Source organism: Hibiscus syriacus, unplaced genomic scaffold, assembly GCF_006381635.1.
Source record: "Hibiscus syriacus cultivar Baekdansim isolate YM2019G1 unplaced genomic scaffold, ASM638163v2 tig00112738_pilon, whole genome shotgun sequence".
Lineage (NCBI taxonomy): Eukaryota > Viridiplantae > Streptophyta > Magnoliopsida > Malvales > Malvaceae > Hibiscus > Hibiscus syriacus.
In genome coordinates, this window is record NW_024063392.1 from 3,278,965 (window position 1) to 3,351,053 (window position 72,089).

The 72,089-nt window shown below is 33.1% G+C and overlaps 1 protein-coding gene and 2 pseudogenes across 1 annotated transcript; 2 read left to right on the forward strand and 1 right to left on the reverse strand.

Moving 5' to 3' along the window:
* Nucleotides 1-28,202: 28,202 nt before the first annotated feature.
* On the reverse strand, nt 28,203-28,538 carry LOC120182913 (protein RALF-like 27). The gene has a single exon (XM_039187742.1). The coding sequence runs from the start codon at nt 28,536-28,538 to the stop codon at nt 28,203-28,205; it is 336 nt and encodes a 111-aa protein (XP_039043673.1).
* A 5,595-nt stretch (nt 28,539-34,133) lies between these two features.
* Nucleotides 34,134-41,016, forward strand: LOC120182915 (annotated as a pseudogene).
* Nucleotides 41,017-57,906: 16,890 nt separating this feature from the next.
* Nucleotides 57,907-60,305, forward strand: LOC120182942 (annotated as a pseudogene).
* Nucleotides 60,306-72,089: the final 11,784 nt, after the last annotated feature.

The following is a 72,089-nucleotide window of genomic DNA, read 5'->3' on the forward strand; positions in this document are numbered from 1 at the left end:
CAATCATATCATATAAGCACAGGGTTTAACAATTGTCACATTAAAAAAAATTGAACCATAGATTTTCTAGAAATTCTCTCATCCAAATAATCGATATAAAACTTTGGGAAATCACATTGTTAGAGCTTAGACAAGGTATTTACTCTTTAATCCACCTTTAGTAGTAGATCTAAATCTCGAAATTTTACTTATAAGGTTTGGACACGAGCTTTCATCACATAATGTTTGTGATAATATAACTCAAATTCATTTCGGGGGTTAGGTTAGGATCCTCAAGCTAGTAACTCGTACGTTATTCGTGAGGTGATTTTTTTTCATATAAGAGAATGATACAGATTTTGTTTTCCTTCACATATTGAAACTTAATGGTCATAATACTTATGTACGTTCATTACAGAGATAGAAATCCTTGACAGTCGATCGACTGATCAACTCAAAAGACTCGACTTAACCTAAGATCTGATACCACTAAATGTAACACTCATAGATCGATGGGTGACCCAATCCAATCCGAGGCATCATATTAGGGCCACCGAAGCGACTTACAATAAAAATCCTGGAAAATTTAAAATTTCCGTTAAAACGCGTAAAATCATAAAACAATTTATAATTGAAATAAAAGTTCAGAAAAAGCCATTCATATATTAAAAACAGAATTAAAATCATACAAATTTTAGACTCTGAATAGAATACAAACTTACATGCCTCCTAATCACATGTATTGTACTCCGCATGCAACGCCGGTGAACTCCTTTACTGATGTCAATAGCTGCACTGATTCGATTATTTTAACCTGAAATGGTGAGTAAAAGAGTGAGCTTTGGGAAGCTCAGTAATACAAAATTACCAAGTGATGCTGAAGAACATTCAAATAAATGGAAAAACATAAATTTCCTTGTGGATTCAGACGTCTACAGGTTTTCGGATGAGCTATGGTTCCATTAATATTTCTTCAAGTAAAAGACATGAAACTTACAGTTCAGAGGAAAAATTTTAGAAGACCAGGTTTAGGAGATCTAAAAAGGATGTCTAGTGTGTTCAACAAAACAGAGTAATGTATATAGATCATTTAAAAACGTTAGTAGTTTTAAACATATTTTAAACCCATATTAATACCCTCCAACTGTATGCCTTTATTCAGTTTCCCCAGAACTGCATCCAGAAAGACTTACCCTAATTACAAAGCTAAATAGTCACCCTAAGGGAGTACCTTGGGGCCAATAGGCCTACCCAAGGGTCTCCTTAAGCCCATAAGGAATTACCAACTTGATCGGTTCGAACCCATATAAGAAATTACAATTTTACGAGCTGAACCTTCATACTCCAGCCTACCCATACAATACCCAGTAGAAATCAGATTGAACAATAATTTTAATATCAAAATCATGATCCAGTAATATATTGTAAAAATGATCATGTAGTTATTTAAATCACATAAATTCCCAAAATGTCCAATTTTGATTTCCAATTTTAATATCAAAATCTTGAGTAGAAGTTGATTGTTGAGTTCTGAGCTCTCTTAGCATGTTCTTCAATTTTATTCTCCAAGAAACAAATGTCCAAAATTCCCCCGATTTCCTAATTAATAGAATCCCTCTAGTCATATTTGAAATCTCAAGTAACTCTGATGCAAAAGATTCTGAGTACCTTCTTGATTACTTAGTGTCTCGAAAAATGCCCAAATACTATATGATCTTGATAAATCACTTTTTGAATGACTGATGACTCTGTTAGCTATCAAACCCCTTTTTATAAGGATCTTGATTATGAAATCATGTTAAATTACAAAAGTTTCATGGTCCCCTACCTAATAAATACCAACTACCTCCGAAGAATATCTAGATCCTCTAATGTGTTCCTTATATGACATGTAAATGTTTTACCTGTTTTAAAATGTGATTTTCTGAAATTTTTTATTTACTGATATTTTGATTTACTTTTAAATGGATTATGGCTACATGATATGTGTCCTCTGATTACCTATTTTCACTGGAAATATAATTGTTTTTGATTTATGGATCAGGGGATCTACTAGTTACTACTTGAATTGTTTTATTGGGACATTATCTGGGTAGGCTAGAGTATGGAGGTTCAACTTGGTCAAACTTGTAATTCCTTATATAGGTACAGACCGATTGAGCTGGTAATTCCTTACGAACCTAAGGTGACCCATGGGTAGGCTCCAAGGCCCCAACAATCTTTCTTGGATAGGCTCTCAGGCCCCAAGGCACTCCCTTAGGTAAATCATGGGACTGCATATGCTGTATGGGTGAATGGCATTTATGTGATTTAAATAACCACATGATCATTTTTACAATATACTATTGGATCTTGATTTTGATACTAAAGTTAATGCTCAATTTGATTTCTATTGGGTACTGTATGGGTAGGCTGGAGTATGGAGGTTTAGCTCGGTCAAACTGGTAATTCCTTATATAGGTTCAGACCGATCAAGCTGACAATTCCTTATGGACCTAAGGAGACCCTTGGGTAGGCCCATAGGCCCCAAGGTATTCCCAAAAGGTAGCTCCTTTGTCGTGTGCTTAGGTTAAGTCTTTATGGATGCAGTTATGGGGAAACTTCATAAAGGCATACGGTTGGAGGTTATTAATGTGGTTTTAAAATATGTTTTAAACTACTAACGTTTTTAAAGGATCTATAAATATTACTCTGTTTTGTTGGAACACACTAGGCATTCTTTTCTGATCTATTGAACCTAGTCCTCTAAACTTTTTCTTGTGAACTATAAGTTTCCTGTCTTTTACTCGAAGAAATATCAGTGGAACCACAACTCATCGTGAAAACATGTAGACGTTGATCAATAAGGAAAATTTATGTTTTTCCATTTATATGCATGTCCTTCAGCATCACTTGGTAGTTATGTATTACTGAGCTTCCCAAAGCTCACTCTTTTACTCACTATTTCAGGTTAAAAAATCGAACCAGTGTAGCTATCGACATCAGTAAAGGAGTTCCACCAGCATTGCTTGCGGAGTATAGTGCATGTGATTAGAGGGCATGTAGGTTGTATTTTATTTTTATATCAGAGTCTGAAACTTGTATTATTTTAATTCTATTTGTAATATATGAATGATTTTTTCTGAACTTGTATTTCAATTATAACTTGTTTTACGATTTTACGCATTTTAACATAAATTTTAAATTTTTTGAAATTTTTACTATGGATCGCTCTGGTGGCCCTAATGTGACGCCTCGATCGGATCAGGTCACCCGCATCGGTCTATGGGTGTTTCAATACAAATTTGAAAGAAAAATGACCAAAACTTAATCCACGTATTATCTGCGTGGAAATAACATAATTTTAATTTTATATATTTACTGTGTCACGTCAGCAAACCGTTAAAGATTCAATGGTTGTTAATCTTCAATGACCACATCTTAATTAAAACGAAACAAAAGTGACCAAATCTTATGTTTTTTTAAATTCAGTGAGTAAAAAGTTTATAAAACTCAAAAAAAGTGACCATTTATCTAGTTTACCCTAAAATAAAAGTAATTTACACTTTATATTATTATCAATTATAAAATATCACATGCCATTAACATTAGGACATGGTGCAACATTTTTAGTTTTATGAACAATGTGATCTTTAGGTGGTGATATTCCCCTTTCACACCTTTACAACAAAGTTTACATGTAACATTTTCTTTCGTATTTGGCATTGGAGTTTCGAAGTGACAACTTATATCATTACTTGGTGCACCTTCCAATCTTTTTATTAGAAACTCTTCATGTAGTGGTATGCTTTTTTTTTTTATTTACAAGAAACTTAAAAAATAAAATTTAGAAATATAAGCAATTCATTAATTTTATTATTAATAATATAATATAAAAAATAATAAACATTAATAACACGAAAGAAATAAGTTTATTACCTAAGCTAACACATAATAAAAATAATTTAAGTGTATAAACTCAATCTCTCAAAATAAACTATAACCCATTTTAAAAAAATTATCCATTACTATTCACTATCCAAAACGTACATATTAAAAATAAAACCCATAAAATTAAAATAACTCATCATTTATTTGAAAAAGTCCATGACATATAACCCAATCAAATTAATTTATCTGGTCTCTTTTGGTCCAAACCTAAAACATTGAAAATAAAACAAAAATTTATTCAAAACTTAAAAGCTAAAATATAAATAAAATAGGAATATAATGAATCCCCCAACCCCTTCGAAAGTGGCAGAGTCGCAGAGTAAAAAAAATAGAGAAGAAATAAATAAATAAATATTTTACTTTTTTAAATTATATATATTAATCTATTTTTAATTATCTTTAGATAAATTTTCTAATATTTATTTATTTTTTAATATCAAAGAAAAGAGCTGTCTTAAAGAACCTAGAAGCTCTTTTCTGATATTTCTAAATAAATATCTTATTTATATGTATATATAAATTAATAAAATTTCTTAAAATTATAGTAATAAATTTGAAATAACAGGATTATGAATTAAATATATTTCCAATAATAGAGACAATTTATAATTAATAAAGTACCAATTTTGGGCGTTGTGGGGGTGTTAATCCTTCCCCAAACGTAATCGACCACGAATCCCTTTTTATTATTAAAAAGAACGAATTTTTGGTTAAAACGCAGACCAGTTTATCTTTTAACTGATGTTTTCTTAAAAACTCTTTTAAAAGATAATTTTTAGGTATTCGACCTGCCTGACCCAAAAGGCCGATGGCGACTCCCAAAACATTTTAAAACCATTTATTCACATCGCTTTTCCCGCCAAATAAAAAATTTGTACCCGGGCGAAAACCGGTTACGACAGCTTGGTGACTCCACTGGGGACCGGTCAAACTTTAAAATAAATTACAAATTGTATCTATTAATTAGAAATTAAAAATTCATATATTTAACTTATAATTATTTCTTTTCAAAATTTTTATATATACTTATTATTTTCATAATATTTATATATATTATTTTATTAATATTTTATTTTTCAAGTATTAAATTTCGTTATTTATTGTCTATCAAAGGTTTGAACATTTCTCCTCACACACAACACATGCATAGCATAACATAAGCTTTTTAATCAAGCTTGTCCCTTTTAAGTGGGAGTGAAAGCGACGTCTTTGTGAGAATTTATTCTCCGTGTTAGACCTAGAAAGTAGCTTTCGGGGTTCATATTGTTGAGTTAATCGATTGACGGAATCAGCCAAGAGGGGGGTGAATTGGCAATAAAAATTTGGTGGAAGCTTTTGTAGAAAATTGAAAATAATTGCACAGCGATTTAGAGTGGTTCGACTTTCTCAACCAAAGTCTACGTCCACTACCTTAGCTATCCACACTAAGGATTTTCCACAAATTCACTAATTTCTTTCTTTTGAGGACAAAGAGTAACCTTACAAACCCTCAAGTGTTATACCCCAAATTCTTGAGAACACTCTCTCCCAAAGAGAACAATACAAATTTTGCAAACTTACAAGGAAATCCTCACAAGGTAGATTGTTTGCACAATTCTAACAAAGAAAAGAACACTAAAAAATGAATACAATTGAGCACAATAAGTGTTCTTGAAAGCAAAATGAATATTGAATGAAAAATATGCTTGAAATGCTTAAACTTGAGGTTTGATGCTTTCTCTTTGATTCTCTCTTGATTCTAGTTGCTTGATGTTTCTTGTTATTGATCAATGGCTTCTAAGCTTGCTTAAATACACCTTGAATCACTTCTGAACGTTGGGGATCATTAATGAAGTTATTGGAGCCGTTTAAGTGTGAAAACAATTAATACAACAGCTTGGAGCGTGGGGGAATCGGTACCCCCTCATGGGGAATCGGTTCCCTAAGTGTAAAATTCAAATATTTCGACCGTTGAACAGTGGGGGGAATCGATACCCCCTAGGGGAATCGGTTCCCTCCGAGCATTCTGTTTTCTCGGAGCAAAACCATTCAGGGGGAATCGGTATCCCCTTGGGGGGAATCGGTTCCCTATGAGCAATCTGGAATTTTTGGCTTTGAAATGGTTCGAAATACTTTGTAAAATTATTTTGAAATTGTTTTAAGATTAAAACTTAATTTTACACTTGAGTAAGGATTAAAATTGATTTTTGAAAGATTTAGAGTAATGTTTTGATATTCGAATAATTATATCGAATATACTTATAAAACCTTATTGCACAATCTTAAAATTCATTTAACTTAATTTGTTATATCGAAATATCAAAATGTTTTCAACAATCTCCCCTTTTTTGATATAACAAAACATTTTAGTAATTTTAATATTTTGAAATAAAAACCGACGTTTTTGAAAATTACTCCCCCTTACTTTAACACTTACTCCTCTTTAAAACTTTAACACTTCTCCCCCTTTTTGTTAAATCAAAAAGACATTTGTAAAGAATTTTAAACAAGGTTTTGAAATCATTTAGCCAATTGATTATATAGTTTAAGCTGCTAAGATCACAATCAAGAGAAAGGTTAGCCATTAGTTTCATAATCAATATTCATATTTATTGTGACATGGCAAAATTGGTCATATTGCTAAAATGATGTAAATGATGCAATAATGAATAAATTTAACCACACCAAATATATAAGTTCTCACCATCCATAAATCCAAACAAATTCAAAATCAATCAATCCACAAATTCAAACATTCCAAAATAACCAAAATGTTAAAACAATAATCTTTTAGTTCAAAGTTTTTAAAGCTAAGCACAGAATCAAACATCTGGATCGGGAGGAGGAAAACGAGCTCGCATAGCGGCCATTTCGTGAGTAAGTTCATTAATACGCGCGTTGGTTGCTTCATTGTTTGTACGCATCTCCCAAAGAATTTCTAATTGTTGAGCTCCCATTGTGGATAAATGGGAATCTATAGAAGTAAAGCGCGAATCCATGGTCGCATATCGGAAATCGAATGTCTCCATAAAGGATTGAAAATATGGAGGCATTTGATGCGTTTGTTGTGCTTGCTCCTCGGGCTACTCAGGCTCATCTTCGGCTTCATCGATGTCTCGCATTAATTGTTCAAGTTTGGGATCGTCGTCAGCTTCTGGTTGTGCTCATGAAGAACTAGCTCCCGGAGTATTTTCAGAAGATCGAACCCATTCACCGGTTTCCTTATCCTTTATCCATCCCGCTCTCGTTAAGGAAAGAAGATTAATTTGTTTTTTTAGAGGAAAGAAGGCATCTAGACCAACTCTAAGCTCGGCTTTAGAAAATAGGTTACTCAAAATGCAACCGTAAACTAGAGATGAACAGAGTTTCTTGTTAGGTACAAGGTTTACGGTTTCAATAATTTCAGCAAAAATGATCTGAGGTAGGTTTATTTTAATACCGTTTTCAAAACAATGTAACCACCAAAGATACAAGGCTCTAAGAGTAGAATAACGACCTCCGGATGGTCGAAACCACCAAGAAATCATTAGATGAAGAAAACGTTCATGAAGGTCTAAGACACTTGCACTATCCCTTCTTTTATAACGAGATCCTAAGATTTGTTTTTCATTTGAAATACCATCATTATCTAATCCGAATGCATTGGCTATGTAAGTCGAGTCAATATATAAGAATTGTCCTAGGAGGTAGGAATGAATTCCTATGGTTTCGGTTTCAATTCGGTTTTTAACACAAACGGCATTAGAATAGAAAATACGAACAAGTTGATGGTAGACAATGGGTTCAAGTTCAAAGAGTTTGTCAAATTTCCACTCTTGTAAAAGAGGAAGATATTTGAAATTAATATCTAACATAGCTTGACGAGAAGGAATACGTTCTTCTCTAATTTTGTAAGAGTCGAAATATTGATAATACAAAAAACGATGATTTTTAGGACCAGGATGATTGAAGCACGAGTTTTGAATAGACAAATTATGATCAATGGGATTAGGATTAGGAATTGGATTTTCAGGAATAAAAGGAGTATTTGGAGGTGGATTTGGTTGACGGTGTGAGCGACTAGATGATGACCTACCACATTTAGGATTGGACATGGTTTAGGAAATCGGAATAGAATGGATAACTTGCAATTTTGAAAACACATGTATGCAATTCAATCAATCCCAAAACTCAATTGAGTCCTCAATATTTCAAGGTTCTCTAAATCAATCCTAATGGGCAAAGTTTTTGAAAACTTTTGAAAAATACGGTTTTGAAAAACAATATATGTATAATTTTCATAACAACAACATAATTCAATCAAAACACAATAATTTAAAAAAATTTATTTCGAAAATTTCAATAATTTTTAGAAAATTCTTGTGTTTTTGATAAAATTAGTTGTAATATCTAGTTTCTAATCACTAAACAATCAATGGCCGATCACTATTTCCATCTATAACTAATTAAAACTAGTCATATGTTCAAAATCAATGAAATAAAGAGTTTAGAGAATTTTACCTTGAAGGATGAGATTGAGTGGATTTTGATGTTGTTTGCACGATTTTAATGATGATAGAAAGTTTAGAAGATGATATTTGAAGTGAATTCCGATTAAAACCGATGATTTGAGGCAAAAATGGAGATTTGAGAGTTTAGAGAGGAGAAATGGTGGAAGGAAGAAGAAGAAGAGGGTTTGAGCAAAAATGTGAGGTTCTGCCCGATAAATCCAGAACCCAGGGGGAATCGGTTCCCCTTCAAAGGGGAATCTGTTCCCTCATGGGGGTATCGATTCCCTCTGCACCAAAATGCTAAAATCTGATTTTAAACACACAAAATGCTAAATTAATTTTCTCTAGTGGTATTGGCAACTCATATATTGCAAATTAATCATGTTCAAACAATCAAATTTTCTTTAAATGATATTTGAACATAAAATTAATTTTTCATCAAGAATAATAAACTCCCCTAACTAATAGCAATGAATACAATTAAAAATTAGCATTTTTCATTTAGTCTTAAAAGTGTTAAAATTATTTTAAACACTAAGTGAAGATAGATTGGTTAAACCTAATTCTCTCCTAAGTGTCCAAAATCTTTCCTTGTCTAAAGGTTTTGTAAATATATCCGCTAATTGGTGCAAAGTATCAACAAATTCTAGAACTACATTTTCCTTAGTGACATGGTCTCTAATGAAGTGATGTCTTATTTCAATGTGCTTAGTTCTAGAGTGTTGGATGGGATTTTTAGTGAGACAAATAGCACTAGTATTGTCACACTTGATAGGAATGGTACCAACTTCAATTCCATAATAAAAAAGTTGTTGTTTCATCCATAAAACTTGTGCACAACAACTACCAGCTGAAATGTATTCGGCTTCAGTGGTAGATAATGCAACATAATTTTGTTTCTTTGAAAACCAAGAAATCAGCATATTTCCAAGGAATTGGAAAGTACCGGAGGTGCTTTTCCTATCTAATTTGCATCCTCCATAATCCGCATCAGAAAAAGCATGCAAGCTAAAGCTAGAGTCTCTAGGATACCAAAGTCCTAAACTAGGAGTATCCATAAGGTATCTAAAGATTCTATTAACAACTAGTAAATGTGATTCCTTAGGGCATGATTGAAATCTAGCACATAAGCAAACACTAAACATAATTTCCGGTCTAATTGCACTTAGATAAAGTATAGATCCAATCATTGACCTATATAATTTAACATCTACACATTTACCTCCTTCATCTAAGTCAAGCTTTGTTGAAGAGCTCATTGGAGTGTCATGAGGTTTGCCATTTTCCAGTCCAAACTTGTTGAGTATATATTTGACGTACTTAGCTTGATTGATGAAGATGCCATCTTTTCTTTGCTTGATTTGGAGTCCCAAGAAAAATGAGAGCTCCCCCATCATGCTCATTTTGAATTCACTTTGCATTAGCTTGGAAAATTCTTGGCAAAGAACATCATTAGTAGAACCAAATATTATATCATCAACATAAATTTGAACTACTAATAAATCTTTACCTTTATGCTTTAAAAACAATGTAGTGTCAACCTTCCCTTTTGAAAAACCTTTTTCAATTAAAAAATTTGACAATCTTTCATACCAAGCTCTTGGAGCTTGTTTTAAACCATAAAGTGCTTTTGTCAATTTAAGAACATGATCCAGAAATTTTGAATCTTCAAAACATGGAGGTTGTTCCACATACACTTCTTTTATAAAACCATTTAAAAATGCACTTTTAACATCCATTTGATATAATTTAAATTCATGAAAACATGCAAATGCTAGTAACATTCTAATTGCTTCCATCCTAGCTACGGGAGTGTATGTTTCATCATAGTCTATGCCCTCTTCTTGAGTATACCCTTGAGCAACAAGTCTAGCCTTGTTTCTCACTATATTACCACTCTCATCAAGCTTATTCCTAAATACCCATCTAGTACCTACAGTAGATTTATTACTAGGCCTTTCAACTAATGTCCATACTTTACTTCTCTCAAATTAATTTAATTCTTCTTGCATAGCCATAATCCAATGTTCATATTTTAATGCTTCTTTAATATTCTTAGGTTCTATGCATGAAATAAATGCAACTTAATTACAAATATTTCTAAGAGAAGATCGAGTTGTTACCCCTTTGGATGGATCACCTATAATCTCACCATCCTTGAAATAGTTGTACTCTCTTGGATAAGATACTTCCCTTTCTTCAATGGTTGGATTCTCAAGAGGATCATGAGTTACCTCATCTTTTGTTTCTTCCTTTGATGATGGTTCTTCAACGTCATGTCTAACTTCATTTGTATTTATAAACCTACATCATCATTCACACAAGAATCCTTCCTCGGAAGGGGATTATCATCGAAAACAACATGTATAGACTCTTCTACAACTAAAGTTCTTTTATTAAATACTCGATAAGCTTTAGAATTTAAGGAATAAACCAGAAAAATTCCTTCATCACTTTTAGCATCAAATTTGCCAAGGTTTTCTTTACCTTTGTTTAAAACAAAACATTTACATCCAAAAGGATGAAAATAGCTAATGTTAGGCTTTTTATTTTTAAAAATTTCATATGGAGTTTTCTTTAAAATAGGCCTAATCATTACTCGATTTACAACATAACAAGCGGTATTTGTGGCTTCCGCCCAAAAATATTTTGGCAAATTATTTTCACAAAGCATTGTTCTAGCCATTTCTTCTAAAGTTCGATTTTTCCTCTCAACAACTCCATTTTGTTGAGGGGTTCTAGGTGCTGAAAATATGTGACTAATACCATTAGAATTACAAAACTCAGTAAATCTAAGATTTTCAAATTCAGTGCCATGATCACTCCTAACACTAGTTATAGAGTAACCTTTATCGTTTTGGATTACTTTTGAAAATGTCATGACTTTTTTTAATGCATCATCTTTAGTACTTAAGAATAGAACCCAAGTATATCTAGAATAGTCATCTACCAAGACAAATGCATATTGTTTTCCACCCAAGCTAGTAGTCCTAGTTGGCCCAAAATGATCTATATGGATCAATTGTAATACTATACTAGTTGATACGTCATTAATAGATTTAAAAGAACTTGCTTTTGTTTTCCTTTAGCACAAGCATCACAGATTTTATCATTATCAAATTTAAGCTTAGGCAACCCTCGAACTAAATCACCTTGAATTAGCCGTTGCAAAACACTCATACTAGTATGTCCTAGTCTCATATGTCATAACCAACTATCATGTTCATCCTTATCAACTAGGCACAAATTAGTCATATCAATAGAATCTAAATGCACCATGTATATGTTTCCTATTCTATGACCATCAAGCATAATCCGATTAGATGCAATGTCAATGACTTTACAACCATTAATATCAAACATGATATTGAATCCCTTATCACAAAATTGACTAATACTCAATAGATTATGCTTTAATCCATTAACATATAAAACATTCTTAATTTGTATGGAAGATGTATTACCAATAGTACCAATACCTTCAATGTGACCTTTTGAATCATCACCAAAAGTCACTTCTCCTCCATTTTTGGCATTAAGCTCAATGAACCGGTTTTGGTCTCTGGTCATGTGTCTTGAGCATCCACTATCAAGGTACCATGAAATTGTATTTGTTTCACGTGCCTTGTAACAATGCTCCTTTTCCTACAAACATTGATTAATTTCTAATTTTTGGTACCCAAATTCTTTTGGGTCTATATTCATTAGTTTCCAAAATCCTAGTCCCCTTAGGTATCCATTTGTGTAGGATATCCTTATCTTTAGTAGTAATGAGCTCCTTAGGAACCCATATACTTCTAACGATTTTCCATTAGAGGTTCTTTGGGGACCTCTATGATTGTAGTTTTTAAAACTTTTTCTAACAAAGTTTGATTTTGAATTTTCTCCACTTTCAAAACGTTTTGTTTCAACTTTATCAAAAGAAGCTTTAAGATCATCAATTTTCTTTTGATGATCATCATTGACCTTTGAAAGTAAATTTTGCAAATCAAAATTTTTCTTTTCAAACTCTTCTAGTTTGATTTGCAAATCTTTGATTTTACTTTCAAGATCGTTGTTGGTTTTGGATATGAGTTTATTTTCATTTTTCAATTTTGAAACATCATTTTTATATTTTAAAAACAATTTCTCATAATCCGAAGCCAACCCATTATATTCCTCTAATAGCTCATCATAGGATAAATCATCAAAATCAGATGAGTTAGAGGTTACCTTAGAATCTTCCCCGAATGCCATCAAGCACAAGTTTGCTACTTCTTGTTCCTCTTCATCGGAACCTTCTTCATCGCTCCATGTAGCCACATGAGCCTTGTGCTTATTCTTTGATTGACCCTTCCTCTTTAATTGTGGGCAATCATGTTTGACATGCCCTGCTTTTTGCATTCATAGCAAATGATCGGGTTCTTTTCTTTTGGTTCATTTTTGAGGCCTTCATTTCGTCTGAATTTTCTTCCTCGTAAGGTCTCATCATTTTTCTGAATCGTTTGGCAAACAATGCCATTTCCTCGTCATTGTCATCTTCATCCGAATCACTCTCATTTTTTGTGGATTTGAGAGCAACTCCAATGTTTTTCTTCTTCTCCTTATCCTTTGGTGTCTCTTCAATCTTATCAAGGTCCACCTCATCTTCAAGCATCATTTCATGAGTGAGGAGTGAATCGATTAGCTCTTTAAGAGTTAAGGATGTTAGATCCTTAGACTCGATGATTGCCGTCTTCTTTGATTGCCACGATTTTAGGAGGGAGTAGACTAATTCCTCACAAGCTTTTCATTTAAAATTATCTCTCCATATGATTTGAGACCATTCACAATCGTTGAAAATCTATCCGTCATAGCTTTGATATCTTCATTTGGTTTCATCCTGAAATTTTCATAGTATGCGTTAGAATACTAATTTTAGATTTCTTTACCTCATCGGTACCTTCATGAGTGACTTGAAGTTTGTCCCATATTTCTTTGGCGGTTGTACAGGATGAAACTCTTTCGTATTCATCTGGTCCAAGAGCACAAAATATGATATGGATGGCTTTGGAGTTGAGCTGGAACAATTTTGTCTCTCATTCACTCCATAATCTTGGATGAGTGAGAGGCTTGAAGTATCATTCTTCTACGACATTCCTTGCTCCCATGTTACTTGCTTGAATGAAGTACATCATTCTATTCTTCCAATAGGCATAGTTAGCCCCATTGAAGAAAGGAGGCTTGTTGACAGCATCGAATCGAGACCGGAGTCGAAGTTTGAAGCGGAGGCCATTGATGACTTTGATTATCGATATAACTCTTCCTGAATCGACTCAAGAGGCGATTAAACCTTCAAATGAGTTAGCTCTGATGCCAATTGTTGAGTTAATCGATTGATGAAATCGACCAAGAGGGGGTGAATTGGCAATAAAAATTTTGGTGGAAGCTTTTTGCAGAAAATTGAAAATAATTGCACAGCGATTTAGAGTGGTTCGACTTTCTCAACCAAAGTCTACGTCCACTAACTTAGCTATCCACACTAAGGATTTTTAAAAAATTCACTAATTTGTCTTTCTTTTAAGGACAAAGAGTAACCTTACAAACCCTCAAGAATTATACCCCAAATTCTTGAGAACACTCTCTCCCAAAGAGAACAATACAAATTTTGCAAACTTACAAGGAAATCCTCACAAGGTATATTGTTTGCACAATTCTAGAACAAAGAAAAAACACTAAAAAATGAATACAATTGAGCACAATAAGTGTTATTGCAAGAAAAATGAATATTGAATGAAAAATAGGCTTGCTCAAACTTGAGGTTTGATACTTTCTCTTTGATTCTCTCTTGATTCTAGTTGCTTGATGTTTCTTGTTATTGATCAATGGCTTCTAAGCTTGCTTAAATACACCTTGAATCACTTTCGAACGTTGGGGATCATTAATGAAGTTATTGGAGCCGTTTAAGTGTGAAAAAAAATAATACAATAGCTTGGAGCGTGGGGGAATCGGTACCCCCTCATGGGGAATCGGTTCCCCCTCATGGGGAATCGGTTCCCTAAGTGTAAAATTCAAATATTTCGACTGTTGAATAGTGGGGGGAATGATACCCCCTTGGGGGAATCATTCCCTCCGAGCATTCTATTTTTCTCGGAGAAAAACCATTCAGGGGGAATCGGTACCCCCTTGGGGGAATCGATTCCCTTGAGCAATCTGGAATTTTTGGCTTTGAAATGGTTCGAAATACTTTGTAAAATTATTTTGAAATTGTTTTAAGATTAAAACTTAATTTTACACTTGAGTAAGGATTAAAAATGATTTTTGAAAGATTTAGAGAAATGTTTTGATATTCGAATAATTATATCGAATATACTTGGAAAACCTTATTGCACAATCTTAAAATTCATTTCACTTAATTTGTTATATCGAAATATCAAAATGTTTTCAACACATATGCTCTATGTCTTCGTGGGAATTTATTCTCCGTGTCAGGCATAGAGAAGTGTATCCCCTCGAATTAAACTTAATCCACTTTAGTCTGTGATGGTCTAGGATTGAGGGTTGCAGTCCAAGGGGCACTAACAAGGACAATTCGGGTACCTTTACTCTTAGAACCAAAACCCTGCATATAATAAACCTTAGAAATTCTCCTGATCTAAGACTGTACTGAACCTCTGTCTGTAGGTGTACACAAAGGAGAAATAAGCTCTAGCTTTTAATTTGATTTCTTTTCTTTTCTTTTTTCTAAATAAATGCATGCGAACTAGTATTCATGCGGTTAGGTAATTTTTCCAAACAAAGCAGGGAACTAGAAAGCACGAGGTTAGGATTTATACTTTGATAGATAAGATTTTTTTTCTTTCCATTAATTGGTACTAACCAATTTATTTTTTTCCTTCCTTATTTTTATTTTTCATACATTTTGCTCTAACTTTTATATTGATTTCTTTTGTTTGCATTGCATAATCATAGCATAACCAAAAGGTGTTAACTTGAAAGACTGTTCATCAAATTGGAAAGAAATCGTAAATGGACAAAAAGTTTTATGATCAAACAAAATATGATGTGGCCAAGGAAATACATCCTGAGAAAACTCTGAGGATGGAAGCGAGAAATGCACACTGAGATCTGTTATATTAATACCAAAAGTACTCCACAAAGATCCTGCCAGATTGATACCAAAAGCAGTCTATGGTAAGCGTATCAGTCAGGGCATTCAGAGTAGAGGAGGTTTTTATGAAGCTCAAGCATGTTATTTGATGGACTTGAATGACCAAAACAAGAAATTGAGCATAGAATGGAAACCATGCATGAAGATTTCCAAAAGATCAGTCAAGCTTTTCAAAATGCTGGCATAGGAGATACCCCAGAAGAGTGGATAACAGGGGTTACCAAACTGAAAAAAAAACTGCCACATATATGAAGATCTAATCCAAGAACTTCTTGGACAAAAAAGTTCTCTTACAAGGGAAAATGAGCAACTCCGAGAAGTGACACAGAAAATGAAGAAACACCATAATATCATGGAAAAAGCTGCAGTCCAGACAAGTAATATGACCCATAAACTGATAAACCAAGCTGACTTTATAAAGAAATAAAGCAGACTGATAACTCAACTTTTAGCATGAATAGAAACTAACTTGGCTTTAGAGAAGTTAGGAGGGAAAGTTATCCCCTATATGTAAAGTTTTAGATAGGACTGAAAGTTGTCCCCTACATGTAAAAGTTTTGTTTGATGCACGAAAACTTTTGTGTTCAATAAAATATTCTAAGATGATCACTCTTGAGTAACACCTTTTCATACATCCATTTGCATTTTGCATCTTTGCATTTTCATTTATACTTTTATGTTTACTTTTGTATTACACAATTTGCATTTTTATTGTTACATTCACATATTTACATTTGCATTTTTCATTTTGCATTTTTTAATTTTTAAGTTTATATTTATATTTTCATTTTTGCATTTGTATATTTGCATAATTACATTTTATTTCAAACTATTCTACATGTATTTAATCATGACAACTGGAATAATTCGTGGAGAATTCCATGACGGAATTTTGAAATCAAAGTGGAGTTAACTTGGTCTTCCTAAAGAAGGATAATACCATGAATGAGATTTTAGCAAGGGTTGGTAGAATCGAGAAACTGCAAGAGCAATTTATCGAGACAGAACAAAAGATGACTAATCAAGTGAAAAAATTCCAGAATGATTCAAAGGAACAACTGAACAAATTGATGGACCTGTTGAATATTGTAATCCATGGAGAGAAACCCTTAGAGGATCCTGTTGTGAAAGATTTGAATGGGATTATGAATTATGTAGCTGATACAATGGAAACAAATGACCAAGACTTTGTCAGGGAATGTGGAAATTCGATAAATCCCAAAATCGGGTATGACCTAAGAAAATGCGACAAAGATCAAGTTGAAGAGAAGTATGGAAGAAATTTCAGTACCATTGACGAAAGCTAAACAAAGCAAACAGTCACAAGGTCTTCAAGAAAACAGAGTAAATAATTATAATGTGACAGTGATGTCAGGGGAAATTCTACCCAAGTTTCCTTCATTTTCATGCAGCAAGTTATATCTTGAGTTACTCAAAGCCCAGATTATTACTCCATGTCGAGCTAAGCCTTTGTTGCTTCCATACCCGAGTTGGTATAATGAGAAACTCTCTTGTGATTATCACGCTGGAGCCCAAGGACACTCTATTGAGAATTGTGGTCACTTCAAACAATGAGTTCAAGACCTTTTGGTTCAGGGAATCATAGAAGTGGATGTTAATGATCAGTCTGTTTTGGTCAAACAATTGGGAATCAAACCCCAAAGTAGAGATGATAGTATCAAAACAAGTGAAGTATATGCCGCAGAGAACGAGGAAAACAAAGTACTTGAGCCAAAGATAAAACGTTCAATTTTCAATACCTATCTGATTATAAAAGATAATGAAGTAAAAGGAGAGGTAATTCGAGACTGGCTCACATGTTTAAGAATGAATGGGAAAGATGTAACTCTGAAGAAACCTTAAACACCTGTATCAGATTTTATGAGGACCAGTGAGGCAGTGGGCAATACAAATGATCTGGATACAAAGAGTCTGGTCAATACTACTTTAATTACAACCGCAATATGTGTTCAGAATCAGGACAAGGCTATCATCCTTAGTAAAAGTTGTTCTGAATCTAAAAATGAGCTCAATTTCCAGGCAGAAAAGAAAAAGATGATGATGGAGACTACTCAGAATGAAACAAAGAGTTGTGTATCTGAAGGCTTACCCAAAGGAGTTGACACAAAAGATAATCAAGAAATGGAGGGCAAATGAGGAAAAAAATCTTGGCCAATTACACACCCAACATTACTGGAATAATGGATAGGCTAAATAAATAAGTGGAAGTTGTTATCTACCACTGTAGTACCTTTCTATTTTCAGCATTTGTTTGCACATGTTTTTTGTTCCTTTCTCTGCCTTTTGTGCAATAAATAAATTTGTATTGCTTTTATGGTTATGAGCATTGAATCAATTTTGCAATCTTGCAGTTCTTTTAATGTCAACTGGATTAAAAAACTCTTCATGATTAGAGTTATAATCTTTGACAGAATATCAGGATTGAAAACCAAAAAACAAGGACCATTGACCTTACCTCATAAGAAATACACCCAAACACTATCCTATTACAAATATGAGATAGCCTACTCCTATTGAAAGAATTACAAAAAGGCATGGTATTTATATATAGGAGCGTACAACATGGGGCATCGTTGATGTATTACATTACAAAACCGATTAGAATATTTTTCTATTGATGACATTCGATGATGAACATAATTTTTACAAATACGTAAGTCAGTTGCTTGGAAATTGAACTCCAACAAAGATATTTTCTGAATTCCACCAAAACACCTAGACTATAACAGGTTCTTCTTAACAAGCTTAAGAAATTGGATTTGGATACCCATGTTATATTATTATATACAATAAAGCTTAAGTTGTCCCCCTAAAGCAATTGGTTAATAGCCCCGGCTTTATGGATAATATTCAGCTAGTTTATTATGCTTGAGTTATCCCTCTAGAGCAATTGGTTAATAGCCCCGGCTTTATGGATAATATTCACTAACATATTATATGCAATAAAACTGTCCCACTTAAGCAATTGGTTAATCACCCCGGCTTTATGGATAAGTTTCAATTAACCTGATAAAGGTGATTATATTATTATATACAATAAGCTAAATTCAGCTAGCCAAAATGGCAAATGTGTTAACAAATGGACTAAGGTAGTTACGAAACACCTGTTATAGTCAACTTCACACAAGCACTCAGAAATTTCATTTTTAGACTGATATTTCGCACTACTATGATTAGATGAGTCTAAATGAAAGATTCTAGAGAATTGAAATGGAAGGACTCTATAAGGTCTAGTAATTGGCAATCCTAGTTGCGTCATTTTGTACGTATCCGGTTAAAATACAAGTCCTCAAAGTGAGACATGTGACAAAGTTTACAAAGAGCGATAGATGAGTGACATCTTAAATAGATATAACCATAGAAAATAGGAAAGTCATCCTGAAACCAAACCAAATCTTGATACTTGTCAAAGAACTATAATTCTCAAACATTAAAGAATTGTTGATTCTTTTGATATTCTTTGAATTCATGCTTATGAGTTGATTTTATTGTTAACCTGTGATAGGCAACATTTTAAAAAATTCTTCGATAAAGAAAGGAGAAAAACATTTTCAAACAGGATAGTCTCAAATGAGGAAGGTCCTTGAAGCAAGTTGTTGTTTATTCTACCTCTATTATAGAAAAAAACGAGACCAAAATGATGAAGCATCGCACTTTCTTGAAAGCAAGTGGTCCAAAAAGCCAGAAAGTCTGGAGAATTGAACTTGTAACGCTCTCCTGTGACATCATTAGCAATCCATCAAGAAAGATTATCACTTATCTCATGCTGAAGGCGATAAGCATCACCAGACAAATTATTTTCCCCAGCCATCAATCCATGTCTCTAGCAGATTCTCAAATCACAGAGTCATAAGTCCCATTAAGTGTATTATGGGAATGAATAAGTCACCACTTGCACTCTAGTTATACCGTATTACTGGCTCAAGTCTTGGTACATCATTGCTTCTTCTTCCATGTCTATCATTTTCCTTTTCAGGATTATATCCATTATGTCATTCAGAAGATTGTTGAACTTAAATAAGACATTGGAACAGATTCTACACTTGTATGCCTTTCATATTGGGTAACATTAGTTACAGGATTCAAAAGTAAAGATAACCAATTTTATTATCAACTAAACCTTTCCATGGTTCGGGAAGAGTGGGATATAGCAGTGAGTATCTTGAAATAACAGAAGAGACAGTCACTGTAGCAGTCATTGCAAGAAAATGCACCAACATAAATCTTCTAGTTTACCCCGATGATGTTTATTTCTTCCAGTAAGGTTGTTACAATGGATGCCACCGACAACCAGGTCGAATCCGCCAAATCTACTCATCAATTGCTCTAACTGATCACCATTCAGTTCTTACATCTGTTTTTAAAGGTATGCCAAGACAGGTAGAAGGCAACCTCTGCACCACTGATCCCAGAGAAAAGAGTCAGGACATTGATACCACCAGGGAGCATGTCTCTATACAGATCCTCGTGTGTGGTTTTTAGGGAAACCTAGAAGCATTTCCTTCTCATCAGGTTCAAGTGGATCAACTTTATTCCTTTCAATCCATACCAGATTCCATTTTCGGCACTCATCAAGAACATATTTCTGGACACTCGAAAGTGGCTCATCTTCATAAGATTCAAGAGCCTTACGGATCATTTCTGTCAATTTGGCACTTCCTGTACATGTTTGTAAACAATTCAACTTTGTTCTTGGATCCCAGGAAGGTCACCAGTTTGTTGTCAATGGAAAAACATGATGTATGGTGCATGGAGGAAGCAAAATAAGAGGAAATCTGTTCTCAATTGGCAGATTATGAATGTAGCCCTTTTCGTGTAGCAGTACAAAAATACTTTGAATCTACAAAGTCTGGCTCTACATCGTATAAGTACCGTGACACTTTGGTCCAAACACCAACTGGAGCAAGCGTCAAGTTCTCATAGTAGAAATAAGGAGACCCAATAGCATCTTCTGGAAGTGTTCTTTGAGTTATCTGATTTGGTTCGGTAGGAACCCCAAAACCAATCATTGGATTTAAAAGATGAATTGCATAATCGTCTTCATTAATAAGCTTCTTTTCAAGCTTCCTCTGCTTCTTCCTTTTCTAAAAATCATAGCCGGGTTTTTCCTTTTCTTGTAATTGGGGTCATTGCATAATGGCTTCCCATATTCTCCTGAAAGAAGTGCATCAGCAGCCTTAGCCATTTGAGCAGCACATATAAAATCTATCAATTCTGCAATTGATGAATCTGGACCACATATCTTCATGATTATTAAAGCCTCAGCCTCTAAGTACCCCATTTTCGTCAAGTATAACAGTTTATTCTCCTCATCATAATCAGAATTCAGGATTTCCTCGGTATCAGAAGAATATCATCCTGAAAGATCGCTTCATAATAAGATAAGTAGTTATCAGAATCAACATGTTGCATGGGTGCAGATTTTTCAAAAGCTGTACCACTGTATATGTAGTCTTGCTATTACATCAGATTACTGTTCACATAAATTGGTTTCTCTCCCACAGAAAAGTATATTCCAGAAATAGCCTTCACTGAAAACAAGGTTCACTATGTCAGCCTGGAATGAATTACCAAGCAATTTATACTACTCTGTTCGACTAGATCCCTCCAGATCCAAAAAAATGGGCACCTCATTCAGAAGAGGCACATATCTTAGACATTTCAGTCAGAATGATTAAGCACTTCTTAAGTGTGTGACAACATGAAGAGAATTCCTTCAGCTACTTGACATTACTGTTTTTTAGTGACACCAGAATGAGAATATTCAAGATAAATAGATTTGGGGTACGAATAAAGCCACAAGTACCCATAACAGTGCATTATCAAAATTGAACCTCGTAGGGATCATGAGATTCAAGTCAAACAGACATTGAAAGTAAACCAGAATTACAATGTTAGGGCATTTTGAAGGTTATTTCAGACAGATCCATATGGGGCATGCTAAAAGCCCCTTTCAATCATAATCAGGAATATTGATATATTTTGAACGTTTGTATTAGAAAATGTTGGGGCATATCGAAAGCCCATTTCAGACATAAATGATTCATGTGGGGAATTTTGAGGGCCCACGTTAGTATGAAGATTTGGGCATTTTAAAAGCTCATATCAACAAGAAGCAAATGTTGGGGTATGCTAAAAACCCATTTCAATCATAATCAGTAATATTGACGCATTTTGAATATTCATGTCAACAAATGATGGGGCATGCTGAAAGCCCATTTCAATCAGAAATTGGAATAACATTTTGAACGTTCATATCAGCAAATGTTGGGGCATGTTGAAGGCCCACATCATTATGTGTTAAAGATCATTGCTTTGAGCAAAAATTTCCAATGAGATAGAAATATATGAAGAATAAAAATGGTAAAACAGTGACAGTCGAGCTGACTATACATAATTGCTTCGTTCATCAGGCAATTACATTATGATCATGTTGTTTAACAAATATCTACTCAGCAAGTATGGTTTCAAGTACCCAATCTTCTTAACCATGTATCACATGACAGCGTATTCTTTGTTAAGCTACATCATGGTTGCATGAATAAAGATGGTCCCCAAGCAGACCATTCGATCTAGGATTCAGTTCCTCAAAATCTCAACTTTGAATTTTGTATTCCGTGTATCGGTGATGATTAGAAATATTTCTTTGATATTCCTGAAAATTAATTTCAACCATACTATTGAGGTTACGAAGCTATTTTTCACATCAGTTGTTGTTTACTTGATGACATTGAATAAAGAGGCTCAGCTTATGTTATTCTTATTCCCATTGTTATTGGTGTTATCATTGCCAGCCAGGGTGAACTGAGTTTTCATCTATTTTGGTTTTATCATGGGTGTTTCATCCCCAGCGACAAGAATTCCATGAACCTCTTTCTGTACATGGCTCATATAGTTGATGTGTTTCTACTTCCTACAATGCTCATTACGGAAGAAAATGTGATCGATATCACACTTGCCCTTGCTCAAGATGGTATCAAGATCAGTTGGCATCTCTTATTCAATACGACTCTAGCATATTTGGTGAATTTGACCAACTTTTTTGTCATAAAACACGCCAATATTGCACTTATATTCCCATTGAGTTTTGTTCTCAAATGGTCTTGTGACATCATACAAAAGTTTTGAACACTATGAAAGAGCTTCCCTGATTAGAAATCTGTGCAGAAGCCACAGGAAATGATGAATGTGTTGTCAAAAGTTTTACGAGCATCTGATCAGAAGCCACATGAAATGATGAATGTGTTGTCAAATATTTTACGAACCAGTGATTATGGTGCTGAACCAATGTTGTGATCATATTGTTTTCATTTATTGATGCAAGATGAAGTTCTTCAACCCCAAGGTTAGAAGTGAGATATGATGAAGATTTCTTTCCACAGAAGGGAAACTGAAATTTTGATAACAAGAAACTAGTGGATCCAACTAAGATTGAACGACAGGTTGTTGTTAAGCATCTCGACATGATATAGTCTGAGCTGCCTTGTTCGAGATCCAATTAAATGTGGAGACATGAAAGGAATTAGGATAAATCTTCCTTATGATCTGTTTCAAGAGTCAGATTAGAACAAACGTTGTTATCCTAATTAATCCCTGCTAAGTCAGACATATCTACATCTACGCTCTTCAAAGATGATAGATTCTCTCTTCAAAGATGATAGATTCCCTTTTCAAAGATGAAGGCTTTATTGGATTTCTACACAAGTCCAGACAAAGAAAATTGGTTTTATCCAAGACAAAATGGGGCATCAAGGTCATAATTCTGATTACAACAAGAGTTCTACAAATGAAACGTTTTCTTCTGAGACTTTAATGCAAATGAAGCAAAGAAGACACAAAGATTGCTCTTCCAAACCAGAAATGCCAGCTTGAAATGACATTTTGACCAAGTGAAGGAAGACCGAGTTCACCACTTTGAAATCAAATAAAGATGAACTTAACATTCATGCATCATATTTAGACATTTGCGAAATAGGGGCATTTTCATTCATTTTATCCATGTTAAATATTGACAGGAATTTCAAAGATTTTAGAAAAGATTCGAAATCCATCACTCAATGGATCAACATACCAGATAGAGTTCATAATGAGAACAACTCATCTGAAGAAGAAATAAGAAGTTCATAATGAGAAAAACTTGTTCAACCTTTTGCTCGAATTCATCACTTGATGGATCATCATTGCCAGGTAGAGTTCATAATGAGAAGAACTTGTTCAACCTTTTGCTCGAATTCATCACTTGATGGATCGGCATTGCCAGGTAGAGTTCATAATGAGAAGAACTCATCTGAAGAAGGAATAATAAATTCATAATGAGAAGAATTTGTTCCAACCTTTTGTTTGAATTAGTCACTCGATGGATCAAATTTTCCAGAGAAAGTTCACAATGAGAAGAACTCATCTGAAGAAGAAAGAAGAAGTTCATAATGATAAGAACTTGTTCAACCTTTTACATGACTCTATCACACAAAGAGAGATATCAGCATCAACTTTTCCAGAGAAAGTTCATAATGAGAAGAACTCATCTGAAGAAGGAAGAAGAAGATCATAATGAGAAGAACTTGTTTAACCTTTTTTTCATTACTCAATGGATCAACTTTCCATAAAAAGTTCGTAATGAGAAGAACTTATCTGAAGAGGAAGAATTTGTTCAACTTTTTGCTAGATTACATCACAGAAAGAGATGAATTGTCATCCCCAGTGAAAGAGTTCATCAACATTTCTATCCTAATCAAGATAAAACAAATGGACAGAAACTTATCGTCTTTTTCATCTTTTCCATATTCTTGTTAACACAAGAATGGGCAAAGAGGGGCAGCTGAAGACACTAGTTTTTGTCCATTCGTTTTTACTATTTTATTATTATTAATAATTAATAATAATAATATTATTATTTATTATTATTATTATTATTATTATTTATTATTATTATTATTAATTTTATTATATTACAGGCCCAAATTACAAACCCAACCCAGAACCGGCCCAGACTATATGGAAACCCTAAACATTTGGGGTTTCAACTAGCGTCGCCACCGCTCCAAGAGTTCCAGTGAGTTACAGCCGCCCCACGCCTCCAACTGCTTCTAGAAGCCCAAGCCAGATGTCTCGTCCAGTCGATGCCGACGCTTCAGTACTGCCACGACGCCTCTGACGACACTCCAGAAGTTCTGCTGCCACGACTCCGACCGTCCACGTCGCAGCTATGGGGTGAGTCACCACCTAGCTCGGTGACTCACCAGAAAAACCCTTTAGACTGGTCCGATGAGAGCCTCGTCGAGGCTTATAAAAGCCACGAAGAGCCTGCAAAACAAAAAGAAGGGAACGGAGACAAGAGCAAAAAAACGAGAGGAGACGGAGAGCAACCCAAAAATAGAAAACAATAACCAAGAAACCAACAACAAACATCAACAATCGAAAATAAAAACAGAGAAGAGAAGAACTTACCCCCGAGATACCAAACGTCACCGGAAACTTTTGTAAACCGAGGTAAACCTTCGGTTTTTGTTTAGATCTACGTCAATTGAAAGAGTTTTAGGAGAAAAAGAAACTTGATTTGGGTTTAGGGAAATAGAGGATCGATTTAGGCTATTTTTCCAAACTCCGGCCACCGTTCACGGTGGCCGGCGATGGGGATCGGAGCCGGAGCATGGTGGCCTGATCCCTCCAGCGAGGGAATTTGTAGAGAGAAGGCAGAGCTTCTCTCTCTTGAGAGAAGAGAAGCAGAACAAGGAAATGAGGGAGACCGGCCATTTTAGGCCAGTTTTTGGGCTTAAATACCCCTCCCCGAACGACGTCGTTTTGGGGGAGGGGTATATGTGTAATTTGATAAAGTGTAAAACCCTTTCCGCAGCCCTTCTAAGTTTATAATGCTCTTAATTTAGTCACTGAAATCAATTTTAATAAGTTTAATACATCTTCTAACTTTATTAATTTATAATTTAGTCTCTGCCAGTATTTATATATTTTAGGATAAATAATAGATTTAATCCTTGTAATTTTAATAAATTTTATTTTAATCCCAAAATAATTAATTAAGGCTAAATTTGAATTAGGTCTTTAAATTTTATTATTTTACATTTAAATTATATTATTTCAATTATGTTTATTTTAGTCACTAAATTAATAATAAGGTAAAATAGCATGTTTAGCCCCTATAATTTTAAATGATTAATTACTAATTAGGGTATTTAAGTTTTATATGTTATAATTTAATCACTACTTTCATTTTAAACCAGTTTTATTACTGTTTATATTTCAATATTATAGTTTTAATTACATTTATTATTTAAATATATTTTAATATGTTTTCAATATATTTAATTATTATTATTATTATTTAGTCATATTTATTTATTTATTTTATTTATTTTTCTATTAAAATTCTATTTATAAATCTAATTTTATAAATTACCTTTAAATAAAAATAATGTTATTTTAATATATTTATTTATTTTCAATATTAAGAAAGGACAATCTTAAAGTAACTGGATGTCCATTTTCTGATATTTTTAAATAAATAAATATTTTACTTTTTTAAATTATATATATTAATCTATTTTTAATTATCTTTAGATAAATGTTCTAATATTTATTTATTTTTTAATATCAAAGAAAAGAGTTGTCTTAAAGCACCTAGAAGCCCTTTTTGATATTTCTAAATAAATATCTTATTTATATGTATATATAAATTAATAAAATTTCTTAAAATTATAGTAATAAATTTGAAATAACATGATTATGAATTAAATATATTTCAATAATAGAGACAATTTATAATTAATAAAGTACCAAATTTTGGCGTTGTGGGAGTGTTAATCCTTCCCCAAACGTAATCGACCACGAATCCCTTTTTATTATTAAAAAGAACGAATTTTTGGTTAAAACGCATACCAGTTTATCTTTTAACTGATGTTTTCTTAAAAACTCTTTTAAAAGATAATTTTTAGATATTCGACCTACCTGACCCAAAAGGCCGATGGCGACTCCCAAAACATTTTAAAACCATTTATTCACATCGTTTTTCCCGCCAAATAAAAAATTTGTACCCGGGTGAAAACCGGTTACGACAGTTGGGTGTAGGCTGCACGCATAGCTGTGGCGGAGAACGGAAAAGAAGTAGATAAAAGTGAGGATTGCATGGGACTGAGTTCCAACATCTTCATTTTGGCTATATGATTTCATTTTTTGATAATTAATTGAGGGTTATAGGAGAACACTAAACCTGTAAACAATTATAGGGCTGGAGAGATCGAGAAAATTGATCAAATTCTAGTAAACGTGTATAACTATTGACCTGGGACCATACGTCTTATTCGTGCATAACTATAAGATGAGAGTAGAAAGCAAAAGCACTAAAGCTAGTAGGCCCCAAGGGGCTCACCATTGCCGTGTCTTTTTTCTTAGACCCATAAAAAACCCAAGTAAACTTGATTTGTGATGTCTATAATACATATTTATATGTTGATAAGATGATTGAGACTAGTTTTTGCTCAATCTCCTTAGGGTGGCTTCTACGGTTGTGATTAATGAGTTGAGTAGCTTGAGAGCATGTCGAACTGACTCAGTCAAAATTCGATAAAAATTCAACTCGAGTTGACTCGATTTGAACTCGAGCTCGAATCGAAACCTTAATGAGATGAGTCAAGCAAAGTCTAACTCGGCTGATAAGTTCGCGAACAGCTCGTTAAATTTTAGTAGTTATTTTAAAAATTATTTCATTAAAAAAATTATAATTTGCTAATAGATAATAAAAATGACAAATTACTAATCCATTAATTTTCTAATAGATAATTAAATATATTAAATTACTAATTAATAATTATTATTTTACTTCACCAAAAAATTAAACCCTAATTATTATTTTAATGTATTTATGGATTGTTATTTTGATGTTTAAACTTTGAAATTATTTTATACACTCTTTTGATAATTTTTTGATTAAATTTGTTAATTTATGTTTATAATAAATTATATATAGTATTAATAGATTTTACTTATAGTTAAAAAATAAAATAAAAATTCCACATGTCGAGTAGGTGAAACTAGGGAAACTAGGGCGCTTAATGAGTTGAGTAGCTCGAACTCGACTGATCAAAACTCGATAAAAACTCAACTCGAGTTGACTCGACTCGAAACCTTAATGAGCACTAGTCGTGTAAAATTTTAAGAGTTTAACGAGTAATGATTCGAGTCAAACAATAAAATTTTTTAATGAGCACGAGTCGAACAATGCCCAACTCAAGATCAACTAGCTCGATAAACACCGACTTCAAAGCTCCAACCCATAAAACTGATGCAAGCCTAACGACTCATTCAACCATGGGAAAGGAGGAAATTTAATTTTCTCTAACTATAGTTTTGATCTCATACCATTAACTTGAATCCATTGATTTATGACAACTGCTTTGAGTGCTGCTATTTGTACCATCATGACTGTTTTGATTACTCCTCCAAAAGCATCAACTCTTTCAACCATGGGAAACGCGGAACTTTTGGTTTGAGCTCATATCTTTCTTTATTCATTTTTCTTCAAATACATATCAGATTCAGTTCAAGATATCACAATGATTTGTATAATTCATACTGATTGATCACCATACACATATTACATTCTTCAACCTTGTTACAGACACAAGAAAACATCATTCTTCCTACGTCTTTTGGCCTGAAATTCATTTGACTCCGCGTTTGCAACGAGTATAAACAGTGCAAGGCCGATAATTCTTACCTATAGGCTTTATGCAGTTCCCGTAGATATTTGCATTGCACACCGGTGGTCTCTCCAACCCTTTATAAGAAATATAATTTGGACCTGAAACAAGAACCCTCTGCTCCAAAAACAACAATTCTTCTTCTTCTTGGTCTTCAATCAATCCACCAATTGTTTCATCATATGATGTAGTATTCGTTTTGCTTACTGCTGCTTTTGCCAGACTGCTGCTGAATAGGGTTAACAGCAAGCAAGTTAAAAAGAAGCTTGAGAAAAATCCCATTGATCCTCTCTTCATCGATCTCACAACTTTGAAAAGAGACAGTGGGACTAAATAGATATTTATTGGCAGATTATGTACAAAAAAGCAGGAAACCAAGGATAAGAAATGAACGGGTATCGTTTCATTGATTGGTTAAGGTCTTATAATGGAGGGGCCTATGCGATTTCGTCTTCAAATTTGGTGAAAGAAAACGACGGTGCTCGTTTCTTGACTTGGTCAAGTTCATCTTTTTAACATGGAATTAGGAGAAAATTAACAATTTTCCATCCATCCCCGTTATTTTCCGGCGAAGAAGGTCGATGAAAATTAGTACACAAGGGGCTATCAACCCATCACTCAACGTCAAGAGTACAATAATTATAGTTTGTCAATACATGGAGTTGTCCTGGCATCATCCAAGGAGAGTTGGTGAATTCATGAATTTTTTTAGGGAGAAGAATCAAAGCATAAACTTTTTAAAAGGATGGAAGTATAGTTCTTACTAGATTAATTAAATTTTTATGTTTTTTAAGAGATTATAAAGCAATCTTTCCGCTGTTCCCTTGATTTCGCCCTTAAGAAAAGGGAAGAAAATGGAACCCCCACCGTTACCAACATTAACAAAATTATTATGGAAATTACAATCATCAAACTAACAAGAGAAACGGATTAAATAGCTAATTTAAACTTAATAGCCTTGAAGCATCGCTGAATTCCTCGCTTGCATCGAGTATACACGGTATAAATAAGTACAAACCTAAGCCTTTAGGTTAAAAAGTAAATTTATAAAATTTTAAAAAGCTAAAAATATATTATTAATATATAATATAAAAAAATTCAATTATGTAAAAATTTAAAATTTTAAAAGTAACAATCGCTTTTATCAATTTACTCTATCTATCTCGGAATATAAAACTGTACGATGCCCCAATGGGTACTATACAAGCTTCAAATTTTTTGAATAGTTTGTGTTCTTCATCTTCCCAAACTACATCAACAGATTCATGCAGAATAAGTATTATGATTAGTGCATCTTCCATAAGACGCGTTAAAGATAGATCCTAATTATTTTTTAGCACGGGATGAAAATAAGAGAAATGACCCTCAATTTAATTTTTTTTAAATGTAATATAAAATTTTTATTAGAATTTTTTTATTAAAATAAGCAAATAGTAATTCATTACAATATTAAAAATGTTAAAAAACATATTTAAGCATATAAGTACTTATAAAAATATTGTTTTTGAATATTTCTTAATGCAAAATCATCGATGATAGTGTTAATATTAATGTTTTCTAACATATTTTTCTCAATACATAACACATCATTTGAAAATAAAAGAAAATTCTTATCTAAAATTTAAAAATATATAAAAATCAAAAGAAAAAAAATTGAAAACAGGATCTACCTAGAATTTGAAGAACAATCTTCAATATGATTCAACCACCAATTGATGATAAACAATTGTGATGTTGCGTGAGAAATACAATAAATTAGAAAAAAATGAGAATAATAGTTTCCATAAGAATCATGAAACATGGAAAAGAAAATAAGTATGGAAGAAAAAATAACATTAATAAAATTTTTATTAAATGGAAAATCGATAAAGAGATGAATTAATAGTAGGGATTTATAAAGACCAAAATTAAAGAGATTCAATTGAATTTTTTTATTATTTTAAGAAAAAATATTGAATTAATTTTTTTTGAGAAGAATAGTTTATTAAAGTTAATATAAAAATTCAATAATAACACGTCACTTTACTAAATTCAAGGGTCTCCTTAAAAAAGTATTATATAAAAGGAATTTAATTTGTGAGCCTGGACTCACATCCCTCCTGCCCTGGCTCAGTGTCAGCTCTGGACGCACTATATTTCCCATGTCTTCTAGGCAACACTCCAATAATCGCTCAATTTCAAAAATTAATTTTCTTATCATCAATCTTTTTCTTTCCACCATCCCATTTGATCAATATTACCCTCAGCGGCATATGTGACGACGACCTGATGTCAGTCCTCCTTGAAGGAGATGTACTAGATGAATGACCATCTTCGTTTACATCACGGAAGGAGTCCTTTCTCATACTTCTGAAACTAATAAAATTAAAGTTTGATTCTTCAAGTTATTTGGGTCCAATTACTTTTAAGGGCATTTTTAGTTTGAAACTAAAATAATTAAGATTGGTGCTATTTTTATATTCAAATATTTTTTTAGGTCTCAATTTCAAAAGTAGGTAAATTAAACTATGAGCTTGTATAAAGAACCTGAGATTTTGGTTTCAAAATGTACCAAGTTAAGTATGGGGATTTCTATTTGTTTTAGAGTGTTGAAATGTGTAAAATGTTTTTGTGAAGGGTTCTTGGGTTTTCGAGATTGTGAGAATAATTTATGCGTTGTGTCATTGCTAACGGATCTGAAGTTGAACATGAACATTAATTGACATTGGTGCAAGGGGTGTGTGTGGTGATGATAGTTGATGAACCTCCAAGGAAGAATTTGACGGTGTCTGAGAAAACAAAATGGCTATATAAAGTACCTAAAGTCTTGGTTTCAAATTGAAACATAAAAAACAGGTATCAAATTGAATATTGAATCTATGCTTAGCTACTTCATTAAAAAAAACTTAAATACCAAAACAAACTTTAAAAAGTTTAAATATCAAATTATATATTAATATAATAATAATACGATTTATAGAGGAGGTAAATGAATATTTTAAATTATTATTGTAGTTTATTGCCCAAACCATCTAATATCGAGCATTAATGGCCATTATCAAAGTGGAGAAACCTTTAACAGGTTAAATAGTAACCCTCCACTCCAATGTCCAATTCAAGCATCATTTCATTCGCCTCTCAAATTTGGCATCACTCATTATCCTCTATTGATTCTTAATAATTAATCCATCTGTTGCTGGAAAAATTGATGCAGGGAAGCTACCCCATTGAAACCAACTAAATAAACAGGATTTTTAGGTACTGATTTGATAGTTGTACAAATTAAACACGCATTAGTTTCATAATAAATCTTAGTTTTTAAAAATCGATATGAAAAAAAAGTATAAACTTACTAAAAATTATATAAAAAAAATTGGGGTGAAGTTCGGATAGGGATGTAAAAAGCTGACTCGATCTGTAAAATTAATTGAAATCAACTTGAGTCAAAACTGTTTGCAACCCGAGGTGGCGGTGATTCGAAATCGATTCGAGTCCGAACTAGTGCTGCCTGAACCTGAGTTTGATCTGAAAATTGTGGATCTAAATATGATCTATACCTTATCTGAGAATGATTTAAACCTGAATTGAACCGATAATATGATAACCGAACCTGACATGCATCCGATTGATATGAATTCGAACCCAAGATTAATCTGATAAATAATTGGTATTATCGACCTGCTATCAACATGGCATGTTATGAACCTGACATGTAATTGACTCAGCTTATAAATGATCCGACTTGTTATTGAACTGTTATGATATTTATATGAATTATAAATTACAATTGATGAAATCGTGAAATTTTGATAAAGTTATGAGATTTTGAATTTATAATAAACAAATGGTTAGTTGTGATAATTAAATTAATAAATTTATTTTTTATATTAATTATAATTATTATATCATAAAAATTAATTATAATCATTAAATTAATTTCATTAAATAATTTTTTAATGAACATAATTTTATTAAATTATATAAAATTAATTTAAATATTTATAAGTTAAAAATCTTAAAAGCCCTCTTGTAGTCTACTTTGTTTTTTATTTTTAAAACTTAAAAAATTTCCCTAATTTTACCACTTTGTCGTTGGTTTTGGAGAAGAATAAGGGAGGTGGGTCCCTTGCACATATGGTGTTAATAGTTTTAAGGATTTGTCAACGTGACAATTCATGTGAATCAAAGCTAAATAGATGGGAGCCTTGGATGAAGTTTTTTAATAATTAAAATTTTTAATATTTTTTACTTTTACCTTTATTTTAAAAAAATAAATTATGACATATATAAATATATATACATCCATCATACATATATATTGTCGGAACGTTCCTTAAGCTTTTGGAGCTATAGCGGGAATCGATCTAACTTAATATTGGAAAAGATTGGGTTTTAAATAAGGAACAGATAAATAGATCTGGAGTCACCATCGACCTTTGAGTTAGGTAAGTTGAATACTTAAAAATACCTTTTAAAATAATTTAAAAAAAATAATTTTAAAAGATAAAAAAGTGATGTGTGTTTACCATAAATTCGTTTTTGAAAAAGGGTTTGGGAGTCGATTACGCATGAGGAAGGATTAGCAACCCCACAACGCTCGAAATCGATACCTAAGCGATTATACGTCATCTAAGCAGGGCCAGGGCTAGGACGTTGGAGGCCCTGTGCAAATTCTAAAAAGAAGCCCTTGCTATTCCAGGGCCCTTGCAAATTTCCTTAGTAAAAATTACAAAGCTTGAATGAAGTATATATAGGAAGATTGTTGATATTACTAACTCAAATCCTAACGGTGTGGGATAGGGAGATCATGAAGATGAGCTCATTTCTCGTAAAGTGGAGTTAGACCCCCAAAAAATGAGATTTTTATTGTAATAAATCTAATTTTTTTAGGGCTCTTGCTATTCCGGGGCCCTGTTCCGTCAATCAACTTGTGTTTCCTGTAGCCCCGCCTCTTTCTAAGTATTGAAATTGGTAAATTCGAATATACCTTTAAATTATGATCCTTTTTAAATACCTTCCTTGTTAGTTAAGGGGACATTTCCATGGATTCTCCATACAAAATAATATTGCCCAAATTTTTAAATAAAATACATACATTAATTACATTAAAAAATTCATTCGGATATAAAATGTATTATTTTGTTCAAACAATTCTTGGAAACACACTCCATGTCAGTTAAGGCGTGTTTTTATAAATTCCTTGTGCAAAATAATATTTAAAAATACTACACTTAGCAAGAAATTAAAAAATATGTAAATGAAGGATTAAAATAATAAATATGATAACTTTAGGGATTAAACTATAAAACCAAAAGAAATCAAGGCAACTACTGCAAATATTTTACTTATTAGGTATTACAATCATAAATAGACCAACTTCTATCATTCGAGATCAAAATGGACACATTTAAAGTAAGGTATTCAAATTAAAATATTCCTAAAAATAAGATAACAAACAAAAGGGGACTAAATAATAAAACCGGAAAGATAATGTCTCAAAAACAAATTAAGTAAATAACACAACATATATTGTAAAAACAACATATTATAAACATTTGTAATATATTACAAACACTGAAAATGTAATAAACCCATATATTTAGGACTGAAATACAAATATCCAATTACATGCTGGAAATCGAAATAAAAAAAATACATAGCTTACAGTGACCAAAATGAAACGCGTAAATAAAAGAAGTCAAAATCAGAATCTTATAAACCTTCAAACAGGGACTAAAATGAAATATAGCAAAGATAGAGACCCTCTTTATGCAATTTACCCCTGATTAAAACACAAAAACCCTAAGGGTGCATTTGGATCAAGGATTTCATCATTCCTGGGAGGAATATTTTTTCCTGATTAAGATACTCATGTTTGGATGAACAAGATTCCCAAGTAAGGGTAATATCTCAATGCCAACAGTAAGTTTTTGTGTGCTTATTACTGGGAATGTTATTCCCACATGTGAGTTAGGTATTTTTCATTCCCGTGCTTAAGGGCTAAAATACCCTTTCTTATCTTCTTCTTCCCGTGACCTTGCCTCTGTGAAGGAATAAAAATTCATGGTTTTCCCCGTGAGATTCTCTTGGTAAGGCTTCTTCTCTCGTTTCAAAAATTACTTTTTTCTTGTTATTTTCGGCTTTCTAATATTGGGTTTTATTTGGAGAAGATCCATTGCAAGGAGATTTCCCAGAGGTGATAGAAGAGTATTTGGAGCATGGGTTATGAAATGCATTGCCTTTAATCGCCGTGGAACCCTTCTCGCTGGTATCTCTCTCTCTCTCCCCCTCTGTTATTCTTTTAAAAGAAATTAACTACTATGTTTGTTGAGTATTTTTTTATTGAAGTGATATTTTTCTCCTTATTCTCAAATGTTGGGAAATAAACAAGTAACAAGTAATTTCCCTATAACCAGATTAGTGAGAATACGAAATAAAAGTGGAAAAATATTACTCGAAATTGATAACGGAGTTCAGCCAATTTGTTTACGTCTCTGGACTACTGCAGATCTTTTACTAAGAGAGAAAATTTACAGGAGTTTACAAAACACTCACTACTCACAAGAAAGCTCTCTAGTATTGGGAGAAAGAAATGATTTTTAGGATGATTTTTAGGATGATTTTGAAGCTAAATGAGATAGGGTATTTATAGTTGAACCTTAGGGACTAATCTTGAAATTACCCTAAAATACAATGACTAATTGTATGATTTAACCATTACCATTTTCAACACAATTAGGCAGTCTACCTTTGAATTCAATAACAATCCCATTTGAATTCAATTTTAACAGCCACCGACTGCCAATATTTTCAACAATCTCCCACTTGAAGAATGATTTTAATTTGTCTCACTCCTCGATCAATGCAGCAGTATCTATGGTTTTGTTGTTCTAGTATACCAACTGAAGTTGAACACAACTTTAGTTTGTCCGTAGTCGTCGTCTTTGTCGACATGTCTGTCAGATTTTGAGCTCCACTAATCTTTTCAAGTTTCAAAATCCCATCTTCCAGAAGAGACTGGATAAAATGATATCGCAATTGTATATGCTTCGTCCTGGAATGAAAAGACGGATTCTTTGCTAGATGGATAACACTTTGACTGTCACAATACAAGACATTCTTTTCTTATTTCTTGCCTAACTCTTCCAAGAAACTTTGAAGCCAAACCATCTCCTTGTTGGCTTCCGTAACAGCAATATATTCTGCTTCAGTTGTGGAGAGAGTAACTATCTTCTGTAGTTGAGAAACCCAACTCACTGTAGTACCTCTTAGAGTATAGACATACCATGTAGTGCTCCTTACATTTCCAGCTAAGTCAGCATCTACATAGCCTGTCAGTATCGTATCTCTACCTTTGAAACAAAGTGCTTTGTTTGTAGTACCCCAGAGATATCTGAGGATCCATTTGACTGCTTCCCAGTGTATCTTGTCTGGATTATTCATGTACCTGCTAACAGCTCCCACTGCATGAGCAATATCTAGTCTGGTACAAACCATGGCATACATCAGACTTCCAATTGCTGAGGCATACGACACGTTCACCATTGTGCACGTTCTTTCTTCGTCTTTGGTGACTGTTCTTTGAAGAGTCTGAAATGAACACCTAAAGGTGTACTTACTGGTTTAGCATCTTGTATGTTGAACCTGGAGAGTACTTTGTTGATGTACTCAGCCTGTGATAATATCAAAGTCCCCGACTTTGTGTCTCTCTTGATCCTCATCCCAAGAATCTTCTTTACAGCACCCAAATCCTTTATAGTAAACTGCTTCGACAATTTTTGCTTCAAGTTTATAATCTCTTGCATGTCTGAGCCTGCAACGAGCATGTCATCAACGTACAACAATAAAATGAAGCTATTGTCAAATCTCTTGATGTAGCAACAATGATCTTCTTGGCATCTGGTAAAGCCATTGCTACTCATGAAGCTATCGAACTTCTTGTACCACTGTCTAGGAGCTTCTTTTAAACCATACAAGCTCTTCTTCAACCTGCACACCAGGTTTTTGTTTCCTGCCTCTATGAAGCCTTTTGGCTGCCTCATATAGATTTCTACTTCCAAATCACCATGAAGGAAAGCTGTATTTACATCTAACTGCTCAAGATGTAAATTATCTGCAGCTACTATTTTCAACACCAGTCTGATTGTAGACAGTTTTACAACTGGAGAGAAAATTTCATTGTAGTCAATACCTTCTTTTTACTGAAAACCTTTGATAACCAATCTTGCTTTGTAGCGTTTGCTCCCATCGTGCTCTTCTTTAATCCTGTAAATCCACTTGTTATGGAGTGCTTTCTTGCCTGGTGGTAATTCAGTTAATTCCCACGTCTTATTTGACATAAGCGAGTCCATCTCATCTTTCATGGAAGACTCCCACTTAACTGAATCCTCCACCTGCATTGGTTCATCATAGCACTTTGGTTCACCATTTTCATTTAGTAACAAGTAGTGCAAAGAAGGCGAATAACGCTAGGTTGGTTTAGGAATTCTGGAGGAGCGTCTTAGTTCTGGTGTGCCTGGTTCTTCTTGAACTACTTCAGGATTGATCTGAACATCATTTCTAGAAATCTCCTCGAACTAAGCAAATTCCTTTGTTTCAGCTTTGGTATTAGAGCTACTTGACTCTATGGTTGCACTGTCTTTGTACATCACATTCTCATTAAAAATGACATCTCTGCTTCTGATGATCTTTCGATTTTTCATAGTCCCAAAATCGGTAACCGAACTCATCACTGTCATAACCAACAAAGACACATTTGTTGGACTTAGCATCAAGTTTACTTCTTTCAGCAAAGTCTATGTGTATATAAGAAATACAACCAAACACTCGTAAGTGTGAAAGGTTTATTTTTTTCTTGCTCCAAACTTCCTCTGGTATTCTGCCATCCAAAGGAACTGAGGGCCCACGGTTGATCAGGTAAGCTGCAGTGTTGATAGCTTCAGCCTATAGAAATTTGGGTAATCTGACATGTATCCTCATGCTTCTGGCACGTTCATTCAGAATTCTATTCATGCGCTCTACTAAGCCATTCTGCTGCAGTGTCATAGGAACTTTGTCTTCATCTTCATCCCATTGTTTGCGTAGAAATCTCTGAATCTACGATTTATGTACTCTCCTCCATTGTCAGACCTCAACTGCTTGACTTTTAGACCAGCCTCATTTTCCACCATGGCCTTCCATTTTTTGAAGGTATCGAAGACTTCTGATTTCTTCTTCAGAAAATAAACCCACACCTTTCTTGTAGAATCATCGATGAAGGTGACATAATATAATGAGCCTGCAAGAGATGGAACTGGAGATGGTCCACATACATCAGTATGAACCAACTCTAACTTTTCAGCCTTGGGTGTCTTACCAATCTTTGAAAAGCTGACTTTCTTTTGTTTGCCAAAGATACAATCCTTGCATAGTCCGACATCTACATTCTTTAAATCCGGCAGCTTCCCTTTTGAAAAAAGTGTCTTCATCCCTTTCTCGCTCATATGGCCAAGCCTTTGGTGCCATAGGTTTGATTTTCCATCAGCATCTACTGTAGTAATGATATTCTCTAAGTTTGAGGTTTCATAGAGAGTACCAGTCTTCTTACCACGAGCAATGACGAGTGCTCCTTTGGTAATCTTACATTCACAGCCTGAAAAGGTTGTACTATAATCTTCTCCATCAAGTTGTCCTACAGAAATCAGATTTCTTTTGAGGCCAAGAATATGTCTCACTCCTTTCTGCGTCCAGGTGGTCTGGTTTGGCAACTTTAGTCGGATGTCTCCTTTTCCGACGATCTTCAAGGTTTCATCATCAACTAGATGAACCTTCCCAAAATCACCACTGACATAGTTCTCAATGATTTCTCGGCATGGGGTGGAGTGGAAAGATGCCCCTGAATCCAAGATCCATGATTCAATCAGATTTTTGACGCTTAGAATCATGGCATCACCTGTCTCCTCTGTCATGTTGGTAGATTCCTGTGTGCCGGTATTTTTCTTCGGTACTCGGCAATCTCTTTTAAAGTGACCTTTCTTGCCACAATTATAACAGGTATAATCTTTCTTTTCCCTTCTGGTTTTGGATCTGCCACGATTTGAATTTCTTTCTGAAGTTCTCCCTCTAGACTCCGTGTGCAAGGCTGAGGAGGTTGATGCTTCTCCTGATTCTCTCCGTCGAATTTCTTCACTCAATACCAGATCTCGAACATCGTCGAATTTTAATTTATTGTTTCCCGACGAGCTGCTGACTGATGTAACAGTAGGATTCCAACTTTCTGGTAGAGATGATAAGAGAATTAAAGCTTGAACTTCATCATCAAATTCAATTTCCACGGAACTCAACTGGGTTGTAATTGTGTTGAGTTCATTTAGGTGTTGAGCCACTGATACCTCTTCCGCCATCCGCAAATTGAATAATCGCCTAATCAAATAAACTTTGTTTGAGGCCGATGGCTTCTCATACATACTGGAGAGAGCCGCCAGAAGACCCGCCGTGGTCTTTTCCTTTTCTATGTTGAAAGCAACATTTCGGGACAACGTCAATCGGATAACTCTGAGGGCTTGTCTGTCGAGAAGAGCACAGTCTTCATTCTTCATGCCCTCTGGTTGCTTTCCTGATAGAGGTTAAAATAGATTTTTCTGGTACAGAAATCTTCAATCTGCATCTTCCAAAAGCCAAAGTATGCACCATCGAACTTTTCAATTTTCACCTTCCTTTCGTCTGCAGCCATCGCTCCTACTCGAATCTGGCTTCTTTGGATCGTTCTGACAATTTTCGTGAACCGCTGTGTATTAGAACACCTCCGTCGACAAATTCGTATCGCCGACAAAATTTTACTATTCACGAAATTCAATATTCACGTGAATAGTAACCTCGTAAAAAAATTGCCAAATTTACAACCAAAAGCTCTGATATCAGTTGTTGGGAAATAAACAAGTAACAAGTAATTTTTCTATAACCATATTAGTGAGAATCTGAAATAAAAGCGGAAAAATAATACTCAAAATTGATAACGGAGTTCAGCCAATTTGCTTACGTCTCCGGACTGCTGCAGATCTTTTACTAAGAGAGAAAATTTATAGGTGTTTACAAAACACTCACTACTCACAAGAAAGCTCTCTAGTATTGGGAGAAAGAAAAGATTTTTGGGATGATTTTGAAGCTAAATGAGCTAGGGTATTTATAGTTGAACCTTAGGGACTAATCTTGAAATAACCCTAAAATATAATGACTAATTGTATGATTTAACCATTACCATTTTCAACACAATTAGGCAGCCTACCATTGAATTCAATAACAACCCCATTTGAATTCAATTTTAACAGCCACCGACTGCCAATATTTTCAACATCAAATGGGTGAGTGTTTCCTAGCGAATTCAGCTAGTTGAAGTTGCAATTTATATTTTTTTGGTGTTAAAGCTTACTTGGTTTCTATTGTTAACTACAATTTGCAGGAGTGAAAGAAAATCCATCAATGATTGTTAATAAACATAACACTATTTTTGAAGAAGAAAAACAGGGAAATACGATATTTTCCCCTCATATATGATTTTGCTCAAACAATATTTGTTTATATTTTATATTCTTTTCGAGTTTTCATTTGACTCGATTTCCTAATTTCTGTTTAAGTTGATAAGTTTATTTATAGTTGAAATGCGTGCTATTTTGTTGGCTGGGGAAATGATGATGAATTGTTGTTTTTGGTATTTTAAAGTATCACTCTGCTGTCTCTTTTTTTGCAAACTTGCGATTACGAGTTTAAGAAAATCATGCCTATAATTCTCATGTCGTGTATATGCTTGTGGTTTTAGCGTTTTATGCCAGCTGGATGCTCTGATAGAAGTTGTGTTATTTGGGATTTTGTGACCAGGGGCATCACCAATGAGCTTAGAGATAGAGAATGTATTGCTTCTATAACGAGTGTCTACTGGTCAAAGTATGGTCATCGAATTCTTGTGTCTGCTGCTGACAAGTCATTAACACTATGGGATGTAGTCAACGGTGAGAAGATTACTCGTATCGTTTTGCAGCAAACTCCTCTACAAACTCGTCTACATCCGGTATCTTCAACGCCATCTGTCTGCTTAGCTTGGCCCCTATCATGTGCTCCAATGATTGTAGACTTAAGTACCAGAGGCACAACTGCATTCACAGTGACTGTTTCTGTTATGGGAAATGGTGTTGCTCCACCCTCTCGCAACAAGTTCCCTGATGGAACCTCTTATACACTGACTGTTGCCTACTTCAACAAGAATTGAGATCAGGTTTATGTGGGGAACTCGAAAGGTAAAATACTTATAATAGATCAAATAAATGTTAAAGTACTTGTTATGGTTCCAATTTTCGGTGGTGCTATGATAAAAAACATTGTTTTCAGAAAAAATGGTCAATATCTCCTTACAAATTCAAATGACAGAATTATCAGGATTTATGAAAATATTCTGCCTTTAAAAGATGGACTTGGAGCTCTTGATGACCTCAACAAGGCCATCAAAGAGGAAGATACACTTGAGAAGCTAAAGGTTGTTGGATTCAAATGCTTGATTCTTTTTCGGGAGTTTGAAGATTCAATCACAAAGATCCATTGGAAAGCACCTTGTTTCAGTGGTGACGGTGCGTGGGTAATTGCTGCTTCTGCTATCAAAAGTGAGCATAATATGTACATATGGGACATGGCTTGTCATCTTGTAAAAATACTTGAAGGTCCAAAGGAAGTTGTGTATATAATATATCCAACATATATGATTAAGTTTAGAATTTCATGGCCATTATTTTTTGTAAGTCTGAAGAATATTGTTGATTCTGATGGTTAATGTTATACTTCTTTTTGTTCTGTAAGCTAAACAAAGAATGTAAGCTTATCTTTTATTTTTCAGTTTGCGCTTTTGCTTTTCATTCTATTGTTGCATCTTGCCTACTAGTATTATCTGTCAGTCTATCTGAAATTGCTAAAATAATTTATTGCTTCCCAGTGTTTCTTATAAATATTGCATTGTAATGGGTATCAAGAATATCACATGTTTTGTATTCTTTTTATTACTATGTGCAAAATAAAATGAATATGTTGTGTTGAAATAAAAAATGTCTCGCAAAGTCAATAGGTTACTGTTGAAATAAAATGAATCTGTTTTGTATGTTGTTTTGTTCTCATTTACAACGAAAAATGTTTAAATTATAAAAACGAAAAATGTGATAACATTTAATAAAGCATAAAAAATTATAAGAATCAACAAGTTTATTTTTCTAATACAAATATGATAAAATTAACTTGACTAATGCAAATAATTGCAAGGTAGAATTGTAGAATTTAAATATAGCATATACACACACTATCATTTACAGAGAATTCAGTAAAATAAGAGAGCATCATCCTACATTTTGGTAGGGAGTAAAATGGTTTATCTATTAAAAATTTCATATGCTTATTTAGTTAAATATTGATGTAAAATTTTAATATATTTTTCGATAAATAATGTAAAAAATAATATTATTTATTTTTAAAATAATACATGATATATTTACTCTTTTATTCTACCCATTTATCTTTTAAATTTTATAATATATATATATATATATATTATTAAAAAGTAAATAAATTTAAAATAATAAAGTAATATATTTTCGATATTTTTTATATAAATATTTTCATTTAAATATTTAGAAGTCCACTTGTTAACACATATAGAACAATGACAATTTGGTAAAATATATGTTCTAGTAATCTCATATTCCTTCAACCAAACACTGTAATCATACATTCCTGCCAAACATGCCAAACACAATAATGTAACATTCCCAGTAATGTATTAGGTAATGTTACATTCCGATAATCTCATTCCCGGAGATAATATTATATTCCATGAACCAAACGCACCCTAAGAGTTCAAAATGATTGTTTTGAATCACGTATATATATATATATATATATATCCCCTTAAGGGATTTCAAGGAACCCTAACCCCATTTATCTTCTCTTCAGCTGCATCCCCTCTTTTTTCTCCACTTTCTTCCTTTTTTTCCTCTCAATTGAGAGAGGAGGGGGTTTCTCTGGGGCCTTCTCCGATGGCCCTGATAAGGGCCGATTTAACCCCCAAATACCAAAACTAAACCCCTTCTCCTAAACTGATGTTAGATCCTTACCAAAACCCCAAAATAATCTCCCTCAAGCCCCTATAACCCTTCAACCGAGGCTATGGAATGACCGATTTACCTTCGTTTTGGACGTGTTCGGACCCCGAGGCCGACGTCGACGTGCTACAATAGGTGAAGGTAAAGTTTTCCTTTTATTTTGTTATTTTTTCTACTATTTTTTTCAAAAACCTCGAACCTCTCCCTCTACTTTTTCGATGATTGTTCTCTTTTTTTAGAAACCCCTAACCCTATTTTTTTCGAACCGAACTCTTCTCGTTTTTCTTTTTTTTCTATTTTCTTTTTTCGACATCCGAAAATCCATTTTCTCTTTCCTTTTTCTCGCTCATTTTTTTCTTTTTTTCCTCTCCCCCTAATCGAATCCATCCCCCATTTAAAAATCTTGCATGAGGATTTATGACCAATTTTCTGGCGAAAATTATTATATCTACTCGGTATGGGCATGAATCATCTGACATTATCCTAGATTTAGTGGGATTTAGATAATTTTTAATGGGTTTCATGTTTGGTTGTTGATTGATATGTTGATGCGAGATGATGATGATGATGGTTGAAACAACGGTTGTTGGATGACAGGATCGAGCGGCCGGAACAATGGTAGCGGTGGCTGGAATAGAAGACTAGGGGTTTCACCAAACCTTAAAATATGTGGGTTTAGGGTTTATTGTAATTTGGGGCAGTTGGGCTCACTGTTTGGGCCAGGTCATTGGGCATGTTAATGCCTGGCCGATTAGGTCACTTGGGTCTGTAAAAAAACAATAATAATAATTAATAATAATAAATAATAATAATAATATTAAATATTAATAATAATCGGGACAAAAACGAATATCTACACATATGTATACTTTATATATACTTATATAAACTTATGTACCTACACCATATATATATATATATATGTGTGTGTGTAATGGATGCATAAGTGTAATTTACATTATATTTACATGTATCATATCATTCATCATACAAATATTATATATAATATATATTATAATTGTTTTAATTTGACTCTTGCATGTTGTTTAATTTATTTAAATTATAGTTTGTAATTTAATCTTTAATCAATTTAGTCCTTAAAATTATATTATAATATCCAAAACCTTATAAACTTTTGTTCCTCAACTTTTGAAATGAATGCAATTCAATCCATTTTTATATTAATTTCAGCTTCACATTTTAGAATTATTTCAATTTGATCTTTATGTGTTGTTTAATTGATTTAAATCTTAACTTGTAATTTCATATTTGTTCAATTTAGTGTTTAAAAAAACATTTTTATATGAAATTGGTCCATATTTATATTTTTATAGTTTACTTCTAACCTAATAAATCACATAGTAAACTTCATTTCAAACTCTATAAATTATATCATAATCTCCAAACCCTATAAAGTTTTGTTCACCAAATTTTCAAATGGATTCAATTTAGTTCATTTTTATATTAATTTCAACTTAACATTTTATAATTATTTCGATTTGATCCCTCATCTATGTTTGTTTAATTATTTAAATTTCAATTTGTAATTTCATGTTTGTTCAATTTAGCCCTTAAAATTATATTTTTATTAAAATTGACTCATAATTATTTATATATTTTGTAATTTACTCCAAATCATATACAATTACAAATTACAAGTCGTCGTTCAAGAAAGGTGAAAACAATTAACCAAAAATAACCTGACCTGAAGTCAATCTGTACTTGGTAAGATCCAACCTGAATTTTGTTTGTCAATGATATGACTCGATCTGAACGAGATTTGACCTAAAGTCTATCTCAACCTGAATTAGCCTGATATTTAATTAATTTAGACCTAAATCGTTTTGACCTAGACTAGCAACGATCCGAACTGAAATTAGCTTGATCCGAACTGAAATTAACTTGATCCGAACTCAAACTGAATCTGATGTCAAATCAACGTGAAAATGACCCGAACTGATTTGACTCATACCCGATCTAATCTGAGCTTAACCATCAAATTGACCTGATACGACATTTATCTGATTATACATAACCTGACAGGATTCAATTAAAACCTGAACGATTATCTGATTTTACATCCTAGATTCGTATGTTAAAAGCATATGAGATGGTGGCGTCACAGAAAAAACTAATTATTCTTCTATTTATCCATAATAACTCCACCAACTCTGACAACTAAAATTTTCTTTTTCTCTTTATAAATCATTTAATTGGAAATTTCGGATTGACATTCATTGAAATCTTTATGTGACAGAATTGACATTAAAGAAACATGGTATTATAGATCGTAAGAGAAATGGAAAATTCAACGAGGAAAGTTTTGTTGGCTTCCTTCATGATTCTGCTCCATACAATCTCTTCCGAATCAAAAAGTGTTTCTGGTGGAGCAAAATTTATATTTGTGTATATATATAATGTATAATGTTATCATAAAATATGACACAAAATGAAGTGACCAATTATGTTACATGTGTTATATATATTAAAGCGCCATGAAATCAATGTGTAGATATCATAAGTTGTATTTATAATTTGATGAGGGGCAAAATTATAAATAATTAAAAGATTAACCTAATATTTAATCTATATAAAAAGATAATGGTCCCCAAGAAATAGATTAACTTGTATTAATCTTAACCCCATCTGAGAGCTTTTACGGCAAGAGCAAACATATATTCTTAGAATATCACAACATAAGAAAAAATTTAAATATTTCAACTTATCAATTAATTCAGGTACGTTTCCGCAAGTCTAGTATTTATTCTTGATAATTTGACATGATTAGATCCTGGTTATTTTTCATATATCTATTTTGGTATTCCAAATGAGCCACCTTTAGTTGTCGAATCACCTTTTTTGTCACCCACCCTAACCGATGACGAAGCCTTCGACGAATCCCCGGAGAGATTTTCTGATGAATCTCTATTTTCCCCAACCCCGATCACAATTTCATCCTTATTATTTACAACCACTCTCGTCTTGATTTTTTCAGATTCTGTCATTTTAACCATCGAATGATCCGACATCCCTACTTCTACCACCCAAACACCAAACTTCAAATTTCTAACTACAACATCCACTACTTCATCAATCCGATATTCCAGAGATGTTGACACCAACACGGAAACTTTTTAATAGTCTATGTGATGATTTACATTCTCACCATGTGCCTCAAAACTTCCCCACAAGCCAACTAGTCTTCTCATAGTGATTTCATTCCAGCAATGCAACGCTATTCCAAATAATTCTATCCAAACTACTATTTCCTTCTTGCATAAGGTCTCTGGCCAAGGAGTTATATCAACGAAAATCTCCTTAAGATAAGACCACCGAAGGTCTTCAAGCATATAATAAACAAGTCTTTATCCTCAATGGTGAGCACAACAGATTTCCCATATAATCTTTGAACTCTAATCTCTCTCGGGCCCTAGGTTTGTAGTACGTTTACAATGCTTCTTACACTTCATATACTAGCCATGAAACCCACTAAACATCTCATTTTTCTCAAGTCTTCCTCATCGACGTGACCCATAACTTCCTTCCTGGTTGCAACCACCTGACCATTAGTCACACCTTGTGTCTTCTTTTCAATACTGGATTCACACTCGAATTGGTTTCCATGACATCTTCCTTAACACACCATTTTCCTTTGAATCCTTCAAATTATACTTAGCCAAATCCACTGAGATGTGGTTGCCAAATATTTTGAGATCATTCAACCTTTCTCTTACCCTCGCAGCTTTACCCATACCACCTACTCTTACATGCGCAAACCTAGTACCTGCTCGACTCCGTTTCCTTGCAATGTACATGCTTTGTACATCACCTTGACGCCCAACGACCTGTCATAAACCCTTCCAATGAATGTCTCTGGTAGATTATCCACGAACAGAGCAACGGATGTTGGGGTGTTAGACATTATCACTAGAACCTTTTAACTTCATAGCAAAAACTTTTTAGTTTATATATAAAAAAGTTCTTAAAAATAAAATTAATATCATCTTACAATTTATTCTATCACTAACTGTCAGTACATGTGTATCATACATCACTTTATTAATAAATAAAATAAAAATTATTAAAAAATACATTGATAAATATTCTTATTTTGGTAATATAATTTTTTTTAAAAAACAAACGTTCCAAGGAACGAAAATCGGATCTATCTCCATAGAATTGGAGAAGCAATTATAATTGTGATATGATACCAAATCAATTTACAAAATAAGAGAACGAAAAGCTAAAGAAACATTAGTTTTGAAAATTTATGCCAATCTCAGCGCCAAGACCCTAAATCCCATAAATAAATATCACAGTTTTACGGTCAAATTAAAAGAAAGTGATTATTTAAAAATAAATAATTAATTAATAATGTATATTCAATCTATAAATACAATTGTTCAAACGTAAATTCTCTAAAATGAATAATTGTTTTTATCATTGAAGCCGCTACGTAAGTTTGTGATAATTTTTATTTTGTTTATTAATGTGGCGATATATCATTTATTAATGATATATTGTATAAGATTTATACATTGATAATATATCGAATATAGTCCTTATTTATTTAAATTAATCCATTATTGGGTTTTGAGTAAGCTTATTTTATGATTTTTCAGAAAATAAATGGGAAAATAATGAATTATAGAGTATACTTTTTTATTTATTAATTTATGGTGCTTACAAGTGATAATATATGTTCTAAAAACTCTTAATTATTTGACAATGAATGCTCAAATATTTTGTAGTCTTTGGTGCTCGAATCTGAAACTTCTAAAAATAATAATAATTCATTTAATTATTGAAATAATTTGATTTGTGTAATTACAAGTGTATAATTAGTGATTTTTTTTGAATTAATCACTGGTATCCGATCTATTGACCGACTAATCCAGATTGGGTACTGTAGAGGTGAGGGCGACTCTCCCAACCCAGTTTGCGCCATTCACAAAAGCCAGGATTCGAACCCCTAATCTTACTTAAAAGACCTAATGCCTCATCCCACTAGACCAACGAACCCCTAATCTTACTTAAAAGACCTAATGCCTCATCCCACTAGACCAACCCAGTTTGCTCATTCTTGAATGCCCTTGTCATGGACTCATCAACAAAATGAGAGTAATATATATATATATATATATAATTTGAATAAAGGAGTTATAAGCTTAATACAGAGAGATGAATTCATAGTTAGATCTTCTATTTGAAACCTACTAAACCAGAGTTGATTAAGAAAGCATCTATAGTAGGGGCAGATTCATTAAGTTTGCAGATTCATTAAGTTTGCATATTTATTATTTTGAAAAAATTATTAAATCTAATTTAGTGCTAAAGGAAAGAGAGAGAAAAATAAGAAAATGTACAAATTTATTCTTTTTAAGAGAATGAGTACTAAAATTTTAGACCACAATTTTTTTCGAAAAGTCTTGAGTTGATATGTGTATTTTCATCCCTTTAGTATATGCAAATGGCATTACCATATCATCATGACCCCGTATGGATGATTTTTTACCCCTTGTTATGCTTCATTACACATCAGAAACCCAATTTTGGAAAATTAATCATATAAAAGAATTATATTTTATGCAAATGGAATTACCATATCACCATGGCATAGATATGCTTGTGCAAAAGGAAGCGAAACAGTTACATTTTCAAGAAGTAATTATCACATGAACAAGCTAGGTTATGGTCCGGGTTGTAACACATGTTTTATTATTATTATTATATGTTAAAGGATTTTGATAACCAGTACCATATAAGAGTGTTTCTTTTTTTTTTTATAATTTTAAATTCACTGAAAATAACAATTAATTGCTAGCTCGTATTTAAAAATGAAGCAAATTCATGCATGCTTCGGTTGGGCTTATGTTTGACGGCAGAAATGGAAGTGACTTTGAGTTTACAAAAAATAAACATGTAAAAACTACGAACAGTTCATTTTTTTACGACTTGTGGTAATACTATTACCACTGAATAAATCATCAAAATCTTAATTAATTTATGAGAGTTGTTAAATGGATGTTATTATAATGTAAAACCCACTCTTCTTTATTTTAGGTAGCCTAGAAATAGTAACTTAACTATTGAGATGGAAGTGAAACATCCATTAAAATAAATTCAAGTAACTTAAAAAAATTAAAATAAAAAAAATACTTAATTAACACGTTAAAGAAATGGCAATTTGAAAGAGAAAATTAAAATATACATTTTGACAACGAGTATTTAATTATTTAAAGTCACTGAAGATATTGTTTATAATTTCCTTTTTTTCAATGTGAAATTGACTATGTGTTATAAATTTTAATGCACTGAAATTACTTTATATAATAAACAACTTCAGAAAATTTACTCATAAGTGTTTGCTGGAGCGAAAAGACACGTATTTTTAAGAAAATTCAAATTTTAAAAAATATTAAGAGAGATAATCTGAAATTTTGAATATAAACCATGAAAAATATTATAGACACCTATTTTATCCGGGTTATTTATATTATTATTATTATTATTGTTATTATTATTATTATTATTATTATTATTATTTTATTATATTATTATTATTATTACAAGTTTATGGTAGAGGCACAAAACAAGGAGCCCGAATCCAAGTTTGGCCCAGGAAGGAGCTACGGTTTTCACCCTTTGGATACACAGCAGTCGCATTTTAACCTTGGATCAGATCGGATCCAACAGTCCTAATTAACCCAAACTAGGGTTTTAACCTAAAGGCTTCAACCGCCACGCGCCAAGCTACCGCCACGCGCTCCTCGCGTGAGATGCACACGCCCGTGTTTCTCCATTGTCCAAGGATTGCCACTACCAGATTCGTCGCCGGTTGTCTCGGGGCGGGTGAAGATAGCCTCAGGGTAAAAAATATTTATCCCCTGTGTTGTTGCCGTCACAGTCGAGCTTCACTCCTCGGTCTGACCCCCAAAGTCGAAAAAAGCAAATATAAAACACAAAAAACAGAAACAAAGAAAGCAAAATCAGTCCCATAAACATGCAACGAGAGAAAGTCAAAAGAAAAGGCCCTCTATATCCACAACAGGAGACCAACAACAAAATAGGGGGAAATCAGAGAGTTTTCAAAAATAAAAAAAGGAACCAAAAATCGGAGAAAAAAAGCAACAAAAAATAAAGGGACTTTTTTTAGAACAAAAAAATGAGAAAAGGACGGAGAGAGGAGTCTTACCCTGGTTCGCCAAAGCCTACAAACGTCGTCGGGAAACCTCTATTTCAAAGGTAAACGTTTAGATCTAGGATGGTGGGGGAGCTTTTAGGACGAAGGAAGGTGATTTTTGGATTTAGGGGAGAGTAAGCTTGGTTTTGGGGTTTTATTTGAACTCCGACCGTCGCAGACGGCGACGTAAGTTCCGGAAAATAATGATCGGATGCTACCGACCTCTCCCCGGCGAGGAAATACAGAGAGAAGCCAGAGAGAAAAATATTTCTCTCTTTTAGAGAGAGAGAGAGGAAAATGAAAAAATGAGAGAGTTTGGCCATTTTCGGCCATGGCTTGGGTATATATACCCACGCCAAAACGATGCTGTTTTGAGGGGGGATTTTTGCGTTTTGGGCGCTTGGGCAAACCCTTTCTCAATCCTTCTATGTTTGTAACATTCTGATTTAGTCACTAAATGAAGGTGCAATTCTTTTCACTTCTAGCATTTTATTTTACCTGTATCTTATTTTAGTCCCTTTCTATTTGTTATGTTATTTTTTTGCTTATTTTAGTTTGAGTACCCTTTTTTAATAATTTTCATTTTAATCCTAAATATTGATGGTGGTTAAATTATGATTACAGTACCTAGCTTGCATGATGTTTTTGTTTATGGCCATGACTTTTGTTGTTTTCAGTTTGATCCTCAAATTTTAATAATTTCTTTTTTGTTCTAGTTCTGAATAGTGTTATTGGTTTATTTGTGATTATGGTGCCTAATTTGTATAATATTCGCAATGGTTACCCTAGGCTTTGCTAGTTTTGTTGTTTGGTCTTTAAAGTTTCTGTCTTTTTGTCATGTTTTAGTGTGGTCTATTCGACTTGCGTTGTGTTGTGTTTTAACATTTTCTTGTTTGTTTCATGTTATTAGATAGCTATTAAAGGCGCATGGGTTCGATCAATATATGTATGTTAGTATTTTTAAATATATATATATATATGTTAAATGTTATTTTGTGCGAATAATTTATAGAAACGCGCCTTAACTGACAAGGAGTGTGTTTCCAAGAATTGTTCAAACAAAATTATACCTTTTATATTCGAATGATTTTTAAAAAATATTTAATATATGTATTTTATCTATAAGCTAAGAAAATATTATTTTGTATAGGGGATCTATAGAAATGTGCCTTAACTTACAACGATCACGTTCCCAATGATTTTTCATACAAAGTAATACATTTTTATATTCGAGTTGTTTTAAAAATCATTATGTATATATGATTTATTAAAATTAGGGAAATATTATTTCGTATGGAGAATCCATGGAAATCCCCCTTAACTAACAATGAAGGTATTTTCGAGAATTGTTCATACAAAATAATATCTCTTTTTATTTTTCTAAAAAGGATCACAATTTAAATGTATATTCAAGTTTTCTAATTTCAACATCCAGATGACGTATAATCGCTTAGGTATCGATTTTGGGCGCTGTGGGGGTGTTAATCCTTCCTACGCATAATCAACTCAAGAACCCTTTTTACATGATTTTTACGATATTTTCGAAAAATGAGGAAGCGGTTTCCAAAGTTTCTCATTTAAATATTTTCTGAAAATGAAATTTTTGAAAAGTAAGAAAACGATTTCCAAAATTTCTTACTTAGTAAGTCCTTCGGGCCATTAGTAAGTCTTTCGAGCATGATGATTAAATCCTTTGGGTCATCTGTAAGTCTTTCGAGTAAGATGATAAGTCCTTCGGCCATCCGTAAGACCTTCGAGTAGGATGTTTTCACATGAATTTGAAAAATGAGAAAGCGATTTCCAAAGTTTCTCATTTAGTATTTTTAGAAAATGAAATTTTTGAAAAGTAATAAAGCGATTTCTAAAGTTTCTTACCTAGTAAACTATTTCCAAAATTGGTAAGTCCTTCGGGCATCAGTAAGTCTTTCGATCATGATGATTAAATCCTTCAGGTCATCTGTAAGTCTTTCGAGCGAGATGATAAGTCCTTCGGTCTATCCGTAAGACCTTCGGGTAGGATGTTTTCACATGATTTCAAAAAAAATGAGAAAGTAATTTCCAAAGTTTCTCATTTAGTATTTGTTGAAAATGAAATTTTTGAAAAAGTAAGAAAGTGATTTCCAAAGTTTCTTACCCAGCAAACTATTTCCCAAATTGGTAAGTCCTTCGGGTCATCTGTAATTCTTTCGAGCGAGATGATAAGTCATTCGGGCCATCTATAAGACCTTCAGGCATGATGGTTTTACATGATTTTCATTAAAAAAAAGAGAAAGTGATTTCCAAAGTTTTTCAATTAATATTTTCAGAAAATGAAATCTTTGAAAAGTAAGAATTTCCAAAGTTTCTTACCTAGTAAACTATTTCCAAAATTGGTAAGTTCTTCGGGCCATCAGTAAGTCTTTCGAGCATGATCATTAAATCCTTTGGGTTATCTGTCAGTCTTTCGAGCATGATGATTAAACCTTCGGGTTATCTATTGGTCTCACTTGAGACAACGTCGAGACGAAACCGGAAAAGAACATGTGGTCTTTTTATCTTTGCCTATTCTTGTTAACACAAGCATAAACAAAGAGGGGTAGTTGTAGACACCCATTTGTCTGGGTTATTTATATTATTATTATTTAATATTTATTATTATTATTATTACAAGTTTCTAGTACAGGCCCAAAACAAGGAGCCCGAATCCATGTTTGGCCAGGAAGGCGCTAGGGTTTTCACCCTTTGGATACATAACAATCGAATTTCAGACGTTGGATCAGATCGAATCCAATAATCCTAGTTAACCCAAATTGGGGTTTTAACCTAAAGACTTCAACCGTCACGCACCAAGCCGTCGCCACACGCTCCTCGCGTGAGATGCACGCGCCCGTGCTTTTCCATTGCCCAAAGATGACCACTACCTGATTCGTCGCCGGCTGCCTCGGGGCGAACGAACATAGCCTCGGGGTAAAAAATATTTACCCCCTGTGTTGTTGCCGTCACATCTGATCTTCACTCCTCGATCAGACCCCCAATGTCAAACGAAGCAAAGATAAAACATAAAAAACAAAAACAAAAAAAGTAAAATCAGTCTTATTAACATACAATGGAAGAAAGTCAAAAGAAAAACCCTCTATATCAACAACAGGAGACCAACAACAAAAAGGGGAAATCAGAGAGTTTTCGAAAGTAAAAAAAAAGGGAACCAAATATCGGAGAAAAAAAGAAACAAAAAATCGAGGCACCTTTTTTAGAACAAAAAAAGAAGCAGAAAAGGACGAAGATAAATGCTTTGATCTAGGATAGTGAGGGAACTTTTAGGACGAGGGAAGGTGATTTTAGAACGACAATAGAGGTTTCGATGGACGATGGCCAGAGGCTGTCGGCCTCTCCCCCGATGGGGATAGGTAGAGAGAAGCCATGGAGAAAAATATTTCTCTCTTTTAGAGATAGAGAGGAAAATGAAAAAAATGAGAGAGTTTGGCCATTTTCGTCCATGACTTGGGTATATATACCCATGCCAAAACGATACTGTTTTGAGGGGGATTTCTGTGTTTTGGGCTCGTGGTCAAACCCCTTTCTCAGTCCTTCTATGTTTGTAACATTCCAATTTAGTCACTAAATTAAGTTGCAATTCTTTTCACTTCTAGCATTTTATTTTACCCGTATCTTGTTTTAGTCCCTTTCTTTTTGTTATGTTATTTTTATGCTTATTTTAGTTTGAGTACCCTTTTTTAATAATTTTCATTTTAATCCTGAATATTGATGGTGGTTAAATTATGATTCCAGTACCTAGCTTATGTGATGTTTTTGTTTATTGCCATGACTTTTGTTGGTTTTATTGTTTGATCCTCAAATTTTAATTATTTCTTTTTGTTCTAGTTCTGAATAGTGTTACTTGTTTATTTACGATTCTGTTGCCTAATTTTTATAATATTTGCAATGGTTACCCTAGGCTTTACTGGTTTTGCAATTTGGTCTTTAAAGATTCTGTCTTTTTGTCATATTTTGGTACGGTCTATTCGACTTGCGTTGTATTTTAGCATTTTCTTGTTTGTTTCACGTTATTAGATAACTATTAATGGCACATGGGTTCGATCAATATATGTACATTAGTATGTTTTAAAAAATAGCGTAATTGACTCCCGATCCCTTTTCAGAATTAGTTTTTGGTTAAACGGATTTCACTTTTTATCTTTTAAAATCATTTTTCTTAAAATTATTTTAAAAGATATTTTCTAGGTACTCGACCTACCTAACCTAAATCCAAATTTGTTTATTTATACATTTATTTTAAAATCCGATATTTTCTAAAATTAAGTTGGATCGCTCCCTGCCATAGCCCCAAAATTATTTTGTTAAATATTATTTTGTGCAAATAATTTATAGAAACGCGCCTTAACTGACAATGACTATGTTTCCAAGAATTGTTCGAACAAAATAATACCTTTTATATTCGAATGACTTTTTAAAATATTTAATATATTTATTTTATCTATAAGCTAAGAGAATATTATTTTGTATGGAGAATCTATGAAAATGTGCCTTAACTGAAAAGGATCATGTTCCCAATGATTTTTCATACAAAGTAATACCTTTTTATATTCGAGTTGTCTTAAAAATTATTCTGTATATATGATTTATTAAAATTAGGGCAATATTATTTCGTATGGAGAATCTATGGAAATCCCCCTTAATTGACAAGAAATATATTTTCGAGAATTGTTCGTACAAAATAATATCTCTTTTTATTTTTCTAAAAAGGATCACAATTTAAATGTATATTCAAGTTTTCCAATTTCAACATCCAGATGACGTATAATCGCTTATGTACCGATTTTGGGAGTTGTGGGGGTATTAATCATTCCCCACGCGTAATCGACTCCAAAACCCTTTTCAGAATGAATTCCTGGTTAAACGCATATCACTTTTTATCTTTTAAAATCATTTTTCTTAAAATTATTTTAAAAGATATTTTCTAGGTACTCGATCTACCTAACCCAAAGGTCGATGGAGACTCCAAATTTGTTTATTTATGCATTTATTTTAAAACCCGATATTTTATAAAATTAAGTTGGATTTCTCCCCGTCATAGCCCCAAAATTATTTTGTTAAATATTATTTTGTGCAAATAATTTATAGAAACACGCCTTAACTAACAATGAGTGTGTTTCCAAGAATTGTTCGAACAAAATAATACTTTTTATATTCGAATGATTTTTTTAAAATATTTAATATATGTATTTTATCTATAAGCTAAGAGAATATTATTTTAAATGGGGAATCTGTGTAAATGTGTCTTAACTGACAATGATCACGTTCCCAATGATTTTTCATACAAAGTATACCTTTTTATATTCGAGTTGTTTTAAAAATTATTATGTATATATGATTCATTAAAATTAGGGCAATATTATTTCGTACGGAGAATCCATTGAAATCATCCTTAACTGACAAGGAAGATATTTTCGAGAATTATTCGTACAAAATAATACCAATTTTTATTTTTCTAAAAAATGATCACAATTTAAATGTATATTCAAGTTTTCCAAATTCAACATCCAGATGGCGTATAATCGCTTAGGTACCGATTTTGGGCATTGTGGGGGTGTTAATCCTTCCCCAGGCAAAATCGACTCCCGAACCCTTTTCAAAATGAATTTCTGGTTAAACGCATATCATTTTTTATCTTTTAAAATCATTTTTCTTAAAATTATTTTAAAAGATATTTTCTAGGTACTCGACCTGCCTAACCCAAAGGTCGATGACGACTCCAAAATTGTTTATTTATGCATTTATTTTAAAACCCAATATTTTCTAAAATTAAGCTGGATCTCTCCCCGTCATAGCCTCAAAATTATTTGTTAAATATTATTTTCTGCGAATAATTTATAGAAACGCGACTTAACTGACAATGAGTGTGTTTCCAAGAATTGTTCGAACAAAATAATACCTTTTATATTCGAATGACTTTTTAAATATTTAATATATGTATTTTATCTATAAGCTAAGATAATATTATTTTGTATGGGGAATCTATGGAAACGTTCCTTAACTGACAAGGATCACGTTCCCAATGATTTTTCATACAAAGTAATACCTTTTTATATTCGAGTTGTTTTAAAAAATTATTATGTATATATGATTTATTAAATATTATGACAATATTATTTCGTATGGAGAATCTATGGAAATCCCTCTTAACTGACAAGGAAGGTATTTTCGAGAATTGTTTATACAAAATAATACCTCTTTTTATTTTTTATTTTAAAATGATCACAATTTAAATGTATATTCAAGTTTTCAAATTTCAACATCCAGATCCCGAACCCATTTCAGAATGAATTTATGGTTAAACGCATATCATTTTTTATCTTTTAAAATCATTTTTCTTAAAATTATTTTAAAAGATATTTTCTAGGTACTCGACCTACCTAACCCAAAGGTTGATGGTGACTCCAAATTTGTTTATTTATTCATTTATTTTAAAACCTGATATTTTCTAAAATTAAGTTGGATCGCTCCCAACTATAGCCCCAAAATTATTTTGTTAAATATTATTTTGTGCGAATAATTTATAGAAACGCTACTTAACTGACAATGAGTGTGTTTCCAAGAATTGTTCAAACAAAATAATACATTTTATATTCGAATGTTTTTTTTAAATATTTAATATATGTATTTTATCTATAAGCTAAGAGAATATTATTTTGTATGGGGAGTCTATGGAAATGTGCCTTAACTGATAAGGATCATGTTCCCAATGATTTTTCATACAAAGTAATACCTTTTTATATTCGAGTTGTTTTAAAAATTATTATGTATATATGATTTATTAAAATTAGGACAATATTATTTCGTATGGAGAATCCATTAAAATCCCCCTTAACTCACAAGAAAGATATTTTTGAGAATTGTTCGTACAAAATAATACCTATTTTTATTTTTCTAAAAAGGATTACAATTTAAATGTATATTCAAGTTTTTCAATTTCAACATCCAGACGACGTATAATCGCTTAGGTACTGATTTTGGGCGTTGTGGGGTGCTAATATTTCCCTACTCGTAATCGACTCCCGAACACTTTTCAGAATGAATTTCTGGTTAAACACATATCACTTTTTATCTTTTAAAATCATTTTTCTTAAAATTATTTCAAAAGATATTTTCTAGGTACTCGATCTACCTAACCCAAAGGTCGATGAAAACTCTAAATTTTTTTATTTATGCATTTATTTTAAAACATGATATTTTCTAAAATTAAGTTGGATCGCTCTCCGTCATAGTCCAAAAAACTTAACGAGCGTTCCGAAAAATATAAAGAAATACTAAAACAAAATCTTGTAAAACACAGGTTACTTAAATTCAAAAAGGTAATCATAACTTATTTTCTGGAACTTAGAAATTAAAGACATCTTGTTTCCAAGTTGCTATGTAGCAATTTCCATGAAGCTGATAGCCGGAATTATTTGTGAAAAGAATGCATTATTTCTTAATTTTAAAATAGGATAACAATAAAAATGGAGGAAAATATTACATTTCAAATATTTTTTTATTTGAAATAATAAATGGACCATATCTTTTTTTCATATGGTACATGATTTTCTTTGATGTGGGAATTTGCGAAGATATTCTCAAAAGGGTTGCTTTGAAAATTTCATGTTTTACATTTTCAACCCATAAATGCAAGTGTTGTCTCCTTGTTCGAAATAGTCAATTGTCTTTGCCTACTTGACTAGACTTCCATAAAATACTATATAAAATAACAATTCCTTTCATTTATAACTATAGAAATGTAAAATCACAATTACCATTAATAAATTAAAATAATTTAAATTAGAACCAATCATTATATTTATCCTACACAACCATTTTAATAATCAAATATATTTTAAGGTAAATTATGTTTAGTATCTAAATTATCAATTTTTATAATCAAATGTAAAGTTTAGTTTTTGTTTCATTTTAATACCTCGTCGCTAAAAACTTTAGTTTTGTTCCATGTTTAAAATTTAACATTAAGTTTTGAAAAAAATGAAAGTTTATATATTAAAGCGGGCCAAAATTGATAGTTTGAATACTAAACGCCTTAAGTTTTTAACGACTGAGTACTAAAATGAAAAATAAACTTTAAGTATGGTTTTAACATAATTTAGGTACTAAAACGAACCAAAATTCATAATTTAGGTACCAAATGCATAGTTTACCCTATTTTTAACATAATTTAAACCATTTAAGCCTTTGTTTTGTTTTGTTTTGTAATAAATAATCACATCACAAATAAACAATGGATGTTTTTCTACTTTATCAGCAAATGGAAGACTTTTAGTAATCAAAAGTCTGGTGTTGACCCCAAGGATTGCTATAAGAAGGCTAACGCTTTGAGGGTTTTAGAGTTATATAGCACAGAGAGAGAGAGAGAGAGATCAATGGAGGAATCAAGGAAGGAGGAAGTAGTAAAGCTTCCGGGGTTCCGGTTTCACCCAACAGATGAAGAACTGGTGGGGTTTTATCTGCGGCGGAAGGTCCACAAGAAACCCATCAGTATCGAAATCATCGAACAGATTGATATCTACAAATATGATCCTTGGGATCTTCCAAGTATGTATCTCATGCTCTATCAATTTTTCAATTTTATTTTTCATATATGCCTTTAGCAGTGTGAGAACTATGATTAATTATTTGATAAGGTTGAGTATTTTTAAATTAAAATATTGTCATGTGATAATCATATTCAGTCCAACAAACAAAAAATGTGTAACAAGATATAATGTGAACTTATTCTCATACTTTATTGTTTGCGTCTAACTTGTTTAGGAAATGTTGGATTTCATTATTTTTTGGGCCTACCATTCCATTCCATGACAGCAGGATAAACATGTTTATAATTGTTTTTAATAGTAATAGGACGATTATATGATAATATATGTTTAAAAAAATTAATTTATTAACAATATATATATATATATATATGTAATTATTTAAATATAAAACTTCTGGAAGGAATACTATTTCATTTTATCACGAAAATTATTTGATAGATTCAAAATATTCTCTTACACCTATTCAAACTCGTTTGACCATTATGACATTTTCTCTTCCTAGTGAAATTAACATCTTGGATTAATTCAAACATAACCAGAACATATGGATGCTAGATGGATTAATTTAATCATAGATTGAATCAAATTAATTAAAATTAAATTAATTAAATTGATTTTTTTAAAGATTAATAGTTGAATTGAATAAAATTTGACTAATTTAGGGTTTAATATAAGTAATTAGGTCTTAAAAGTTTAATGAGTATAGTGTGGTTAAGAAATAGTTGAACATTGATTCTTATTAGGTTTGAGTTTAAAATATATATGAGATGCATATAATATATTAAAAGTTTAATATTTTAAGCTAATTAACTGATTTTGTATTGTATTAACAAAAAATCAAATATAAAAAAAATATCATAACCGATCCAACATCTAACTGCCAGACTGATTAATTAAACTAAATTTGAATTTGATGGTTAATTCGTTTAAAATCGAATACTAAATTCCACTAAAATTAATCACAGTATGAAAAGAGACTTAAAAATAGACGGAAAATTAATATATTTTAAATAAGATATAAATTCTTGGCACTATTAAACATCAAACATTTCATACAAAATATTGAATAATGGGTATGGATTAAAAGATCTTAGTGATTAAATGAACGATTGTTCTTTCTAAAAGTTTCAAGTTTAAATATGATATCTATAAGAATATTTAAATATTTATTGTCAAATAATTAAAAATGGTTCGATATTACCCTATATTCTACCTCATACTAATAAAAAGAACTGGACGATGATATGCGTATTTTGGTGCATGGTGGAGGAAGAAGTGAGCAATGTGGGAGAGAAAGAGTGGTACTTCTTTTGCAAGAGAGGGAGAAAATACAGAAACAGCATAAGGCCGAATAGAGTAACAGGTTCCGGCTTCTGGAAGGCCACCGGGATCGACAAACCTATCTATTCATCATCTCCCAAAGAACCCCATCAGCAGCAGCAATTCGGCACCTGCATCGGCCTCAAGAAATCCCTCGTCTACTATCGAGGTTGCGCCGGGAAGGGTACCAAGACCGATTGGATGATGCACGAGTTTCGCCTCCCGCCCGATGGCCACCACTTCTCCGATCCCCAAGAAGCAGTAAGTTTATTCTCTACTTATATGCTTAAATTGTCCTCTAGCTTTACAGTAATATTATCAATACAGACTAGGCGATGTAATAAGTTCAATCGTTAATGAAATGTTAGCCGCATGCATGCAGGAAGTTTGGACGCTTTGTCGCATCTTCAAACGAACCCCGTCGAACAACAAGTACGCAACTGCCGCAGAGGCCTGGAAATTGGATGCCGCTTTCAAACAGAACGGAGCTGATTCCACAACTTGTTGCAGTAGCCTGGAAGATGGCTCTCAGAGTCAAAACAGCACCGAGCGGTGCATGAGGAAACCGACATTTTCATGGACCAAGTTGATGCAGGAAACTACTTTCTTTGGGGCGGCACTGTTCCGTTGTTTTCATCATCCATGTCCAGTTCTGGAATGCAGCAATCCCCGGCCACTAATTGCTCCGCCTTTTGGAATCAACAGAACAGCGATGCTGGCGATGTGTTCAGTAACGGTAACTGGGATGAGTTAAGACCTTTGGTTGAGGTAGCTCTTGAACCCTACTCCAGCGATGCCTTTGATTGTACATAGAAAGCGAGCATGCATGTGGCACCCAAACATATATATATGTGAAATGAAGGAGATGATCAAGAATATGTGTTGAATTGAGTGGACTTTATAGACGATCTTAATCTTCGTGTCCTTTTTTTTCCTATAGGTTTTGCTATAATGTAATATATGCTAATGAGTAACTTCAAATTCCCTATAGTATATTATGAACATAAAATCTGTGATGATTTTTCAATTTATATTATTTTATTACAAATATTTTGATTATATTTCCGATTCTCTGAGTTGTTTATATTTACATACATGAGAAAAAACATTAAAATCAACCACCGTTCGACTGTAAAAAAATGATAACTTATAGTATTTTGATTATATTATTTAAGGTGATTGAATATGTTTAATAATGACTTACTGCTTTTTTTACTTATTTAATTTAAAAAATTTAAACATGAAAAATATTATAAATTCAGCACAAGCAGGTAATTCTCCATACTCCATCTACCTTGTGGGCTGCAAATTCAGCAACTATAGAATCTTCTATTATCTGTCTTTAAGATCTCAGACCTAAATTTGAAATTTAGCCCACAAGAATTTGCACTCAAGATGACGAATTTGCACTCAAGATGACTTTAAAATTCTGAGGCAAGATTATGTAGACTTGCTTTTGGGGAAAATAGGGCCTAAATAGATAATATTTAATAATGTTGGTATTGGGCATGTTCCAACTTTCATACCATCTATAACACCCTTAGCTGGTTTTTTTTTTGTCCAATAGGCCTTTTAGACTTAAAATTTACACCCATTCCCCTATTTTAATTAGGGATCTATGGCATTGACAACGATGTTGGGCAAACTCATCACCTCAGAGTGACGAGTTCATTAGAATATTATTTTCTCTAATTGACCCAAATGAGTGGGTCTCGCGTGAGCCATAAATTTATTATTTTTAAGTGGACTCATCACGTCGAGGTGACGAATCCAATAAAAAATATTTTTTTATTATTGAAAAATATTTAAAATTATAAATAAAAAAGAGGGTAACTCATTACCTCGAGGTGACGAGTTCCTTCGAATTCAAAAAGTAGTCGTTGGTCAACGGATAGTTGTGTAACAGTCACTTGGAACTCGTCACTTCGATGTGATGAGTTTCTTCGGATTTTTGCATTATAACAGTTGGAATTGGGGCTATAAATAGGGGTTTGGGGTTTTGATTTTTCATCAAACCCTAAATTCAAAACATTTATGAGAAATCTGACTTTCTATTAAAATCCCGAAAATGGCTTCCCAAGCAGACATGCTGCGCCTCAACAACGTCCATATTTTGTTGATCGAACTCTGGCCGGAAGAAGAATGGAGTATTCGTTAGCACGATGATTGCGAGAGATCTGCATCTGCGGATGTTGATATATCTTCAGCAATATGGTCTTTTTAGCCATATTTGTACATGGCTTCAAGGTGTAGCCAACGTTGATTGAGGCTTTGATCGAACGTTGGCAGCCTAAGACGCACACTTTCCATTTTCCGAGTGGTGAAGCGATGATTACTTTGGAAGATGATGCTTACCAACTCCGTGTACTCCCATGGTGAGGTGAAACAATTATGACCACGGGATGTTGGTCTACGAAGTTTTGGGAAAATTGGCTCTATTTGAGTTCATCAATGGCTATTGGGTACGGATGACGTGGTTTGAGTTCGAATTCCAAGTGACCAATGACTCTACCGAGGACGAGGTTATTTTTTTGTCTAGAGTATATCTTCTCCAACTGATCGGAGGACTCAGTATCTTCAAATATTAAATGACTTAGCATAGTGTCGCAATACTAGTTGGGGCTCGGTGATTTTAGCCTTTCTGTACCAAGAGCTTTGCAAGGCTACAATTGTCGAGCGGGGTCGAATGGCCGATGTAGCAAGATGTCTAATATTGCTACAATCTTGGGCTTAGTATCGATTCTCATTTTTGACGCCGATTACAACAGCCCTGGTCGAGTTTCCTCTTGTTGGAAGGTAATTTTTTTAATTTTTTTTTAAATTTGATTAACTTAATTTATTTTTTATTTGTTTTTAACTTTTTCTATTTTTAAATATTTTAGATGCCGTTATAAAATAATTTAGACAAAGTTGTTCGGTGACACTGCAAAAGATATACAAATAAGGATCAACTTGTCAGTCGATATGTGGTATACATTTGTTCTTTTATTATTTTAAAAAAATTAAACTTTATTTATATAAACTTTGATATTTAATATTTACAGTTTTATTGGATTCTGTATGCTAACGACAAGATCTACTGGTTATTGCCACTATAAATTTTTGAGGGGGCCCTATTTATGGTGTGACGCGATGCCGTTATTACATTTTGTGATTGTTGAGTGGCATGCCACTGATAAAGTACTGTGACAGTATGTGTCGCATCAACCAGTTCATACGGGCAAATCGTTGAGATGGATGTGCTCCATAGAATTGATATATGTAGGAAACATACCGAAAATTGGTCGGTGAAGCACGCTTACTACATCGAGCTATGAAATCAGCGACACCTATCTCTCCCCATGGTATGAAATTATACCGCTGGACCTAGATTTTGACTATTCTCCTTATCTCATAAATTACAAAGCAAATGGGAAACCATATCTCGCGACACTATAATAGAGGGGAGAATGGGAAAAACATTAGGCCAAGTTCCCCAAGTTCAAGAAGAAATCATTAGCGTCTTCTTCTTCTACTTCAACGTCTGCAGCTTAAGATTACTATTATGAATCTCAGGCTAGTTTTTGTTTCTATCCTGCATATCATACTTTAACCGAGACTCATTCGAATTGGGTTGGAGGTTCATGGGATGTAATTCAACACACTCAAATAACTTCGACAGAACATATGGTTGAGGGTGAATGAGATCATATTGTATATGGTCAACAACATAACCACCAAGTCGATTCGGTAACAATAATGATGGCATCAAATACTAGAAGCCCATCATCGTATTTTAAAGGTGGATCTCAGGGTTTGTTAAGTACACCTCCTCATCAAGATGAAGACGACAACAACGATCAAGGCTGACGACCCCTACGTACTCTACGAGTCCTGCACCATTATTATTCGACCACTCTTCGGCATTGTCAAGAACTTAGAAAATATAAATAAATTTTATTAGTTTGTAAACAATGTTATTTTAAGTATATATGTGTATATATACATAGATATACTTAGTGACACCCTTTCTGTTATAACATCTTTTAAATTCCCTCTAATCTATATGGAGACGATACTCACTCACTACTATACTACTTGATCAAATGCGTATACTTGCACATATTTTGCGTTCAATTTATAGCACTCACAACAGGCATAAATATTTTTGCTACGTTGCCTGGGATTGACAATTGGTGATTTAAAGTTTAGTTATAGCATTATTTATTTATTTATTTTTTTATATAGTTTTAATAGTTATAGCTCCCGAGATTTAGGCAACCCACTTTGACCTTAAACCGATAATGTTTGACATGTTATACTTGATTGGACAGTTTGGTGGTGCGCTTCATGAGGATGCAAGGCAACATATTTTGCCTTCTTAAAGGTTTTTAATTCATTTCGGCAACAAAATGTGCATGAGGATGTGTTGAAATTAAGGTTATTACCATATTCCTTAATAGATCGAGCAAGGACATGGCTTAGAGGAGTTCCATCCGGTTCGATAAAATCATGGCCAGACTTGTGCAAAAAATTTTTGCTATGGCATAATCCACCCAACATGAACACCCAACTGAGGAATGATATTGCCTCCTTTCGTCAAACTAATGATGAGTAGATGTATGAGTGTTGGTTATATACAACGAACTCATACGCAAGTGTACGAACCATGGATTCCACGATTGGACTCAAGTGGTCATATTCTTCCATGGTGTAAATACTCCAACGAGATTGATACTAGATGCTTTAGCAAATGGTAATTTGATGGATAAGTCACTCGAAGAAGCATTTGATATCCTTGATAGGATAGCATACAACGATTATCAATTTGCTTTTTCAAGACAAAGAATGGGGAGGAAAACTTAAGGGACATTCGAGTTGGTGCTAAAGACTTAGTTTCATCCCAACTTTCGGCTATAACCAACATGTTGAAAAATCTCCAATGCCCTAGCGAAGTGAAGGAAGTCAATATTGCAAGCTTTTTTTGTATACTTTGATATGGCAATCATCATGTGAGTGGATGTCCTGAAAACCACGAGTCTAACAACTATATGGGGAACTTCAACCAGAGCAGTAACAACCTCTACTTGAACACCTACGACCTAGGATAACGTCAACATCCAAATTTTTCTTGGGAGATTAAGGAACAAACAATACAAGCAGCTTGAATAAACAACATAACATGACTGAACCCCTAGGTTTTCAACAAAATATGCCATGATAAAATTCTAACAGGGGCAACGTCTTCATCAAATACCAACTCGATGAAAACTACTTTACAGGATTTCATGGAAACTACTAAGGACTTTATGGCTTCGACGAAGAGCTTGTTGCAAGATCATTCTACAATAATTAAGAACCAATGAGCTTTATTGCAAAGCCATAGCTCATCTCTAAAAGTCTTGGAGAACCAAGTGGGGAAAATTGCTACAGCATTATATGTACGCCCACAAGGCAGTCTGCCTAGTGATACTGAAGTCACTAAGGCTCAAGGCAAGGAGCAATATAGTGAACTCACCTTAAGGAGTGGCACCCAGATCTTAAAAGATGCTAAGTTTGGGGGGAAACACCCAGAGAACCCAGCCATGAGATTATGCATGAAGATTTGGTGATACAAGAAGACTCACATTTGATGGAGAACAAAGATGAGGGTTCTAAGAGTGCAACCAATAAAGATTGGTAAAATATTGTCATAGCAAAAGATAAACCCCCATCAGCATCAATAAATGATAAAAAAGTAACTTTCAATGTCTTCAACACTCTCAAAATTGCAGATGATTCTAGGGAGTATCAATCGCTTCAAGATGTATAATTTATGATAAAAGTGGAAGCTACAAAATTTTGATGCATTAATTTTTTGCACACTGATGATTACTTAAAGCTCAATGAAGAAGATGATGAGGAGCACAAGGAATATCCAAGGGAACTGCAACAATCTAGCTTATTCATAGCTAAACAGGTATAAATTTAAACCCTTAGACTATGCTAAATTTTTTCCTCCCAAACCCTCACTTGTGCACCTACCCACTTTAGAAATAAAACCCTTACCTTCACACCTGAAGCATGTTCATGTTTTAGCTCAACATAAAAAGGATTTTGGTTGTTCCATTACTGATTTGAAAGGCACTGAAAACCATGTAGCTTCCAATCTTTTCAGGCTATAACTTATAAAAGAACTAAGGAATGCAATAGAGATTAAGGAAGAAATTATTATTTGTTACTGCAATTTTGTAGTATGCTAACATTATCAATTTTCTCATTAGTGGTATTTTTCCTCTTGATTTGATTAGTTAGGGAAAGAACAAGCTCATGCATGATGTTTACCACTATCATTGGTATGAGCCCTACCTCTTCAAAGAATTTACTGACCAAATAATTAAAAGATACTATAGCAAAGAAGAGTAAAATGAGATCCTATATCGCTTCCATTCAGCTTCATGTGGAGAGCATTTCGGAGGAGAAAGAACTGTTGCATCTATCCTACAATCAGAGTTCTATTGGCTTACACTCTTTAAGGATACCCAATATTTCAATAAATCTTGTAATAGATGCCAAGTAGCATCAAACATATATGGAAGACACAAAATGCCCAAGCAAAATATACTAAAAATTGAGCTTTTATATGTGTAGGGCATTTTGGTCTATACTGATGCTCCAATCAAACGTGATAAAACGACCATATCAATTCAAGATGTTTCAGAGCTTACATCCTTTTAACCCTCTTTAATTTTTTCTATAGCAAATTTATTTTATTTTGTGTTTGTATGTTTATTTGTTTGTTTTTCTTTACTTTATTTCTTTATTGTTTAATTTTAACATTAGTTTTTTTAGTATAATAGATTCCCAAGCAAGTTTTCCAATGACAAAGCCCCCATGGATGTTGCACCCATTTAGAAAGAAGACTCATTTATTGTTGGTATAAACGATGACATTGCTAATGATGTTCACCCTCATGCACAAATGTCACATCCAATTATAACACCTCTAACCAAGCATCACTTGAAGAGGACAACCAATCATGTTTGGACTTCTTCACCTGAGCAATCTTAAGAAGACATACCACCACCTACTACCGTAGAACTTGAACAGTCCATTATTAAGCCAAGTGATCATCAAGTCAAGCATGTGGCACATAAGACATTAACACCACCATCGAAGTAGATGTTAGTCAATGTACCTTGCATTGCATTTCATCTAACTTAGTTTTAATTTAGTTCTCATACATTGAGGACACTGCATCCCTAAAGTTTAGGGGAGGTAGTGTTCATAATTAAGCATATGCATTGATAGTGTTAGATGAAATTTTTCTTATGACATTAGTTAGGATTAAGTTAGTTGTTTGGAATAAATTAATGAAGTCCAAAGATGATAAAAATTATTAATATGGCTAGAATTAAATTTACATGACTTTTGTGAATGATAGAACCAACTCAGGACTTCATTCTTTATGATTCATTGATACATGATTGTATGTTTTCTATGCTTAAGGAACTTAAATTTTTTTTATGAAAGAAATCTTGCATGCCTTAGCATTAATGGATGTTAATGAACGTAAAAGCTATATGAAGCGAGAAAGGCTAAATTAAACTCCCTTATGATTTGAACAATGTTGAATTATGAATAAATGTTTTGACATAAATATAGAGGGACACTCCTCTGTGATATGGCATTGACTGCATACCCTTTTATAATTAAATGACAGTCGTAGCATATGAGTGAATGAAAGTAGTAACGGGATGACTCTACCTACTAGCTCGGGGATGGAATGTATGCTTCAATTCATCTAGAGTGTGAGAAAATAATTGTAATAGGTTGACTCCCCTCGTAGCAGTAAAAAGAAATTAAAAATAAGTATTAAGGAAATGAGAGTAAAAGTTATGCTTAATGGATAAATAAATTATATAGCAAAATAAGAGAGCTTGACTAGAAACTTTCTAACTTTGTTTAGCATAGACTAGATACAATCACACTGTAATATCCCAAAATCTGAGTTAGTGACTAAAATGAGAATTTTTAGAATTTGGGGATTTATTTAGGAAAGTTGAAAAGTTTAAGGACTTAAATATGAATATTTTAGTATTGGATTAAATTGTAATTAGGGAAAGATTGAAGGGTATTATGGTCTTTGTCCTTTCAAAGTTATTTTTCCCTCTTAAATATAAGTGAAACACGTGGGAGGGGGAAGAGCTTGACTAGAAACTTTCTAACTTTGTTTAGCATAGACTAGATACAATCACACTGTAATATCCCAAAATCTGAGTTAGTGACTAAAATGAGAATTTTTGGAATTTGGGGATTTATTTAGGAAAGTTGAAAAGTTTAAGGACTTAAATATGAATATTTTAGTATTGGATTAAATTGTAATTAGGGAAAGATTGAAGGGTATTATGGTCTTTGTCCTTTCAAAGTTATTTTTCCCTCTTAAATATAAGTGAAACACGTGGGAGGGGGAAGAGTTGTGTGGAAGCTCTTCTTCTTCTTGCTTTATTCTTCCCGTGTGTTCAAGCTCAAGTCTATAAGGTAAATTTGATTTATTTGGTTAATTTCTTTAATTTATAAGTTGGATTGGAGTATTTGGGTGTTATATAAGCTTAATGTAAGCTTAAAACATTAAGAATAGAGAATTAGAAAGCAAATTTGGTTAAGGGTTTAGAAATAAATTTTTGATAAAAAGAGGTTTTTGAAGTTCTAATGATAAATTTGACTTGTCAAGGGTTTAATTAAGAAGTTAGAGGTAATATGAATGAATTTAGAACACATGGAAAATTTGATGAAATTCTTTTATTCAAGAATTTTGGTTAATTGTGGAAGATGATGAAGTTTTATAGTGTTCTAAGAGAGTTTATATACGTATAGATAAGTTTTAAGGCACAAGAAAAAGTTAACAAGTAGAAGTTGAGGTTAAAGTGTTAAATTTTCGGGCTTAAAAATGAAATTTGGGCAAGGGGGTATCGGTACCTATTGAGAGGGTACCGATATTTCAAGGCCATTTATGAGGATGGATTACAAGGGGGTATCGGTACCTGTATGAACAATATCGATACCCTATGAATGAGGTATCGATACCTATGTGGAGGGTATCGATACATGGGGAACTTTGAAACTAATATACGTATCGGTACCTGGATAGGGTATCGGTTCCCTAGCTTAGAGGTATCAGTACCCTAAGGGTGGTACCAATACCACTTAAGTGGGAAAGTTTAAAGTGGAGTTTAATTAGTTTATATTGATATGAATCGTATTAAATAGTTCGAATCTCGTTATTCATTAAATCGCATATTTGTGTAGATATCGATCAGAAACAAAGTTCGGATAGATCGTCAGAATAAGATTCTCAAGAGAACAAAAGTTTGGTAGTGTCTATTGATACCCAGGTGAGTACATGATGATAAGAGTAAGATATATTATGGAATTAAGACTTGTGATAAGTCTAATTCCGATACTAGGATTCATAAATCCGTGAATATAAGCATATATGAATATAATGTTAGATGTACCTGAATCTATATGTATGTATAGAGGTAAGTACATTTATATATGTGATTTATATGAATGTATGTATGTGTGATAAATGATGTGACTCCCTTAGTATGTTACATGATATGCAATGTCTGTTAAATAAGTTATGTGAATATATGTTGGTGTAATAAGTTATATTAAATGATATATATTGGAATTATGTGATTGTATAAGAAATGACATAAATTATATGAGAACATGTATATGTGAATATATAATTATGAGATAAGACACATGACTATGAGCTATGTGAAAAAGAATTCAAGTAAATATGTAAAGCTATGTGATACGTGAAGTGAATTGCATGAAAATGTGCTACGTGAAATTAAACTATGTTCATATGCGAATATGTGAAATGATATGAAAGTTAATGCCCATGTTATGTGTTATGAAAGCTATAGGTATATTTGGCATGCCAAGAGTCGAGGGTTCTATGTGGTCTTTCGAGACATATATGATATGTGATATGTGGTGGTCCTTCGGGACATAGTGGTCATTCGGGACAAATTCTACGCGCCCCTAGTGGGATTTATATGAGCTGTGGTGATAGCATTGTGCACAACCTCTATGTACTCGTATACCTTAGGTTCTCAAAAGTATACATGGGCTAAACAAAGAAATATCATAAGGAAATCTTGTATTATGTTATATATTTGATTTGTGAAAGTTATAATATGAGGTACTTCAAAGGTTAGGATCCAATTATATGTTCTAAATAGATTGATGATATGGGTGTATATATGTATGAATTGTTATATGATGTTTGTATTATATTATGATATGAATGGTGAAATGTTCATGCATTATTAAGTATATGTTAATATGATAGAAGAAAGTAGATATAATAAAATAAGTAATGATAAACAGGTTGATGATAGTTTAGGTATGCATACTAACATTGTTTTGTGTTACATGATATTTACATGTCTTTGTGAATTAGTGATAGTTTACATTATATATTTACATGTCACACTAAGTTTATGACTTAGCGTGTAAGTGTCTTACACGTAGGTGTTGATAAGCAAGAGGATCAAGCTTAGGACAACAAAACAACAAATCTCTGCTTGAAGATCATATCAGAAATATTTTGTAAAGTATGTCTTTTAATTTAGTATATTGGCATGTAACAAAGTTATTAGGTATGTACGCTCTGATGGAATTCAGTAATGCTTTTGAATGTATTTATGTAAAACAATAACCTTATAGTAATGAAAGTTTTAAATTTTCTATGGTTTTTATAAAAGTACATATTTTGAACTATCAATGTGACACCTCGGATTCGTATTCGGGTGGGATACGGGTTGGGGGTGTTACACACACACACACATACAAAGGATCTTGCCCTAGGGGAAAGTACTTGATTTCTCAAATTGTCTAGCATGTTGAAGCCAATTATTTTTAGGGCTGAAATTTTATCCCACTTGACTATCTTGATTTGAACTTTGCCTTAACAATTTTCGTTTGTAACTACTATCTATTGCTTGAGGACAAGAAATAGCTTAAGTTTGGGAGTGTGATAACTCTGTAAAAAGTTATATTTTGTACCTTTTTACTTAAGTTATTGAGTCCCTTAAAGCCATTGTCATAGCATTTAGTAACATTGAGTTTCATTTAGGTCATATTATTGCATATGGTGGAAAAGTTTTGTTGCAGTGTAAATTTATTATTAAAACTGATGCTGCTAAAGGAGAAGGTCTTGTGGTTGTGGTGTTGTGCAGGTAAAGATAATGGCCAAGGATAAAAGTTTTGCTACGGTAAAACTTTACAACAAATTTGGGCACATAAAAGGACAAAATAGCAAAAATATCTAGCTGCCAACTGTCCAAGGCTTACGTTAATACACTAACCTGCTGATATTTTTGAGACCACCTGCTAGCTTGCTTCATATTCACATGTAGGGTATGATTCCTAGGTATAATGGGAATATTTTGGGCCAAAACCCTAAAAAATTCCCCACTATAAATACCTAAGATATCCTACATTTAGAGGACTTTTGGGGAGTTATTTAAACAATGAGGCAATAGCTCATTATCTTCTTCCCTTTATGGTGACCTTTATAGCCAAGCATCGAAAAGGTAGCGGCTAGGACCTTAAGAGAGGCTAGCTTGCTAAGGTGGTTCGTGGTGGTTTGAGCAAGCTCACGATAGCTCGAGTGTTTGGGAGTTTCCTTTTCCCTTTATGCTTTCATTTTATTTATTTTGTTGGTTTGTAATGGAACAAATTATTCTTGTGGATGATTTGTACCCCAACATGAACTAACTTATTTGGTGTGAGTAACACCCTAAACTCGAATGGGCCTAAAGTGTCACATTAGGCCACCAAGTTAACCCCTTATTTTCAAAACCTATTTGTTTTCTTGTAAAACATATTATATGCTATCGAAGATAAATATACATATCAGTTATAAAACATTTTATAAATTGGAGCTCCTTGACACATAGTTTAAATCAAATGATATAAACTCTTTCCCATAAATCTGAATACATGAGTAAGGTTTTATGAATACATATGACCACTAAGCTATGGTACAATACTCTGAATGAGATGATGGAAGCCCTGATGTGACAGTGCTCCACGAACTACTCAAGCTACTGACATGCCAATGAAAAGCTTACAAAGCCCAGCAGTATAATCGTTAATCTAGAGCTGCTTTAAAAGTTTTATAAACACAGACATGCTGAAAAGATTGTACTAAGCCATAGGTACATGTATGATCTAGATCAAGTGCTACATACCTAAGGCTTAATTGTTTTATCACTGAACTATTATGTCTCATACTTCACTTAATCTTATGCTAAGGGTTTTTGCAATGAGTACAACTCTAAAGGGTCACTAATTCTAATGACGGTCTCTGTTGCATATTATCTAAATGCGATACTGATGCTCATGTGCACTATCTGAATGCAATACTAACTCTTCTATGCATTATCTGAATGCAACACTAAACCTGATGTGCTATATAATGGTCGAGGTAGACATTATGATGTGATTGAGTGGGTGGATCTCGGACCACACATCACTCTAGCCTACCGTTGACACTACTATATGACACATCACAACAAATACACAAGTTGTTGTGGGCATCATAGTGTGGCTGAGGGAACCTACGTCTCAAAGATCAGGCACCCATTTAGTCTGCCTGAATATCTGAAGGTACTCTGGGGTGAGATATGGA

Bases quoted from the DNA above. Each gene is read 5' to 3' on its own strand.
- LOC120182913 (XM_039187742.1), bottom strand. From the start codon at position 28,538: ATGAAGAGAGGATCAATGGGATTTTTCTCAAGCTTCTTTTTAACTTGC.